This window comes from Leucoraja erinacea, chromosome 21, assembly GCF_028641065.1.
Source record: "Leucoraja erinacea ecotype New England chromosome 21, Leri_hhj_1, whole genome shotgun sequence".
Taxonomy (NCBI): Eukaryota; Metazoa; Chordata; class Chondrichthyes; order Rajiformes; family Rajidae; genus Leucoraja; species Leucoraja erinaceus.
The window spans coordinates 18,159,003-18,231,091 of record NC_073397.1 but is presented as its reverse complement, the minus strand read 5'-3'; the positions used below and the strand labels follow the sequence as shown (position 1 = coordinate 18,231,091).

Sequence of the window (72,089 nt, the reverse complement as noted above, 5' to 3'; positions counted from 1 at the left end):
CCACCCAGCCCCTTCTTGGTGAACTCTAACATCGACACCAATCTGCAGTTGCTGGAACTGCAGATGCTGGAATCTTGAAACAAAACGCAAAGTGCTGGATGAACTCAACAGGTCAGGAAGCATGTTTGAGGGAAATGGACGGGAAGACGTTTCGGATCATGGCCCTTTTTCAGACAGATGGAATAAGGAGGAAGAAAGTTGGAAAAGAAGATCTCATGAGATCTGCCGAGCCCGGCCCCCTGCTCGCCCGTGAGGACCAGAGAACCGGGGAGGGAGTTGGCGATGGTGGTGGATGGTGGACATAGGGCCGGTACGGGTGGTCTTACCTTCAGCCCAAGGTCAGCTACGGAGGGTGCCCCCAGGGCACGAAGGCTGAAGGTGGCCGGGCGAGGAGAAGGACGACCAGACGGGGGGGCGGCTGCAACAGACCTTCATGGCCAGCTGCAGCTGGGACTGTCAGAAGGCACCAAAACCTAACGACTCTTGCATTTGACTCAGTAGGTTGTTTCTATGGGTTCTGAACTTAATCACGGATTGTATTAATGTACGGCAGTAATTTTACTGAGCTACATGCAAACATAGAATTTCACTGTACCTTGCTACACGCGATAATGAACAACCATTGAACCATTGAAGAGGCTTTTGGATAAGCACATGGAAATGCAGGGAATGGAGGGGAATGCATCACGTGCAGGCAGATAAGAGTTGGTCTTGACACCATGTTCGGCACAGACACCTTGGGCTGAAAGGCTGTTCCTCAGCTCCACACTCGAGTAACTTCATCTTACACTCCCCTCCCCTCCCTTCCCCACTCCCTCCTTGCCCCCTTCCTCCACCCTTGTCGTTTTCCCAGTTCCACAGTTCTCCACATTGTTTCTCTTGAGATCACACCTTCCCTGGCCAACAATGGACCTACCAAGCACCAAAGATCCTCTGCTATCGGATCTTTGGTCCTGACCCAAAATGTCACCCGTCCTTTATATCCAGAGATGCCATCTGACCCGCTGATTTACTCCAGAGCTTTGTGTCTACCTTTGCTGTAAACCAATGTGGCCAGTTCATGATTTCTACATGTTGATTACTTCCTGTGTGTTACCTCCACGGTTCCCCACACTGCACTCTGCAGGTTCATGATTAGACCGGTCCTCAGCACCATGCATCGAAACACTTAAGGGCCTGTCCCACTTGGCCGCCATGTACACGACAGGCCGGTAGCGACTGACGCACGACAGTCACACGCGTCTTCATGCGTCAGCACAGCCGCCTGGAGCGCGTGACGACATTGAATACACAGTGGAAAGTTGTTTAGTGCATAATACTGTTTGTTCTTTCAAATTATGGTGTAATTCAGAAAATGGGTCGCTTTTGGGTTATGTTTTTATCCTCTCCCCTCCCACTCCCCTCCTCCTCCCCTCCCACTCCCCTCCCCCCCCCCCCCTCTCCCCCCCCCCCCCCCCCCCCCCCCCCCCCCCCCCCCCCCCCCCCCCCCCCCCCCCCCCCCCCACCCCCCCCCCCCTCCCCCCCCCCCCCACCCCCCCCACCCCCCCCCCCCCCCCCCCCCCCACCACTCCCCACCCCTACACTACAATACTACAAATGGTATTGGTTCCAATCTCTGTATTGTGGATGGTACCCCGCACTGAGGACATGGCTAGACACCTATTAATTAAGTGACTTTTGCGCGTTCCCTTGGGGGTGTGGGATAGGGGTTTGAAATGACGGGAACTTGACACGTTGTGAGTGAAGCTGGAACAACAAATAAATAAACAGGAAAAATAATCGGAGCCGACACAACGTATTAGCAAAATACCGAATATTGTTCTTTGACTCCCTGACCTTGCATTAACATTGAACCTTGCGCCGCTAACTAAATTATCGCTGCAGCTGCCCGTTGAACAAAATGTTTTAAACTCTATAAAAGAGTGTCAAGTGTCTGAATATTCGCAATTTTTAATGAATCATCATCAGCATCAAACGTCGCAGATCTGCCCACCGCAACATGTCACCTACATGTATACAGGCAAATGAGCCAATAGAGATGACATTCTCTGGGGACTTCCTGATTTCAAACCATCGCAAAATTCCCCCATCCGCACGCAACTCCATACCCCTCCCGCTTCCCCATGCGACCATCCCGCGCCGCCCACATGCTACCCATGCATCTCAACGCGACGATGAGGTCACGTAAATGGCGCGCAAATGACGGCCAAGTGGGGCAGGCCCTTAATTTATCAATTCCTGTCAGTGATCTACAAAAGCACCAGAATTACTGGATGTTCACAACAACAGTGATGATCGACAATTCAAAACAGAATGAATGAAGGGTGGAGCATAATTATGAGGATTTACCCACAGGAACACTGGGAATGACAAAAGTTGCAATAAGGTGTGGCCTTAGTTCCGTTTTTAGTTCAGTTTAGAGATACAGCCTGGATACAAGTCCGTCGGCCCACTGTTTGCTCACCTGCTAACACTAGTTTGATCCTACACACTAGGGACAATTTTACAATTAACCTACAAACCTGGAGTTAAGATCATGTGATAGGTGTAAAATTAGGTCATTTGGCCCATCAAGTCTATCCCGCCATTCAATCATGGCTGATCTATTTCTACCTCCTCACCCCATTCTCCTGCCTTTTCCCCATACCCTCTGACAACCTGTGTCACACCCTGTGTGATAGTCTCAAAGTGCTGGAGTAACTCAACGGGTCAGACAGCATTACTGGTGAAAAAGGATGGCTGACGTTTCAGGGTGGGACCCCGAAATCAGTCCCAACCCAAAATGTCACCCCTGACTTACTTTCAGTCAGAAGAAGGGTCCCGACCCAAATCTTCACCAATCCTTCTTCTCCAGAGATGTTGCCTGACCTGCTGTGTCCATCTTTGGGATAAACCAGCATCCGCAGTTAATTCCTACACATTTAATCAACAAATCTGCAGGACTTTGAAATGTGGGAGGAAATTGGAGCACCTGGAGGAAACCCACACAATTACAAGGAGAACCTGCAAACTCCACACAGACAGCACCCATAGTCAGGATCAAACCCATGTCTCTGCCGCTGTACGAGCGTTAGAGTTGCTGCCTCACAGCGCCAGATCCTGATTACCGGTGCTATCTGTACAGAGCTTGTATATACAGTATATACTGTACATGTGGCCTTAGAGCTGGTTAGGGTTTTACCAAGATTGGGCAATCAAGAACCGGAGGAGCTAAATTTAAGGTGAGGGGGGCAGGATTTAACAGGAGCTCTTGTGGCCATGGAGAGAGAAAAGTGAGTTTAACTGATTACCTGCGTGGTGCCAACTTCATCTTCTCTTCAGGGATGATGTTTGTGCAAGATAGTTTTGGATGGTGTAAAAATAAACAAAGTGCTGGAGTAAATCAGAGCGTCAGAGAGCATCGCTGGAAAACGTGGATAGATGAGGTTTCGGGTCAGAACCCTTATTCAGAGTGATTGTTGAGGAGGAGAATGCTGGAAAAGAGGTGGGCAATTTACAGAAGCCAAGTAACCTACAAACCATAGTAACATAGACATATAGAAAATAGGTGCCGGAGGAGGCCATTCAGCCCTTCGAGCCAGCACCGCCATTCATTGTGATCATGGCTGATCATCCCCAATCAATAACCCGTGCCTGCCTTCTCCCCATATCCCTTGATTCCACTAGCCCCTAGAGCTCTATCTAACTCTCTCTTAAATCCATCCAGTGATTTGGCCACCACTGCCATCTGTGGCAGGGAATTTCACAAATTCACAACTCTCTGGGTGAAAACGTTTTTTCTCACCTCAGTCTTAAATGGCCTCCCCTTTTTTTTAAGACTGTGGTCCCTGGTTCTGGACTCGCCCAACATTGGGAAAAATAAGATCCCCCTCATCCTTCTAAACTCCAGTGTATACAAGCCCACACGTCTTCGGGATGAGGGAGGAAACCAGATCACCTGGAGGAAACCCACACGGTCGCAAGGAGAACCTGCAAACTCCACACAGACTGCACCTGAGGTCTGGATCGACGGTGGACTGAGTATTTGTAAGGTGTAAGATTTGTACGGGGGATATTTGCAAAGGGCCAATTAACCGACACACCCGCACATCTGTAGGATGCGGGAGGTTGAGCAGGCTAGGACCACAGGAGGATGTGGGGTGATCTTATAGACGTGTATAAGATCAGCAGCGGAATAGATAGGGTAAATGCATGGAGTCATTTACTCGGAGTAGGGCAATCAAAACCAGAACCAGAGTTTAAGGTGATGATGGAAAGATTTAAAGATCTAAGGGGTAACTTTCATCATGGAACGAGCTGCTGGAGGTGGTAATTGAGGTTAGCATCGAACCCGTGTGGTGGTGGAGTGAGGCAGTGGTTCTACCCGCTGCACCACTGTGCCGCCCTTGTTTTTTGTTTTATTCACATTTATATAACAAGGCAATTTTTAATTACATAATTACATGTTTGTGCTAGTAATGTGTGTACTGCCTCATTGTATTGCAGTTCCAGTTCCACCCCTCGTTTGCCCAAAATCCAGAACACATCAGTAAATGTTTAGACACATCAAAGTGTTTCTTAACTGCTGACTGGGGAAAGCGGTGAAAGTTCCCGCCCCAGTTAATTAATAATCTTCAAAGGATATAAACCTGCTCAATCAGTTTTTATAGTTCAACATTGCCAACAGCAAGGAAATAGTTCTTTACTCACATAGGCCATCTTAATACATAGGCCATTCAGCCCATAGTTTCCCTGTGACCATGTGGGTGTCCTCCGGGTGCTCAGGTTTCCTCCCATAGTGTAATTGAGTCATACAGCGTGGAAACAGACCCTTTGCCCCAACTTACCCACACCGACCAACACGCCTCATCTTACTAGTCCCACCTGCCTGCGTTTGGCTCATATTCCTCTAGTTCTATCTTATCTATGTACCTGTCCAAATGTTTTTTAAACGTTGTGTTTAAATCCTCCCTCAACTACGTCCTCTATACACCTATCACCCTTTGTGTAAAAATGGTGCCCCTCAGGTTCCTATTAACTCTTTCTCCCCTCACCTTAAACGTATGTCATCTACTTCTTGATTACCTTATTCTGGATGAAAGACTCTGTACATCTCCTCTGTATTCCTTTCATGATCTTACACCCCTCTATAAGATCAGCCGTCATCCTTCTGTGCTCCAAGGCATAAAGTCCTAGCCTGCTCGACCTGCAACATCTGAGACGTGCGGGGCTGTGTGTTAATTGGCCTTATACCTGTATAAATATCCCCCCATACAAATTTCACACCAAACAAAATCTCTGTCCACCACTGATTCTGACCTCGGGTGCTGTCTGTGTGGAGTTTGCATGTTCTTCCTCTGACTGCGTGGGTTTCCTCCGGGTGCTCCAGTTTCCTCCAACAACACAAAGACGTGCGGGTTTGTAGGTTAATTGGTTTCTGTCAATTTCCCCTAGTTTGTAGGGAGTGGATGAGAAAGTGGGATAACATAGAACTAGTGTGATCAATGGTTGGCATGGACTCGGTGGGCCAAAGAGCCTGTTTCCATGCTGCATCTCAGAATTAAACTGAAAGTAAAATGTGAGGAAATGTGAGGTTATCCATTTTGGCAGGGATATCGAAAAGCAGAACGTTGCTTTAACAGAGTGAGCCCTGAAATGCTGCGGTATCAAGGTGTTCCTCATGAAACAAAGAATGGTGGCACATGGGTTGTTAGGAAGGGAAAGATAGGAAGAGCAAATGAAGTCAAACAGAAGACAGAAGAAGGGTTGACATTTCAGATCAGCACTGAAAAAGGTTACCGAGCAAACGTGTGGCAGAGAAAGGGGGGGGTTGCCATTGGAGGGAACCTTCCTTGCAAAGGAGGTGCAGGGTAATGGTAGGGATACCTTGCCACAACTGTACAAGACGTTGGTGACCCACTCCAGAGCAGCCAGAGCAGGCTAGGACTTTATGCATTTATACCTGTAACATTGAGCTGCACCATCAAGACATTGGTGACCCACTCCAGACCAAGCCACAGCCTGGATAAAATAAATCTACTAAAGTGAAGATGTTGGAAAAAAGGTAACCTTGGAAAATCTCAAGCAGTATTTGTGGAGAAGAAAGCCAATGGAAGACGTCATTGGTACTGGGATAGCGATCTTCCCTTGGGCCCAGTTACAAGTTCTTGATTAGTAAGGGTGGTATAGGTTGTGGGGAGAAGGTAGGAGAATGGGGTTTAATGGGAGCCTGGCCTATGATTCTGTAGTGTAAGTGGGAGGGAGCGGGAGACATCGGGAGACAGCGAGGAATAAGGGTCGGTTGGAGTGTGAACCAGGGAGATGCCTCCAGCGCCTTCAAGGTCGGCTGCAGGTGGCGCTCCCGGGACACAAAGATGGCCGGGCGAGGAGAGGAGAGGAGAGGAGACGTCAGTTTGCGGGAACTGCTCCAGCACTCCGAGCGCGCGGGCCAACTTTGGACTTTGAAAAATGATGCCAAAAATGGCAGCGCCTGCGTGTGTAATATATGGAAAAAGAAAACGTGCCATTGAATCATTGAGCGAAAAAAACAGATCAGCATGATTGAATGGCTTGATGGGCCGAATGGCCGAATTCTGCTCCTATGACGAATGAACATGAATCCAACTCTCTGCCCCAACAGTAACCCACATTTTCTTGCCTCTCCCTACTCCATCAAAGAAATGACTTGCAAGCTCATTCATCTTCTTTCTAACCCTTTGCTCGCACCGTTCTTTAATATTCTCTTTTTTTCCCTCTCTCATGACCCAGTAATTGGGAACGATTCAGTTAAGCCATTCAAAAAAGACTTGGCAAGTCACAAAAGATTGTACCTTTAATTGTGTACATAAATTCTGCCTCTCTACGGTTCAGTTCATTTATATTATTTATTGCCGACCATTGTCGTGTGATTTTTCTTCCATGGGTTCCTAAGCAGCCACTTATCAGCTTTGGCCTGAAGGCTCCCCTTTCATCTTGTGCTCAGTCGCCTGTCCAGGATTTATTTCCCCTGTAAAATTGAGCTGCACCATTGTAGTATTTCGGTCATGAAAGCGGTCATGCTTCGTTCTTGCATCGGGACTTGACTGTTGCATCACACCCCTCACAGTGCTCCCTCCTCCGACCGTCTGTAAGACAGCAACTCTAGAAGGCGTTTAGAAGGATGAGGGGGCCCTCATTGAAACCTACCGAACAGTGACTGGCCTAGATGCCTCATGTTCCTGGCATCGCCTCATGTTCCCCCTCCCTCCCCCCTGCCGGGTCCCTCTTCGTTCTTGTGCGGCCCCCCCCGCCGGAAAGCTCTTGGCCCGCCTGGGCATTTGGCTCCGCGACACATCCCGGGAGCCTTCTTCCGCCGCACAACACATGGTGAATCTACAACATTGCCGATCCCTTAAAGGGCGATCCAGTCACGGTGAATCTACAAAATGTGCAGGAAGGAACTGCAGATGCTGGTTTATACCGTAGACAGACACAAAGTGCTGGAGTAACTCAGCGGGCCAGGCAGCATCTCTGGAGAACATGGATAGGTGACGGTTCGGGTCGGAACCCTTCCTCAGGCTGAAGGATTGAGAAGGCCAGAACAAAGCCTCTCTCTTTCAGTCTGCAGAAGGGTTCCGAACCAAAACGTCGCCCATCCCTTTTCTCCAGAGGTGTCGCCTGGCCCGCTGAGTTACTCCTCTACTTTGTCTTCATCCATGGTGAATCTATAAAAACACTGATCTCTAAGAAGATCCAGTCACGGTGAATCTACACCAACACTGATCCCTCACCGGCCTTGATAACAAAACGCTTGTTTGTTGAGCTGCTGAGTCCACAGTTCTTGTGGCAGAATCGTCAATGTCCGCGCTATCCTTGTGCTACATTGTTAATAAGGTTCTTAATAATTCACTGTCATATGATAAAGGGAAAACAAAGAGCTATTTTTGCTGCAAAAACACTTTTGCAAATAGTAGCTGCTTGCTTGCTTACAATCCTGCACAGTGACTCACTTTTTCTCTGTGTTTATAAGTTTATAAGTACTTTTTGCAAAAAAAAAATTCCCTCTCAATCGATAAGGCGATGCTGACATTTCTTCCTCAATCATCGCTGTTCTTCAGTTTTCGAGACACCTCGACGTCATTGTGGACATTGGACTTTGCCACGGCAACTGATGTGCTACAATGCTGAGAACTTTATTCTTTAGAGGAGATTTTTTTTAGAAGAGACTGCAGAAGAGTCCAGCTTTTTGTGCCTATATTCTTCAGACTCTAGAGGTACAATGCGGAAACAGGCCCTTCGGTCCACCAAGTCCGTGCCGTCCAGCGATCAACCCGTATGCTAGCACTATCCTACACACACAACGGTACCATTGACAATTTTTTACTGATGCTGATTAACCTACAAACCTGTCGGTCTCCGGATTGTGGGAGGAAACCGGAGAACTTAGAGAAAATCCACGCAGTCAAAGGGAGAACGTGCAAACTCCTTACAGACAGCAGCTGTAGTCAGGATCGAACCCAGGTCTCTGGCGCTGTAAGGCAGCAACTCTATCTCTACGCTGCTGTGCCGCCCCATTCTGCAATCTGTCTCTTCCGCTTTGCTCGACCAAAATTGTATTTATGTCTCGTACTATCTGATTTAATTGGATAACATGCAAAACAAAGTTTTACACTGTACCTTGGTACACGTGACAATAATCAACCTAAACCTAACGTAGCTCTAAGCAGTACATCAACTCTCTCCTTACATTAGACCTGCCTTCATTGTTTAGCTTGGCAGAGACCTGACTCTGAATCAGAGTTGTATCCCGCTCCTCAAGCCTCAGTAATAAGTGTAGCATTTCTCGTTCAATATCAGTTAACGTGTTAGATTGTTAACAATAGTATTACTCACTTTTCCAGTTTTCCCATTTCCCGCTCCCTCTCTCTCACACACACACACACACACACACACACACTGACTAAAACCTATTCCCAATTGCTCTCGACCAGACTCAAAACATCGTCTGCCCATTCCCTCTCCCGACCCAGAGTTCCTCTAGCACGTTTCCAGCATCTGCAGTTCCTTGTGTCTCCATTTTACTGCTCTCTATTTTTCCTTTCTTTCTCTCTCATATTTTCACTGTACCCGTCTCCCTCTTCCTGATTTTCATTTGCTACTCTCTCTCTCTCTCTCTCTCTCTCACACACACACACACACACACACACACACTCACCCACACACACACACTCACCCACACACACACACACACACACACACACTTACCCTCACACACTCAGCACACACACACACACACCTACCCACACAGACAGTTACCCACACACACACTTACCCACACACACACCTACCCACACACACACTTACCCACCCACACTTAGCCACACACATTTACCCACACACACTTACCTGCACACACACTCAGCCCACACACACTCACCACACAAACACACTTACACCCAGACACACACATACGCACACACACACTTACCCACACACACTTAGCCGCACACACTCAGCACACACACACTTAGCCACACACACTCACCCACACACACTTACCCGCACACACACACCTACCCACACATATTTTACTCTCTCTCGCATCTCTCTCACTCACTTTTTTCTCTCACATCCCTCTCTCTCTCTCTCTCTCTGCTCTGTTTCTCTCACTCACCCTCTCTTACACACTACCCATGTTTCTCTCTTGCATCTCTCTCACACACACACACATACACTTTCTCTCTCCCTCACACAAACCTCTCTCTCTCTCTCTCTCACACACACACGCAGACCATAACTAAATTATTTTAGTGATATATTTGTGAGCCAGCTCTGGTAGTCAATTATCCAAAAATACCCAACCCTTTTCCTTACGCAAGTTGCACAACATACCTTAAAGGAAGTGAGGCATGCTTGCTGGAATACATGCTTGGACAATAATTGATGCCAGAAGTTGGAAATATTGAAATAGTTTGTGGCTTCTATTGCTGAGGTGTGTCCAAAACCTCTTTTCTCAGTTTTAAAGACTCAGTGTGGAAACAGGCCCTTCAGCCCACCGAGTCTACGCTGACCTTCGATCATCTGTTCACATTGGCTGAAGAAAGGTCTCAACACGAAATGCCACCTATTCCTTTTCTCCAAAGATGCTGCCTGATTCGCTGAGTTACTCTAACATTTTGTGTCTACCCGTTCACACCAGTTTGATGTTATCCCACTTCCTCCTCCACTCCCTGTACACTAGGGATTAACCCACAGACCCACATGTCTTTGGGATGTGGGAGGAAACCGGAGCAGCCGGAGGAAACCCACACGACCACAGGGAGAACGTATAAATTCTGTACAGTCAGCACCCGTAGTCAGGATCGAACACACGACTCTGGAGCTGTAAAGCAGCAACTCTACCGCTGCACCACTGTGCCTCCTTCTGAAGGCTTTTCCTCTGTAGAGGTGAGAAACATTTGCCCCATTTGATCTAATCAAACCTCCTGCTGCTCTAGACCGTACTGGACACGTAAATTCACCCAAGCAATTTGTAGCTGTCAATTTATCCTTGCTTCTGGGAAAAATAGGATGGAATGCAGTCAGTTTCCAATCTGAGCATTTCTACAGCTGAGCTCGACATTTCTAGGGACTGTCATTCCTGACCAGCGATCTCAGATTTCATCTCAGCGTGAGAGTCTGCGTTTACGGGCATGGTCATAGACGCCAGGCCAGCATGAATTGTTGCAGGAGCAACAGTTTGGGTTGATATTAACATTTGCATCATATTAGTAACACAGGTGTACAGTGGTGGCACGGTGGCGCAGTGGTAGAGCCAAGTCAAGTCAAGAGAGTTTGCTGCCTCACAGCGCCAGAGAGCCTGGTTCGATCCTGAATATGGGTGCTGTCTGTATGGAGTATGCATGTTCTCCCTGTGACCGTGTTGGTCTTATCCAGTTGCTCCGGGTTCCTCCCACACTCCAAAGACATACAGGCTTGTAGATTAATTGGCCGGTAAATTGTCCCTAGTGAGTAGGATAGTGTTAGTGCAACATTAGTGTTAGTATACAGGGTGATCACTGGTCGGCATGGACTCAGTGGGCCGAGAGGCCTGTTTCTGCACTGTATCTCTAAAGTCTAAAGACCTGTCTCCCATCTCTTATCAGACGGTGGGCAATGATTCCCAAGCGATTTCTTCCTGCGTCCACCTTTCTGTACAATAATCATACGCCCGCACCTGTTGTGCTGCTGCAAGTAAAAATATCATTGTTCCATTTTCAGTGCATACTAGACTAAGTGGGACCCGTTGGGTCCCATGTTCACACGGGAGGGCCGGTCCCTCAACGCAATATTCCACCTCAAGATTCAAGATTCAAGATAGATTTAATTGTCACATATGCCTAATGGCACAGTGAAATGAATTCCCATACAGCCATACAATAAAAATAAACAGGACACAACACACTATAGGATTTGACATAAAACATCCCCACACAGCAGAATCAAAGTTCCCCACTGTGTGGGAAGGCACCAAAGTCAGTCTCTTCCTCCATTTTCCCCGTGGTCCAGGCCTCCCCGTGCCCTCCGCAGTTGCAGCTACGGGCGGCCCGATGTACAGGACCGCTCGCCGGAGTGTTGCAAGTCCAACGTCGGGGCTGCGGGACGTCCTCAGCGGCATGGACACCAGAGTCGGCGGCTCCCAAAGTCCGTAGGCCGCGCCACGCCTCTCCACCAATTCCAATATTGGTGGGCAGTGGGGGGAGGGGCTTTCTGGTGTGCTGGTATGGGAGTTGTGGGCCGAAGGGACTAGTCTCCAGAGGGCTAGTATGGACATTGTGGGCCAAATGGATTATTGGGGTGGCAGCTCAGTCCCTCAAGCTTGATGTGCTGGCAGCTCACTCACGGCTGGTGGGCTGGCAGTTGACTCATTTCATTCCATTTCAAGCAGGGTGCAAGGCCACCAAATTCAAATGCAGTTTCATACCACTTCAAGCAGGGTGCAAGGCCACCAAATTCAGGTGAATTTTTCTACCACCAAGCAGGGTGCAAGGCCAACACATTCAAGTGCAGTTTCCGAACACTTCAAGCAGGGTGCAAGGCCACCAAATTCAAGTGCAGTTTCCGAACACTTCAAGCAGGGTGCAAGGCCACCAAATTCAAGTGCAGTTTCATACCACTTCAAGCAGGGTGCAAGGCCACCAAATTCAAATGAAGATTCATACCACTTCACGCAGGGTGCAAGGCCATCAAATTCAAGTGCAGTTTCATACCACTTCACGCAGGGTGCAAGGCCATCAAATTCAAGTGCAGTTTCATACCACTTCAAGCAGGGTGCAAGGCCATCAAATTCAAGTGCAGTTTCAGACCACTTCAAGCAGGGTGAAACCACCATAAAACCACCATAAAACCACACAAAACACCACACACAGTTCAGTAGATATTCAGTGTGTACAGTTGATTCACAGCATCATGCAGAGACTGAGCCACACCCACACTTCCGGGTTTTATAATCCCTCACCCCTCCCACCGGAAAAGGTGTGGCCTTCATGGCGTGTTTGACAGGAGAGAGATTCGCAACATTTTTTAAACACTAATAACACTTCTATTTTTCATTGATGGGAAGAATTCTCTGCACCTGATGAGCGGACGGGGACTGAGTAAGATGGACAAAAATCACAGCCGTAAGTGGTAGCGTTTTATCTAAAATCAATATACAGTGCAAACAGGAAGTTTGTCAAGTTTAGACTTCCAACCATTTGCAGTGCTTTTACTTCAACCCACCAACCATTTGCAGTGATTTTACTTCAACTCAAGCCCCACCAAACATTTGCAGTGCTTTTACTTTGAACCAACCACATTTTCATTTTCAAACCACATTAAGGATCAGTAAAACCACACTCACAGTTTAGTAGACATGTGTTCAGTGTTATTCCCAGCTCAGACTGAGAGACATGACCCTCTCACTTCCCCCCATCTTGCAGAGACTGACAGAAGCACAACACTTCCGGGTTTTATAGACCCTCCCCCCTCCTACCAGCAGGGGCAGCAGAGAGAATCTCAACATTTTTTAAACATTTATAACTCTTTTATTTTTCATCGATGGGAAAAATCCTCTTGTCCTGCGCAGCGGAGGGGGACTCTGAGTAAGATGGCCAAAAATCACAGCTGTAAGGTGCAGCGTTTTTTCTAAAATCATGAAACAGAAAAACAGGAAGTGGTCAAGATCAGACTTTTAGTAATATATAGATATAGATGGCAATTATACTATTTGGAGATTTTGAGATGCAGCGCAGAAACAGGCCCGCTTGGCCCACCGAGTCCGCACTGACCAGCAATCACCCCGTACAACAACACTCTCCTACAATTAACCTATAAACCTGTACGTCTTGGGAATGTGTGAGGAAACTGGAGCACCCAGAGAAAACCCACGGGGTCACGGGGAGAATGTACAGACAGCACCTGTAGTCAGGATCGAACTCAGATCTCTGCCAATGTAAGGTAACAACTCCACCACTGTGCCACTGTGCCTCCCTTGTTGCTCTTGACCAGCGTTACAGCATGGAAACCGGCCCTTCAACCCACCGAGTCCGCACCAACCATCGATCATCCGTTCACAGTAGTTCTATGTTATCCTATTTTTTCATCCAGTCCCTACACATTAGGGGCGTTTTACAGAGGACCAAGTAACCTACTAACTCGAAATATTTTTGTATGTCAGAGGAAACTTATGCAGTCACAGGAAGAACGTTCAAACTCCACATAGGCAGCACCTGAGTCAAGATTGAACCTGGGTGTCTGGCGCTGTGCGGCCTGCTGTGCCACTGTGCCGCACTCTGCCTCTTTTCACTATTAATTTTTATTATTATATTTATCACATAGCCCTCTGTTTGTAGATAATCCTGGACCTTCAGGCCTTACTGATGAGTAACTAGAGGCTATTCAACCAAGGACACAGTCATACTGCAAGGAAAGAGGCCTTTCGGCCCAACTCGTCCATGTTGGCCAACTGTACAGAACAAACAAATAAACTATACTACATTTGGGGGTCTAGGTGTGACCTCCTCAAACAAATGCAGATCGGGCAACTGTTTTGCAGGACATTTGCGTTCAGTCTCCAAGGATTAGTTTATTTTAGTTTACAGATACAGCATGGAATCAGGCCCTTCGGCCCATCGAATCCAATGGTCCTTTATTGTCACGTGTACCAAGGTACAGTGAAATTTGATTAACACATTCATATCAAATCTGCATGAAGATTAAACATAAACAGCCACCACAGCCATCAGTTCAATGTCCAGGCCACACACACACACACACACACACACACACACACACTCCTTCACCGTGATGTGACCAGAGTTGCACTGACCGCTGTCACACACTCTGCAGTCCCTGTCCGTCCGAACAGTCAGAAAGCCGTCCACACTCACACTGGACTCATGGTGCGATGCCCCAGCAAACACTGAGATCACTGCACTCACAGCAATCCCTCCGAGTCCTCACCAGCGCACGCAGCACGTCCATCTTATTTTTCGGCGACCTCATTCCTCACTCTGATGGAAGGCGAATAACATTAACATTAACTTTAACATTTTTCCTCCTTTTCTCCCGTCGTCGGGGCGATTGAAGCTCCCACAGTCGGCGATCGAAGCCCCCGGATCGGAGTGATCGAGGCTCCTACGATCGGGGCGATTGGAGCTCCCGAAGTCGATCCCTAAGGGACCTCCAGCTCCACGATGTTAGGCCGCAGTGCAGACAGAGATACAATACGGAAAAAAATCACATCTCCTTCGAGGGAAGAGATAAAAAAAGTTTCCCCAACCCCCCCGCCCCCACATAATACAAAACTAAAGATACACTAAAACATACAAATAAAAAACATAAGAAGAAATGGACAAGACAGGCTGTTGGCGGGGCTGCCACTTACAGCGCCACCCGAGTCCACGCCAATCACCCCCGTGCACTAGCACTATTCTCGCACACTCGGAACAAGTTTTTACTTAAGCCAATTAACCGACAAAACCTGTACGTCTTTGAAGAGTGGGAGGAATCCAGAGAAAACCCAGGCAGTCACAGGGAGAACGTAAAAATTCTGCACAGATGGCACCCTTGGTCAGGACTGAAGCCACATCTCTGGTGCTGTCCTTATTGCTTATTTAAATCCCTTACAGCAATTAAAAGATTATAAAGAGCGGGAAGTGTGGAGGGAGTTACTAAGTGCTTTTATAAAACAAATACAAAGGATAAAAACAGGTTTTACCAAAATAAACAACTCCGTTGTTAACGCCTTGTGCCTCCCGTATCTTCCACCCTCACTAAAAGTCCGGCTGTTAACTAAACAACAGAACTTGACAATGACTCAATAACAAAAAAAGAATCAAAGTGCTGGAGTAACTCAGTGGATCAGGCAGCATCTCTGGGGAACATGGATATGTGTCGATTTGGGTCAAGCCCCTTGTCGATAGTTGAATAGCACAAGATACTACAGATGCTGAATCGCTGAAAAAGACAGCAACTCTACACGTTTCACCCAGGGAAGGTGATTTTGATTAGTATTTCAGGTCACTTGTTTAGCTTAGAGATACAGCATTGAAACTGGCCCTTCAGCCTGCGCCGACCAGCGATTGCCCACGTACATTAGTTCTATAATGTAAAAAAAAGGAACTGCAGATGCTGGTTTATACCAAAAATTGACACAATATGCCGAGGCAACTCAGCAGGTCAGGCAGCATCTCTGGAGAACATGGATAGGTGACATTTCGGGTCAGGGCCCTTCTTCAGACTATGAACATGACGTGTCCCGACCCAAAACGTCATCACAGTCTACATTAATATTTCACTGTGACATGGCACATGTGATAATAAAGTAACAATCAATAAATCAATCAATCATCTATCCATCTTCCCCAGAGATGCTGCCTGATCTGTTTAGTTACTTCAGCATTTTGTGTTTCTCACGCCAGTTCAATGTTATCCTACTTTCACATCCACTCCCTACACATTAGGGGCAATTTACAGGGGGGGCAATTAATCTACAAACCCGTGTGTCCTTGGGATGTGGGAGGAATCCGGAGCACCTGAAGAAACGCACATGGTCACAGCGAGAATGTGCAAACTCCGTACAAAGGGCACCTGAGGTCAGGATTAAACCTGGGTAGCTGGCACTGTAAGGCAGCTGCTCCACCAGCTATGTCGCTGTTCTGCCAAACTCTTCACTCCAACCGCACATGGCTTGGGTCTACCCCAGTAACCACAATACAGTAGCTGCAACAGGGGGAAAGTACATCCTCATTGTACCATCGTTATCTGTAATCAGACTGGCAATTCTAAACCCACTGAAGCAGCAACCGCAGCATGTTTCATCTTTTTGCTGAGTAGCAGGAACGATTTAGAACAGTACAGCGCAGTAACAGGCCCTTCGGCCCACAATGTCTATACTGAACACAACACAAAATTAAACTAATCTCCTCTGCCTGCATGTGATCCCTATCCTTTCATTCCATGCATATCCATGTGCCTAAAAACCCTCTCAAATGCTATTATTGTGTCTGCCTTCACCACCATCACAAGCAGCACGTTCCATACACCCACCATTTTCTGTGTATAAAACTTGCCCTGCACATCTCCTTTAAACTTTGCCACTCTCACCTTATATCGTGCCCTCAAGTCTTTGACATTTCCATCCTAGGAACAAGATTTTGTCTACACTATCTAAGCCTCAATATGCTTTTATCGTGTCTCCCCTCAGCCTCCAACGCTCCAGAGAATACAATCCAAATTTGACAAGCCTCTTCTTATAGCTAATATTATCTAATCTAGGCATCATTCTTGCAAACATCCTCTCTACCCTCTCCAAAGCCACTACATCTTTCCTGTTTAAGAAAGAACTGCAGATGCTGGAAAAATCGAAGGTAGACAAAAAAATGCTGGAGAAACTTAGCGGGTGAGGCAGCATCTATGGAGAGAAGGAATTGGTGACGTTTCAAGTCGAGACCCTTCTTCAGACTGATATCGGTGGGAAAAAGAAAGAAGTAGGAGTAGTACTTGTGGGAGAACTGGGAAGGGGGAGGGGAAGGAGGGAGAAAGCAAGGGCTATCTTAAATTAGAGATGTCAATGTTCATACTGCTGGGGTGTAAACTACCCAAGCAAAATATGAGGTGCTGTTCCTACAATTTTCACTCTGGCTCACTCTGGCAATGGAGGAGGCCCAGGACAGAAAGGTCAGATTGGGAATGGGAGGGGGAGTTGAAATGCTGAGCAACCGGGCGATCAGGTTGGTTAAGACGGACTGAGCGAAGGTGTTCAGCAAAGCGATCGCCAAGCCTGCGCTTGGTCTCGCCGATGTAGAGAAGTTGACACCTGGAACAGCGGATGCAGTAGATGAGGTTGGAGGAGGTGCAGGTGAACCTCTGCCTCACCTGGAAAGACTTCCTGTAATGGGGCGACCAGACCTCATCTTCAAGTACATCCAAGAGACTTTCCAACCAATTTTTTCCACCCAGATTTTAGTTTTAGAGATTTTTACTTTAAAGATGAAGGATGGAAACAGGGCTTTCGGCCTACCGAGTCCCCTCTCACCTTAAGACTATGCCCTCTAGTTCTTGATTCCTCAATACTAGGCAAAGGATTGTGTGAATTCATTCACCCTATCCATGACCCTCATGATTTTATTCACCTCCATAAGATTATCTCTCAGGCCTCTTGCGTTCATGAACTATCGTCCCAGTCCCCCCAATGCAGGTTGCAGAGTTTGAAGGTTAATTGGGCCTATGAAAATAAATAGCACCTAGTGGACAAAAAAATGGGATAAGATAGAAGTAGTGTGAATGGGTGATCAATGGTCAGAGTGAACTTGGTGGGCCGAATGGTCTGATTCCATCCTATCAATCAAACCTTTCCCTATAACTCAGCCCCTTGAGTCCTGGCAACATTGCTGCCCGACCCACTGAGTTCCTCCAGCACTTTGGGTTTTTTTTGCTCAAGATTCTAGCATCTATGTCTCCATTCTTCTCAAATATTCTCTGCACTCTTTCCAGGGTCATAGTCATACAGCATGGAAACAGGCCCTTCAGCTCAACTTGCCCATACCGACCAAGGTGCCTCATCTAACCCATTTAGTTGACCCTTCAGCCCATTTGTCCATATAGTGGGCCCATATCCCTTTACACCTTTCTTATCCATACCTGTCTGTGTCTTTTCAATGTGATGGTACCTGCCTCAGCTACCTCGACTGGCAGCTCATTCCATACATCCACCACCCTCTCAGTGAAAAAGTTGCCCCTAAGGTTTCTATTAAATCTTTCTCCTCTCATATTAAACCTATGTCCTCTGGTTCTCGATTCCCCTACTCTGGGCAAGATACTCTGTGCGCCTGATCCTTTCATGGTTCCGGTATCTCTGGAGAAAAGGGATGGGTGACGTTTCGGATCGGGTCGGGACCCTTCTTCAAACAATGTTTTTATTTTCCGTGTGAATTACTGGACTTCTCAAAGTTTCACAATCCCACGCCTCGGAACAGTGTAAGGAAACCTTTTACTTTGAGTACAATGTGAAATCGAGGTGACCTTTCAGGCACGGTCAGAACTAGGGGGAAGAATTAGTTGTTAAGTAACATAAATTCGTTTTCTGTTTCGGGACGTTTTGTCTGATCTGTTTACGTTTCCAGACTTTTTTGGTTTTGTTTTATCCCGAAAGCTAACTCTGTTCGGGCCTCTCTCACGCAGATCCGAAGAGGCACTGCGGGAATTCCATCGTTCAAATGATATGCGAAAGCACATGAGATCATCGGAATTTTTTTCTCTGTAATCACTAACCCCTCTTCCGCCAGTTAAAGGGAAGTTTGCAAACACAAAAAAAAATGCTTGAAAACATTTTAAAAATTGCAGTTCCTGTTTTATTTTTTCCGACCTGTTGTGATATTTAATTTTCCACCGTGGGGCGAATTTTTACAGGGCAAATGCCCAAAACTAGGCTGTCTTCCTGTAGCTAATGATCTGTTTACGTGCCCAAGCATAGCTTTTTTTTTTAAACGTGTTTCAGCACGTCAACTACGTGGGTTTGCCCCGTGATGTATGTATGGAAAGAAAATGTTGGCGGTTGCGGAAGTTACGCTAGAGGGAGAGGCGGGGCGAGGGGAAAGGTATAAAGAAGGAACGGCAGAGTCGACGGTTAGCAATTTGTCGGACTGGTCACTCGAGTGATCTCACGCTGAAATTCACAGCGGCTGCTGAAACCAACTAGGAAACTCGCTGTCCAATTCCCAGTGTGAACTTACAGATCAGAAACCAGGGGGAGCAGATCTCAGGACCTTTAAACTCTACAGAGAGATAAAGGGAAATTCTCACTCCAGAGAAACCAACAAACTTCAGCGCGTTCAACTTGAAGGAGATTTAATTTAAAAAAAAAACAAACATGTCGAAAATCTGGGCACTAGCTACCGTGTTCGTCATTTTCACTTGGAACTTCACATCAGCTAAGACAGTAAGTATTTTTTAAATCTTTAAAGTAGTTTGGAAGTAAACTCCAGGTAAACAGCCTGGCTCTCAGTGAGGGTCGAGGTTACTGGGGTCACGAGTTTGAGCAATGGAGTTGCTCAAATTTTTTGTTAAAGTTATTTTTTTATTTTGTATTTGTGTTGTCAACGCACATAATATTCCACTCCCCCCCCCCCCCCCCCCCCCCCGTATCTTAACTAATATGGCAGTATCAATGTGTTTCGGTTAATGTTGCATAACATCGTTGATTAGAGTTCCTTTCTGAAACCTGTTTTGTCTGAAATAAACTGGGGGTGGAATTAGATTCTTCCGATCTGGATCGAAGTTCTTCCAAACTTTTACTGAAGTTAGTGACATCGGCGACTCGTCCCCTTCCTCCTGTGATTTTAAAATGTGTCTACCCTCTTTGCGCTCCCCCTCCCTCCAGAATATTTCCAGCGTGGTCATAAATAAGGAATGGGAGCCCTGACTGAGTGTAACTTTGTGTCGCTCTCTCTCTCTCTCCATACCCCCCTTATTACTGTGAGTGAGGGGTGGAAGGCGATCAATTGTGACTAGTGGGACATTCCCCACCCCCCTTACAATCACCATTGGTAACATGTGTTAAAGAGGGAACTGCAGATGCTGGAGAATCGAAGGTTACACAGAAAAGCTGGAGAAACTCAGCGGGTGCAGCAGCATCTATGGAGCGAAGGAAATAGGCAACGTTTCGGGCCGAAACCGTTTGAGTTTGAAGAAGGGTTTCGGCCCGAAACGTTGCCTATTTCCTTCGCTCCATAGATGCTGCTGCACCCGCTGAGTTTCTCCAGCTTTTCTGTGTAACCATTGGTAACATTCCCAGCTCCGTACGTGCGTGGAAAGTTCACATATAAAACTTTATCTCCTTGCTAAATATATCTCCAATAACAAACTTTCACATGTAGGCACTTTTAATCGCGTTTCAAAATGGATACATTTGACCTGCAAAGGAATATTCCTAAATGTTTGCATGTTGTACCAACGCACTGAAATGTTGTTCTCTCTCTACGGACGATTACATTGTTTCAATACTCTTTAAGAATTTGCAGCTGTCACCGAGTGTGCTAATGTTTCCCACAAGTACTTTGTAAAGCAACTTTGTATTTGTTGCTTATTACCGTACAAGAGGCCATTTGGCCCGTCGGGTCCACACTGCTCCCCGTGAGCAATAACATTAGACTCTCCCTAAACTTCTCCGACTCTCTTATGCCTATCACCTGCCCTCTTGGTTTCCATGCTATTAACCTTGACCAGGGTGGATATTGGCCCCACCAGCATGTCCCTGTGATGTAGGGGGAAGCTAGATCGCCCAGGGGAAACCCCAGAGATCTCAAAGGGAGTGGGCAAACTCCACACAGAAAGCACCGGGATGGTTTTGGTTTAGTTTAGAGATGCAGCGTGGAACAGGCCCTTCAGCCCACTGAGTCCGCGCCGACCACACACACACACACACACACGACAATTTACAGAAACCAATTAACCTTCTGTAAGGGGAATGGCCATGGGAATTCCCTCCACAGATGCTGCCTGGCCAGCTGAGTTCCTCCAGTACTTTGTTTTGATGTGTCTCTGTATTAAAGTACTTCCCCAGTATTCTTGTAAATCTTTCCACTATGCGAGCATCTGTTCAATTGGCTATCTAGTTGTGTGTGTTTTGTTTGGGACGTTTGAGTGCTGGATTATTTCAGAGAACCGTACTTTAAACCTGGTTTTGTTTCTATGTAATAACGCTAACGGGTAATTATCCCCGCGGAACAACACCGTGCCACTCACTTGACCAGTTGTTTTGTTTTTATTGACGTTGCCACAATGTCAACATTTACCAAAGGTAAAGTCTGATAACGAGATACGAGGCACTGATGGAAAAAAATATCGGTAATTAGATTAGACATTTTGCAAGCGCTCCAACACGAGATATTCGCGGAGCTAATATTTTTCAAGGTTGAATCGATCTTGAATTTAAGAATAGTTAAATTTGTTGACTTTAAGGATCTTTTTTTTCCTGACCTTTCTTGCAATTAAAGTCTATGTGGTTGATGGCAGCATGTCCTGGAGTGTTTTTTTAAAAATATATAAAGACAAAATGCTGGAGTAACTTTGTCTTTAAACTTTGAGTGACTCTCCAAGTCCCGCGGCATCTCTGGTGAAATTGGATAGCCAAAGTTTCCGTTCCCCCCCCCCCCCCCCCCCCCCCAAGACTCTTCTTCGGACTTTTTTGTTGTTGCTACTTTTCATTGGGGTAAATAAAGAAGGGTTAACATCTTTGTCCCCTCTACAAACTCCCACCTCCACAGTGATACAAAACCCTGTTTGTGCTTAACTTGAGCAGATTTTGGGGATTAAAAGAGTCACCATTTTGGTTCCCCAGCAGTTGTTTTTCAGTGTTTGTACAAATTCCCCTCTGTTGCAAAAGCATCTTTTATCACTCCATCTCTCAGACTACCATAGGACAATTAACGTGCAAAGTTTCTAAAGCCGAGAGCACTGGGCTGCCCTGTCTTGTATTTAATCTGCTGGTACTTGAAGCATTCTGTTTGTTTTTGTACATAATGATTTATAAAGTTTGCTTTAAGCATTTACATATTGGCATTCCAGGAATTCCTACTGTTTAAAAATTAGGTCACAGTTACTTGAGACTACACTGGAGTGTGCTGTCCTTTGTATGAAAAATGGTGGAGGGATCTGTGTGGCGCAGTGGGGAAAGCCGCTGCCTCGCATCAGCAGAGCCCTGGGTTCAATCCCGACCTTGGGTGCTGTGTGTTTGTGTGGAGTTTGCAAGTTGTTCCTGTGACTGTGTGGGTTTCCTCCGGGTGCTCCGGTTTCCTCCCACATTCCCAAAGACGTGTGGGTTTGAGGCATAGATCATAGTGGTTTGCGGGTTAATTGGTCCTCTGTAAATTAAATCGAGGGAGATGCCAGAGGGGGCAATCAAGGCAAGTAATATTATGACATTTAAAAGACACTTGGACAGATACATGGGTAGAAAAGGTTTGGAGGAACTTGGGCCATTGGGACTAGTGTAATAGGGCATCTTGGTCAGCATGGCCAAGTTGGGTCTGTTTCTATGCTGTATGACTCCATTTATTGATTATTGTATTTTAATTGAACCTGGGACTCCTGTACTATTTTGGTTTATGGCCTAAATTTGTTATATTTTAGGGGGATATGGGCCAAACGCAGGTAAATGGGGTTAACGTAGATGGGACACCTTGTTTGGCATGGGTGAGTTGGGCTGAATGGCCTGTTTCTGGGATGTCGGGACTTTCATATGAAGAAAGACTGGATAGACTCGGCTTGCACTCGTTAGAATTTAGAGAATTGAGGGGGGGGATCTTATAGAAAGTTGCAAAATTCTTAAGGGGTTAGACAGACTAGATGCAGGAAGATTGTTCCTGATGTTGGGGAAGTCCAGGACAAGGGGTCACAGTTTAAGGATAAAGGGGAAATCCTTTAGGACTGAGATGAGAGAAACATTTTTCACACAGAGAGTGGTGAATCTCTGGAATTCTCTGCCACAGAAAGTATTTGAGGCCAGTTCATTGGCTATATTTAAGAGTTAGATGTGGCCCTTGTGGCTAAAGGGATCAGGGGGTATGGAGAGAAGGCAGGTACAGGATACTGAGTTGGATGATCAGCCATGATCATATTGAATGGCGGTGCAGGCTCGAAGGGGCGAATGGCCTACTCCTGCACCTATTTTCTATGTTTCTATGATAGTTGCATAGTGAAATTGTTGAGCAGGATAAGCAACTAACCTGCAGTGTGGCCCTTTGTGTAATTGGAACAGAGTATTGATTTGGTTATTCAATGCACCCTGGGTGGAGATGTAAAACTGCCTATTCATGCAGTGGTTCAGCCACTGTACAAAACATTCCTGCTTGTGTACAGTGAAAGAAAAGGGTTGTATTTGTACAACACCTTGAGACTCCCCACTGCTCTACAGGAAGGAATCATTTTATAAACCTCTGAAACTTTAGCTACGAGTTTTAATTCCTTTGCTGTTGCACAGGAAATGAATTGGAGTATTGTTTCCATATGAAGGAAATGTCCCACTTTTCTTTGTTAAAGCAAAGTGCTGTGCTCTTCTCTGGTCTTTAGGCAGCCAAAATGCTAAATCTGCCCGTAGCTTTCTGTTTTCAGAATTTCTGTAAAAGCGATACATCTTTATTTGGAGATGCAGCAACCCCCTGCACACTAACACCATCCTACACACACCAGGGACAATTTACAAACTTTACCAAAGCTAATTAACCTACAAACTTGGAACGTCTTTAGGGTGTGGGAGAAATCTGGAGCAGCTGAATAAAACCCACACTGGAGGGTCATTGGATGAAGGGAGTGTTGACCTTCTATTTGAGTTTTGCTACTAATTCACAACTCGTGTCCCCTTCTTGTTCCATCTTCTGGAGTTATCGAACCTGTGCTAGTTTATTTTGGAGATGCAGCCTGGACCTTCAGCCCAACCAGTCCAAGCCAAGACCAACAATCACCTGTACATGAGTTCTATCCTACACGCTAGGGACAAGCCAATTAACTTGCAAACCTGCACTTATTTTTGGAATGGTGGAGGAAACCAGACCATCTGGGGAAAAGCTGCCTGGGAAACCAAGCAAAGTCCGCACGGATAGCGCCCATAGTCCGAATGGGACACTGGTCTCTAGCGTTGTGAGGCAGCAGCTCTGCTGCGTCGCTGTGTCAAGCTGCTTGGCCCATGTCGCCATTCTTTAACATTGGCCCGAGATGGGGGGGGGGGGGGGTTTGTCAATCACGAGGAGTGGCCCAATCAACCAGCAAGCTTGAATTCACAAGGAGAGATTTATTAGCATCCATCTACCAGGTTTAAGGCTGGAAGGAAGAATTTCCATCAGTGGATGAATAGTAGGCACACTGACTCTTTTCCACCAAGTGAGACAGATATAGCAACACTTCACCATCCTTCCAGATCGCCAGCCTTGAGCACTGAGCCATGCCCTCTGGGCCCCGCAATCAATTCTCCTCAAGCCCCTTTTAGGTTGCTTCTTTCCTGGCAGTTTGAGAAGAACATCTTTAGCCTTCCATACATTCATCAACAAACTAGAAAATCGTGTAGAAAAGGAGGAATTGCAAATGCTGGTTTATATATATTTTTTAAAAAGGCGCAACTTGCTGGAGTAACTCAGCAGGTCAGGCAGCATCTCTGGAGAATATGGATGGGTGATGTTTTGGGTTGGGACCCTCTAACAGGCTCAATCCTGAGGTGGGTCAACAAACGTTAGCAGTCGAGAATGAGATTAGAAAACAAATTGGGTTCTTTGGCAATAGAATTCTACCAGTTCAAACAGGAAGAACAAGAAACTTACAAATACATTGATTCAACACAATGCCATTGGAATTGCTATTCAAGCACTTGTACACTGATCGGTTTCCCAATTGAAAAGAACGACTCATTACCATGTATTTAAAGTTTAATGCAATCTGCAGGGTTTATGTGAATAGCAGCAGTCAGCGTGAAAGGACTTTGATGTTTTCAAGAACACGCACACACCAACACAAAAGGAAAGAGTAATAAAATAGTGAAGAGAGACTGATTTTCACATTTGATTATTTCAGTTTGGACAATTCCACCATGAGGTCTGATATCACCAGCTTTCAGTATCAGAACTTTGCAGACATGAGAACTGCAGATGCTAGTTTACAAAAAAAAGGCACAAAGTGCTGGAGTATCTCGGTGGGTCAGCCATCAACTATGGAGAACATGGATGGGTGACACATTGGGTCGGGGGGGGGGGCTTCTTCTGACTGTTTGTGTGGGAGAGGGTGTATTGGTTGAGAAAAAGCTGGGAGAGAGGAGGAGGGATAGAGCAAGACTAAACCTGGCAAGTGATAGGTGGATACAGATGAGGGTTTTTTTGATACAGATGGCAGCACAGTGGTGGAGCTGTTGCCTTATAGTGCCAGACTGGTTTGATCTGACTACAGGTGCTGTCCGTACAGAGTTTGTACGTTCTCCCCGTGACCACATGGGTTTTCTCTGGGTGCTTGGGTTTCCTCCCACACTCCAAAGATGTACAGGCTTTGGCTAAATTGTCCATAGTGTGTAGGATAGTACTAATGAACGGGGTGATCGCTGGTCGGCGTGGACTCGGTGGGCCGTAGGGCCTATTTCTGCGCTGTATCTCAAGTCTAAAGATGGTTGGACAAAGGCCAGAAATGAAGAGGGAAAGGGTCTGAGATGAGGATGGAAGAGGTGCGAATTGTGAAACCAGTGGTAGTTGGTGGGTTAATAGTAGATGTCGATCCGTCTGCCTCGTCATGGAAGCAGATGGAGAAATGGGAGGGAAATTGACTTTGTACGTGGCTGCACCCAACAATCATAAGTTTGTGAAGGAAGTGAATATTGTGCAAGTGTAAAGTCCCTGGGGGAGTTGGTCACACGCGGAATCTGTACCAATTTACTGTTGTGTGGTGTCTTTTTAAATTGCTGATTCTTTTTTTTTCCTCCCACAAACATGTAATTACTGATTCTGTTCCATTCTGTGTTGTAGTTTTTTTTTTGCACAATCAGCCAGCATTGCCGTTTGCTATGTCGCTCTTCAAGGGAGATGCTAAATGCATTTCGTTGTCTCTGTACTGTACACTGACAATGACAATTAAAATTGAATCTGAATCTGCCACTTTTCATTTCACTGCACATCTCGTATGTGTATGTGACGAATAGACTTGACTTGACTTGCCCCCCAACTAGAAGTGCCATGTCACCTGGGCAAGTGCCCCCTTTGTAGCCACCAACTAGTAACAACATTGACGAGCTGTTGCACATCACACCACTCTTTTTAATGGGGAGCGAATGGTATAACGGGTCCCAGAATTACAAAGCCAAAACGTCTGAAGAACGATCGAGGCCTGAAATGCCACCTATCCATGTTCTCCAGAGATGCTTTCTCACCCACTGAGTTACTCCAGCACTTTGTGTTCTTTAATGTTGTAAGCCAGCATCTGCAATTCCTGTAGTCTGAAGAAGGGCCACGGCCTGAAATATCACCCATTCCTTCTCTTCAGAGATGCTGAATTTTGTCTATCAGCAATTCCTTGTTTCTAAACTACGGTGCAGAGCTGAGGGAGGGCAATGCTGTCAAAGTACCAAAGTGCAAAAGCACTTCTCTTCAATGCAATTTTCAACAGGTGAAACAACCATTGATGTCAACAGTTATCACTAGGCTGTGCACTTTGGAATATTTCCCCTCTAAATACGATGTTGCAAGACTGTATTCTGCACTCTTGTATCTCTGCGCTACATGTGCATGGCTTGATTGTACGTATCTGATTTAATTGGATAGCACACAATTTTGTCACTATCTTGGGACATGACAATAATAAACCCCTCCCGCAAGTAATATTGTGCATTGATAGTTCACTGGGCCAATTATGCGTTTGGGGAAATTCCAGGATATCTGGGATGGGGCATCCTGCTTCCTGCTTTGTGAAACCGCGTGGAAATGGGGCCCTACGGCCCACAGTCGACACACACTAGTTCTATTATACTCGGTAGGGACAATTTAGATGCCAAATAATGTATAAAGTTAAACTTCTTTGGAATGTGGGAGGAAACCGGAGCACCTTGAGGCAACCCTATACGGTCACAGCGACAACGTACGTGTGGCACCAGAGGTCAGGACAGAACCCGGGCCTTGTTACTGCTGCACCGCTGTGCCGTCCTTGATGCTTCCAGTAAGGAAACTGAGTCGTGGCAGCATGAAGATGAAGCATAGAATTTGAGTCGATGGAAGTCTGTCTAGCAGATGTTTGGTGGCGGTTGTCGCTCTCTTTTTTCTTCCCTTGTCCCCCCCCCCCCCCCCCCCCCCCCCCACCCACCCAATCCTCCCACCATTTACTTTGTTTCGAGTGTAAATAATATGAAGTTAGGCGGAATTGTCAGCTGAAACAAAAGAGATTGGAATTCCTTTCTCAAAGGTCAGTGACTGGAGGTCTAATTGACCTTTGGTTACTGAAACCCCTTTGTCAACTTTTGTGTGCTTTTAAATGGGGCAAAGGTTGGGGGTCCAACTCTTAACAGAGTTAAGCATCAGATAACATTGGAGGTGGGGGGGGGGGGGGGGGGGTGAGAGAAGAGAGAGACGAGACAATAATATGAAAGTATTTAGGTGAGGTTAAAGATTTGAGGTTTTAAATCTTGGAATGGAAAAGCAAGGTTTGTTTTGCCTGAAGACCAATGGAAGGGGCAGCAAAGAAACTTGTCACAGATGTCGTGGGCACATAGCCCTCAGTTGTAACAAGGGGTGGTGCAGCGCTAGAAATGCTACCTTGCAGCGCTAGAGACACAGGTTCAGTCCTGACAGGATGTGCTGCTTGTATCTTCTCCCTGTGAACACGTGGGTTTTCTCTGGTTTCTACCAACGCTCCAAATACACACAGGTTTGTAGATTAATTGACTTCGGTAAAAAATTTGCAATTATATTTATGTATAGCATCAGATACGTCGGGATAGCATACAACACAAAGCTTTTCAGTGTGTAGGAACTGCAGATGCTGGTTTACAAACAAAGACACTGCTGGAGTAACAGTGGTTCTGGCTGCATCTCTGGAGAATGTGGATCGTCCACCTTGATACGTGTGTGTACCTTTGATTTAAACCAGCATCTGCAGTTCTTTCCTACAGGTTTGTAGGTTAATTGGCTTCAGTAAAAGTATGTCCCTTGTGTGTAGGTTAGTGTGATTGAAACTATAAGTGAATTAGAGGGAGGAGGATGTTGGTCAAGGGCATGAGAATTTACTTAATGGCAGGACCGCAATGAGTGCCTACCTTTGACATTGAGTGCTTGCCCTTTGAGTTTGCCCAGATAGATGGGTGCAGATCTCTCTCTCTCTCTCTCTCTCTGCCGCTAGAGTGATTCTTACAGCCATCTGAATCTTTGGGCTGGTGCCAAGTGTTTGCAAGTCCAGACCTGGGAGATCAGGTGATGGTGGTGTGATCATGATCAAAAGAGGGAAAGCATTCCCTTGGCTTGTTTCCAGAAGTCCTCTGTTACTCGTACATTGAACTCGACTTAAACCCATGTGTACCCACGAAAATTTGCACTGCAGCTATGAAAGAAAAACCTTGGTGTGGTTTTGAGGGTTGCTTTGCTCCAGTTCTTCTGCACAGGAGCTACCAAGCAACACTAAACCAGCCACTGAAAGTCTGAGATTTCAGTTTCGAATGGAAACACCACATGGAAATCAGCCCTTCAGCCTGCCAAGTCCATGCTGCCCCCAGATCACCTTGGACTATCTTTAATCAGATGTAACTGGACTTTATCTTGCACTAAACGTTGTTCCCTATATCCTGTGTCTGTACATTGCGGATGGCTTGTAATCTTTCTGCTGACTGGATAGCATGCAACAAAAGGGTATTGGAAGCCAACCAGCCTACAAACCTGCACATCTTTGGAATGTGGGAGTAATCCAGAGCACCCGGAGAAAACCCATGCAGTCACAGGGAGAATGTCCAAACTCTGTGCAGAACTAACCCGTAATCTGGATAGAACCCACGTCACTAGCACCGTGAGGCAGCAACACTACCACTGGGCCACTGTACAGTGGTGTTTGGTGTTGGTTCTCCTATCCCGTGGCAATGGGACATCCAAATTAACTCCAATCAGCCCCAAGTTCTTCCAGCATTTCTCTTTCATTGTTGTGGTACATTCTACAGTTTAGCCTCTTTCAGTCGTGGTGATTGACAGTTTCTCTGGTATTTGGTTCCATGGTGGTTTCAGCACATACATTCCAGATCTTGATCAAATCTTGTAAAGTTTAGTTGTTAACTTGAGGAGGGGGAGAAATTGATGGAGAAATTAAATATTGGGCCAGGGGAAATTATTAACTGGCTAGAATTCAACATTATATGACTATAACCTTTTCTAACATGAAATCACCTTCTGATGTTACTTGGTGAGATGTTTTCCCTGTCCATTGGTAGGGGGGGGGGGGGGGGGCTCTGCCTTTGGGCGAATGCTGGGTGTCTACAAAAGTAGTGATTGTGGTGCCTATACATTGATATCTTGCATCAGCTGTTTGATATCAATCTTCACGTATGCGAGTTGCATGGAGTCGTGTTACTTCTGCCTGTCTGGGAAGCACAGAACTCGATGCACAGAGGCGCCCACGTTATTAATAAACTAGCTTATTAGACGGTCGTAACTGCTGTCTGTCTCAATTAAACCAAAACATTAATTGAAAGTCAAGAGACACGTGGTGGATGTTTAGTTTTGGAGATGTGGCGCAGAAACTGGCCCCAGGGCCCACCGTGTATGTGCCAACCAGTGACCCCTTTACAATCCTCAACGAAGCCAATTAACCTACAAACCTGTACGTCCTTGGAATGTGGGAGGAAACCAGAGAACCCAGCAAACCCACACTGTCACAGGGAGAACGTACAAACTCCGTGCAGACAGCACCCGTGGTCAGGATCATATCCAGGTTTCCGGTGCTGGAAGGCACCAACTCTGATGCTGAGCCTTAGTGCCGCAAACTCTTATAAGCCTTCGCCTTGCATGAGTTACTGCGGAGTCGGTGTGGGGATAGTTTGGGGCTCCTCCCTGTAGATTGAGTTACCTTGTGCTGGTGATCTGGACAATCTCCTCTATGATGCTGTGTAGTGGAAGGACGTCCATTCTGTCTTTTTTGACGGGGTACTGCAATAACGTTGGGTGATCTGGGTGTCCAAGCAAGTCGTGTCTGCACAAAGCTTTAACTCTTGGTCACCTACCCATGTCCCCCCCCCCCCCCCCCCCCCCCCCCCCCCCCCCCCCCCCCAGCAGCTGCCTGACCTGCTAAGTTACTCCAGCAATTTTGTACCTGCCCTTGTGCAACCCTTTGCCTGGGCTCTGCTGCAGTGCAAGTGAAGGGTTCCCATCCACCATCTTCAATTTACTGAAGATAGATGCAAAGTGCTGGAGTAACTCTGTGGGTCAGGCTGCATCTCTGGAGAAAAGGAATGGGTGACTTTTCGGGTAGAAACCCTTCTTCCCATGGCATCTGCAGTTTTTTTTTTTTTCCCTACACCTTAATTTAACTTCTTGCATCCATGGAGCAGGGGTCAAAATCACCAATCTGCTGCTCTGGGTGGCTCCAAACAACACTCTCCCTCCCTACTCCACTGTTCGAGTTGCTTTGTTTATTTGGTTAATGCTTGGAAGTCGCCCTGCTGTTACTGTACATGTGCACACTACTAATCGAGCTCCAACATGTTGCGGCCAAGCCAGCCCGGACTTAGTGAAGGTGCTTTTTGTTTTTTAATTTCTCCCACTTTTTTTCTCCAACTTGCTTGCCTGGTGGTATGCGTGAGGTCCGTGTTTACACAGCTGTAGTGTGAAGATGTGTTTCTGACTTGCTTATCCTGCTTGTCGGTGAATTTATCAGGGCCCCCTTGCTCTCTAAGTCGTAGATTCACACGGCACAGAAACTGGCCCTTCGGCCCAACTCATCCATGCCGACTAAGATGTCCCATCTATGCTACTCCCATTTGGTTATCGCTCTTAACATTTCCATGTTCCTGTCCAAGTGTCTTTTAAAATGTTATTATTGTACTTGGCTCAGCTATCTGCTCAGGCAGCTCGTTCTATATACCCATCTGTGTGGGGGTGGGGAGGGAGGGGAAGTTGCCCCTCTGGATCCTATTAAATATTTCTCTCATCTTAAAGGTCCTGTAGCTCTTGGTTACCCTGCTCGGGGTAAAAGACTGCATTAATCAGTCTGAAGAAGGGCCCTGACACAAACGTCACCTAGCCATGTGACATGTTCTCCAGGGATGCTGCATGACCCCCTGTTACTTCAGCATTTTGTCTTTCCTTCATAATGTGATACGCCCATCAACCTCCTGCACTCCAAGGAATAAAATCCTAGCCTGCCCAATCTCTCATAGAGAGTACTGCCAACGCAATCTGAAATGTTTCTTGCTCCAGCCATTGCTGTATGTGGAGAGCCTTCATGCAAGGATATTGTCAGATGCTCGGGTAACCTAGAACTTGGTGAGGAGAGGGTGAGGTGCAGGCAGCTGAGGGCACAGCTGATAATGGTACAAGCTGTGGGATACGTGCAAAGATCAAAGCATCTTACAGAGATTGAGGAACAACAAGATAGAGCAGTGCCAGAGACCCAGGTTCGATCCTGACTGTAGGTGCTGGCTGTCTGGATTTTTAAAGTTCTTCCTGTGAGTGTGAGGGTTTTCTCCAGTTTTGTTGTTTGTAGGTTAGTTGGCTTTGGTAGAATTGTAAATTGTCCCTAGTGTAGTGTAGAATCTGAGTCTGTGTGGAGGATAGTCCTGGTGTTTGGGGTGATCACTGAACAGCGAGGACTCTGTGGGCAGAAGGGCTTGTTTCCATGCTGTATCTCTGCAGTAGACCCATGTGAAGAAGTCTTTCTTCCCACCCCCACCCCCACTGTCTGTAAAACCTACTCTCTGAGTTATCTGTGAAGCCCCTTTAAGATTTGGCACAAACTAAGAGAGGATTTGGCAAGAGGCAAATTTGTACGTCCTGTTACGGTAAAAATGTCCATGACTAAGAAGTTGTTGCAACAAAGTGATTCAGGGATGTCTCGGAACAAATTCTTCATGACTAACCTTGTGATGGGATTGTTTGAAACAAATCGAGTGGCAGTAACATTGTAAAGTTACCCCCACACTCTATGGCGTAATTGGAGAGGGGGGGTTGGAAACAACTTGAATTTTAATGCTGACATGAGAAACAGCAGATACTGGAATCTTGAGAAAACGGCAAGTGCTGGAAGAATGGTCCCAACCTGAAACAGCACCTATCCACGTTCTCCAGATATGCTGCCTGACCTGCTGAGTTACTCCCACCCTGTTTTTGGTTTTTAATTTCAATGTTGCCCTGCTGAATTGCATAGACTGGCCACAATGTACTGTATGGCAGGAGCCATTTGGCCCTTCTAAACTAGCCCACAATTCAATTAGAAATATAGCCAAAATGAAGAGTTGTCTACTTAACTTGTTTGATATTCAATACAATGATAGTCTTCTCTCTGTGTTGCCATCTTTCTCTATTTAGTTTGACACATGTACAGTGAAAAGTTTTTTTTGGATGCTCTCCAGTCAGCAGAAAGACTATACATGATTACAATTGAGCCATCCTTGGTGTAGAGAGATCGGATGAAGGGAATATTGTTTTGTGTAAAGTCCAATTAAAAATTGGTCTGAGAATTTCCAATGAGTTAGATGGTTGGTCTTTCTCTTGTTGATTAGATGGTTCAGTTGCCTGATAACAGCTGGGAGGAAACTCCCAAATTTTGACAGTGTGTTTTTGCACTTCTGTACCTCTTGCCTGATGAAAGAATTTTCCAAGACGTCAAGCTCCATAACACCAGAGCCCTATCCTTACATGTGACAGCTGAGAAGAAATTTACAGTTTAGAGAGACACGGTGGAAACAGGCCCTTCGCCCTAACGAGTCTGCGCCAACCATCGATCCTATACGCTAGGAGCAATTCACAGAAACACGTATATCTTTGGAAGGAAACCAGAGCACCCGGAGGAAACCCACTCGGTCACAGGGAGAACGTACAAATTCCGTACAGACAGCACCCTTGGGCGGGATCGAACCCGGGTCTCTGGCAGCAGATCTACCTCTGCACCACTGTGCTTCCCTCATCTGCCAGCCTAGGCTGTGACTGCCAGGAATTATTGGCGCATGCTGTTGGTAGGAATAATTGCAGTCTACTGATACTACAGATGGTGACTCCTTAATCCTTTTTTTTTTGAGCAGTACATTAGTAAAATAAATTAATTGGAGTCATGATCACTGGTAACCTTATCTCTGCAAACTGGCTGGGGAATCTCAAACTTCCCAAGTGCAAGGTAGTGAGTGGTGTGGCTGGGCGTAGTTGATAGTGGTGAAAGATGTTAGGAGGAGGACATATGGTGCTGTTGCAGTGTTTATTATCTCTCGAGTCAGTCTTGCAGCGTGGAAACAGGCCCTTCGGCCTAACTTGCCCACAACCTGTCCCCTCTAGTCCCACATTCCTGCTTGGCCCATATCCTTCTAAACCTGTCCTTTCCATGTACCTGCCTCAACTACCTCCTCTGGCAGCTCGTTCCATACATCACCACACTTTGTGGAGAAAATTTACTATTTTAGTGTTGGCGTTGTGCAAGCGTTAAAATAAAAAGTAACTCTATTGCTCCACTATCACAGGTTTTTAAATACTTTTAAAAAAGGGCTCGAGGGTCAGGCTTGTTTTTTTGAAATTGGCTGAGGATTAATGTTCAAGCCTGCTGTGGATGAGCTGTAACTGAGCTGTAGGAAGGTCGCTGGTTATGTGTGTACAAATGGAGTGTGGAAATGGGATGGCTGCCAACGGTTTCGTTGAGCTATTTGCCGTTGCTTGCTGCTGGAATGTTAGCTATGTGGCTGAAGGGCTGTAACTCTACACTCCATCCTATTTAAAATCTCTCCTCTCCCCTACTTGCACCTTCTCTCTCCAGCCCCACCGCAGCTCAATTAACCATTGCTTGTGTAGGGCGCGGTTAGTGTGTGTGGCGTTGGTCTTGTGTCATAGCATTCTTGGTTTCTCAAGAACCCCCTTTACTCCAATCTAGAACCCCTGCCCAACCTCCCCCTCCTGGCACCCTGAAAGCATTGATTTCTCTCTCCTGTATTAATTAAGGATTTCATTCCTTGGAGCTAGGGAGGGTGAGGGGTGATCTTGTGAAGGTGTATAAAATCATGAGAGGATTAGATGGGGTGAATGCAATCATTTACCCAGAGTAAGGGAATCGGGAACCAGAGGGCATGGGTTTAAGGTGAGAGGGGAAGGGGGAAGATTTAATAGGAATCTGAGTGGCAGCTTTTTTTACACAATGGGTGGTGGGTACATGGCATGAGTTGCTGGAGGTGGGATTTGAGGCAAGTATTGTCACACGGACACAGATCCATGGATAGGATGGGTTTAGAGGGATATGACCCAAACACGGACAGGTGGGATTAGTGTAGATAGGCCTTGTTGATCAACTGGGCAAGTTAGGCCAAAGGGCCGGTTTCCACATTGTATAATTCTGACTCTGATTCTATTACCTGCCAGGCTTTGTCTTGTTCCTCCTTGCTTCCTGCTTTCTATCCCCATAACAATCAGTCTTCAGGGTCCCATCCCAAAACATCACCTATTCATGTTCTCCAGAGATTCTGCCTGGCCAGTTGCCTGACAAAAGATGGGGGGGAAAAACTATCCCGGAATCTGGAGCATTTTCACATTTCTGTACCTCTCGCCTAATGGGAGAGGAGGGCGAGACTGGTCCTTGATTATTTATGCTGGTGGCCTTGCCGAGGCAGCATGAAATGTAGATGGAGTCTGTACTTTGTCTGGTTTGTGAGACGGAATGTTCTGTTCAGCTGAGAGAAGGTTGAAGCTCCAAGGTTGTCAATTCCATCTCACTCGGTCTACAACGCCATGAGCATTCTAGCTTGATGCACCATGGGTAAGGTGTAGATGAAGCACAAGGTCTGGAGGAACTCAGTGGGTCGGGCAACACCTCTGGATGCTGGGTGATGTTTCTGATTGGGGTCTTTCTTCACATGTCAGACCACCTTTGTCCACCTATCACTTGCCAGACTTTGTCCTGTCCCTCTCGCTCACCCTTTTAGTACACAGAAGGGCAGTCAGTGCTGGAGTAACTCAGCTAGGCAAACTGCAACCCTGGCGAACATGGGTGATGATTTGGGTCTGAAGAAGGGTCCCATCCTGAAATGTCACCTATCCATGTCCTGACCCGCTGAAGTACTCCAGTCTCCAGCTACAGTGGGAAACAGGATTCCCTGTTACTGGTAATGGGTGTACTCCTTGTGTTGAATTTGATACCAGCCTCGTGGATTGTGATAGCTGGATTGATTTCAATAATTAAATTACGTTTTCTGGTTTGGACGCTCTGGATTTAATTAAATTGGTGGAAATAAAACCTCAAAATTAGATTTCGTTGTCACGTTATTTGAAGAGAGGTTCTCTGTCTCTCATCCATCTGCATTAATAAGTAGGCTATATATTTATAGCTCCCTTCCTGTTTATGTCCTCTATGGAATGCTTTCACTAAAACAGTAAGAATGTCACACTTGTTTTCTCCACCAGCATGTGATTTGGAGCCTGACCTTCTTGAGAAAGAGAGAGCAGGGTGGGGTCTTGATTGAGTTTAGCGATACAGCGTGGTGATGGGCCCTTTGGCCTACTGACAAACTTACAAAATTCATAAGGGGTTGGACAGGCTAGATGCAGGAAGCTTGTTCCCACTGTTGGGGAAGTCCAGAACTAGGGGTCACAGTTTAAGGATAAGAGGGAAGTCTTTTAGGACCGAGATGAGAAAATCATTTTTTACACAGTGTGGTGAATCTGTGGAATTCTCTGCCACAGGAGGTAGTTGAGGCCAGTTCATTGGTTATATTTAAGAGGGAGTTAGATGTGGCCCTTGTGGCTAAAGGGATCAGGGGTATGGAGAGAAGACAGGTACAGGATACTGAGTTGGATGATCATATTGAATGGCGGTGCAGGCTCGAAGGGCCGAATGGCCCACTCCTGCACCTATTTTCTATGTTTCTATGACTCGGCGCTTACCAGCAATTGGCCTGTACGCTAGCACCATCGTACAGATTAGGGACAATTTACAGAATTGTCAGAATTTGCAGAAGCCAATCAACCTCCCAACCTGCATGTCTTTGAAGTGTGGGAGGAAATCTGAGCACCCGGAGAGAACACACGGGGAGGACGTACAAACTCCATACAGACATCACCCGTAGTCAGGATCGAACCTGGGTCTCTGGTGCTGTGAGGCAGCAACTCTACTGCTGCACCACTGTGTCACCCCAGTCGCTGAAACTAAAATCTTTGGTTAATCAACTTCTTCTTCTTGCGTATGGCGTGCACAGCCTAAAGTTGTAGGACAACTTGGTCTATTTGATCTTATTTGACTATGCACACCGGGTGGATTGCATTAGTCAAAACAGGGCGGACCACGTGAAGGTTGCAATCTTCCACCCCGGTTAATCAACTGATGATAACTCATTTGGGGGGGGGGGGGGGGGGGGGGGGGGGTGAGATTTTGGGGGACAGGGCAGTGAGGATGGTGGGTGATGCAGCGGGTAGAGCTGCTGCCCACCCTGCCAAAGACCCCAGGTAGGATCCTGACTGGGTAGTGTCATTTTCTGCCTACAGTTTTGAAATATATTCCTATGTGCAAACGCAATCCCAGCTTGTGTACAACGTGTATAGAATGAGGTCACTGAATGGCCCGTTTTTCCATGCTGTGTATCAATTAAATCAATCAAAAGCTCTGATATTTAAGTATTGCTAGTGTAATGACTATACTGACCAATGTTTTTTATTTAAACCCTGAAACAGCTAAAGGATGTTGACACGAGTCATCTCAATGAGCTGGAAGGTTCTGGTTATGAGGAGTCCAGTCCGTACCCTGGCCACGTGAATGAATATGGTTCTGGATATGGTTCTGGAGATGACGTTGACAGTGGTAAATATCTTGGGGTTTTTTTTTTAAAGTGAAATGGATTTATTTTGTGTGGTGATGTAATGGGATGGGTTGAATATTTTTCCTTCTGAAAATTTCAGGGAGAGAAATGTACAAAATCAGGGGAGGAATAGATCGAGTCTTCCAATGGTACAAAGCTCCCCCATCAATACTAATTGTTCAACTTGCCAACTTTGAGATACACCATACATAGATACACTCAAGCCAAACTCGAGTATAATAGATGGTACAAAGGGAAAGATAGAATGTGGTGTCTGGTTTTCAGCATTGTAGCACACCAGTTCTAGAGGGGGGGGGGGCGGGGAGAAGCTGTTCCTGAGTCTGGTGGTTGGCGCTTTCAACCTTCTGTACCTTTTGTCAGATGGGAGCAGGAGAAGGAATGACTGGGGTGGGATAAGACTTTGACTAGGTTGGCAGCTCGGTGTAGTCAAGCTCCCGATGTATCACTTGGAAAGGTTCCCCCCCCCCCCCCCCATCCCATTCCATACTCTATTTAACCATTCCGCCATTAGTTCCAAAAGGCCTTCTTGTTTGCAAGTTTTAATTTGACTATATTTAAAAAAAAAAAAAAAAGTTGTTCTTTCACAATTCATTCTAATGTAATATTTGAATATTCCTTTCCTGCATTCTTATCTACTGATTGGGTGAGATTAGCAGATGATAATTATGTGGTCAGCATAGATCCAACAGTCTTGTTCCAATCCCTTGATAGGCAATCCATTCACTTTGAGATTAATCCGGATCGTGATGCATTTAGGATATTTTCATTGCTCAAAGATACACGCAATGCTGGAGTAAGTCAGTGGGGCACGCAGCATCATTGGAGAAAGGGAGTAGGTGATTTTTTTTGAGTCGGAACCCTTCAGTCGGTGTGCCTACTTTGAAAACATTCTCCTCCTCTCTCTGACAGGAGTTCTGCAACGCCCTCTCTCACTGCTCTGGCCTCTTTTCCACTTTAATTTATGTTCTTACAAAGCAACTTACAATTCTTAAGGGGTTGGACAGGCTAGATGCAGGAAGATTATTCCTGATGTTGGGGAAGTCCAGAACTAGGGGTCACAGTTTAAGGATAAGAGGGAAGTCTTTTAGGACTGAGATGAGAAAATCATTTTTTACACAGAGAGTGATGAATCTGTGGAATTATCTGCCACAGAAAGTAGTTGAAGCTAGTTAATTGGCTATATCTAAGAGAGTTAGATGTGGCCCTTGTGGCTAAAGGGTTCAGGGGGTATGGAGAGGGCAGGGATGGGATACGGAGTTGGATGATCAACCATTGAAGGGCCGAATGGACTACTCCTGCACCTATTTTCTAGGTTTCTGACCCAAAACGTCATCGCCTCCTTTTCTCCAGAGATGCTGCCTGGCCCGCTGAGTTATTCCAGCATTTTGTGTCTATCTTGGGTATATTTTTAATGCTCTGTGCCTGCCCTGCAGGAATTCTGTGAGCTTGTCTGACCATTGGCTCAGCCTGCCCCCTCCCCACCCCCCCACTCCCACGTGCGACTGTCGAGTACTGTTGCTGATCTGCTGACAAAAGAGGATGTGGCTTTGAGGAACTCGTAGCTCATTACTTCAGAAGCTGCATTTCCCTGAATCACATTACAGCCTGTAACTGTGGGGGATTTCTCTGCTCTGCTTTGCCTGTTAACAACACTTTTCTGCAACACGGTGGTGGGAATGGAAACTTCAGCCTGCCTGCTTGGGGGAAATGCCACCAATGTGCTCAAATGATCATTATCACCTGCATTTTTAGTGAGATTGATTGAAAGATTTGGGTCAGCACCTGTGACCTGCGTGGGTGCTCTGGTTTCCTGCCACGCTCCAAAGGCATGTAGGTTTGTAAGTTAATTGGCTTTGGTAAAAATTCGTGAATTGTCCCCAGTGTGTAGTGTATGGGGTGATCGTTGGTAGGTGCGGACTTGTTTGGCCGAAGGGCCTGTTTCCACACTATCTCTAAAATAAACATGGAGAAGGGGCCCTTATCCACGGTCCGTGCCAACCGTCAATCACCCATTCACAGTTCCATGTTATCCCCCTGCCTCGTGCCTCCCTACATACTAGGGGCAATTTATAGAGGGCCAATTAACCTACAAACTCGCACATCTTTGGAGTGTGGGAGGAAACTGGAGCACCCGGAGGGAAAGACATGGGGTCCCAGGGAAAATGTGTAAACTCCACACTTTTCTCCTCCGTTCTTCTGTTGAACGGATAATGCGGCAAGGCTCTGGAACCAAGCGTGCCTGAAAGCATTGGAGTCTATCTGAGTTTGCTGTGGAAAGGGCTGATAGGAACACAGTGGTGGGATATCTGCTCATTGACCTATTTGTCTATGGTTGTTGTCTTGTGGATCGGTAGCCTACCCTGAGGATCATTCCCACTTAATTCCTTGGTCTCCTTTTCTGGTCTTATTGCCTCTCGTGGGACGGGGGAGGGAAGCTTGTCTAAATGTTGTGAGTGGTAGTTAATTTTCAGTGTGCTAACTAGATTTTCTTTTCTCTTTCAGATGAAGAAGACGATCCAATCGATGATGAGGTAAGATAAGTTCCATTCCCCATTCAACAATAGAGTGGTATAGGGACTCGGTATTGAAATATTGGGCTGTTTATTGACTGGTCAGCGAGTAGGGTTTACAACATTGCCCAAACTATTGTTTTTGTACACAAAGGGGCTGGTATGAACAATTATTAAAACATTTCTCTTGGCCTGATAATTAAATTATGACATTTAACACTTTAAAGTCCCATACTGCTGCGTACCGCCACAAAGCGCTGGGACAAACCAAAGAATTGCACAGACTAGACCATTCAGCTCTTCCATCGCTGATGGCTGTGTACTTCACAATCGAGAGAACATTTAATGTGGATATAGCTAACTTGTTGGCCATCTTTAAAATTACCCCTGGAGTTGAGGTCTGGGTTAAGAATCTATATTGTGTGCCATAGGTACACAATAAAGAAGGTAAATTTACATTCTAAAATGGTAAACTTGATTTATAAAAGAAAAGACAATCCACAATGTTCCATGTCCACACAATTAGACAGCAGTTTTAAAAAATGAAATAATTGGTCAATGGTGTTTTTATTATCATGTGTGCAAATGCAGAGTGAAATTATTTTCCTGCGTACCCGTTTAGGCTAATTATTGTCACGTGCACCAAGGTACAATGAAGTGGTTTTAGTCTAGACTGGGGTACAGTGAAGTGGTTTTAGTCTAGACTGGGGTACAGTGAAGTGGTTTTAGTCTAGACTGGGGTACAGTGAAGTGGTTTTGTTTGTACTGAGGTACAGTGGGAAGCGTTTAATTGCATGCTAACCAGTTGACGGAAAGACAATAGATGATTACAATAGTCCAGTAGACTATTGGCATACCTAGGCACATCCCCGATTAACAGAATGTTCACTGAGCCTGTGTGGAAGAGTGAAACGAGCTCTGATTTCTAATGCAAGTGTTCTTCCCTTAGGATGACGATGAACGGGACAATAACATCCCTGACCTTGATGTGGCCGTGGTTGAAGAGAGCCCTGTGCTGAGCAACGAGGTACTCCTGAACAAAAATGCCCCGTCAAATGATGATGTCAACAACCGGATTGCTTTGGCCAGCACCAACAACAACTCCAGCGTGTTTGCAAGCACGGAAATGCTAGCAGGTACAGGAGACATGATAGAACATAGAGCAGCATAGCACAGGACCAGGCTGTGCTAGACTATTGGACTGCATTAGCTACAGGGAGAGTCTGGACAAATGCACTGTTTGCTCTAGGGCATTGGAGACCGAGGGGGGGAAACAAGATAAATTTCCTTTCCGGGACTTTCAAGGGTCACAAAAGTCATTGGAATGGAGTTAGGAAGTGTGAAGGGAGACTTTGGTTGCACTAGGGATCTCGGCCTTGGTTCTGGCATTATATGTTTTTACAGTTGGTGAATTTTTTGTTATTTACTGAGTAACAAAACAATCCTGTTGTACTGCTACAAGTACGACTTTAATTTTTCTGTTTTGGGATAATATGACAATAAAATGATCTTGACTTGGTTATCACACCTGTACCCCTTGGAATAAACGGAGTAACCCTTGGAACGGAAATTAGGAAGAATTTCAGAGTGGTGAATCTGGAATCCATTGCCACAGGCAGCTGTGGAGGCCAGGTCAATGGGTATTTTTTAAGGTGGACATTGGCAGATACTTTATTAGTAAGGTGTCGGGTTATGGGAAGCAGGGAGAATGAGGTTGAGTGCAGCTGCCTCACAGTGATGCAATGGTAGAGTTGCTGCCTTACAACACCAGGGTCCTGGGTTCCATCCTGACTGCGGGTACTGTCTGTGTGAGGTTTATACATTCTCCCACGTGGGTTTTCTCCAGGTGATCTGGTTTCCTCCCACATTCCAAAGACTAGCAGCTTTGTAGGTTAATTGGCTTATGTAACTTGTTCCTAGGTATTAGACATAGAACAAGTGTGTGGGTGATTTTTTATTATTTTTTTTTTGGTCAGCGTGGGCCGAAGGGCCTGTTTCCACGCTGTGTCGCTAAATGGGGAGAAGAAAAAAAGGAAACATCGGGTATTTTTTAAAAGCAGAGATGACAGATTCTTGATTAGTAAGACTGACAAAGGTTATGGCGAGAAGGCAGGAGAATGGGGTTGAGAGGGATAGGTGGATCGGCCATAATGGCGGACTAGAGTCGATGGGTCAAATGGCCTCATTGTGCTTGTATTACTTCTGGCCTTATGAACTAATTGCTGTGACTCTCTTCCTCAGCCATGATCGCTGGTGGGACCATAGGCCTCCTGTTTGCCATCCTGCTCATCTTGCTGCTGGTCTACCGCATGCGGAAGAAGGACGAAGGCAGCTACGACTTGAGCAAGAAGCCCATCTACAAGAAGGCGCCCACCACTGAGTTCTACGCATAAAAATGAAAACCTCAGCAGGCATTTCTGAACAACAGACTTTATAATCTCTCTGACCACCTGCCTTCACCAAACTGGGAGAAGTGGAGCAACTACTTGCAGCTAGTTTAAAGCTTCTGCTAATCTTTTGTATTCTACACATGAAATCCACTGTCAACTGGGGAAATTGTCTATCCCAGATATATTAAAAAAAAAACAAAACATTATTTTGTAAAGACGAGGCTGGAAGCTACAACATAGCATTGTCCGTTACTTGCACGTTGAGTATTTCTGCCACGTGTTGTGGTGAGGGAGGAGGAGAAGGTGATGAGACTTCACTGTCCTAACATTTCCATTTTACTGTTTGTTTTCACTTTGCCCCAAAACCATAATTGGTTTCCCCTGTTGTCTGGTACTGCCGGGCAGCTCTGTGGAATAGCCTAGCTTTCTCAGAAACCTTCTGTCTCGAACACTAACCTGCACCTGCAACACCCCTCTTTAAAGAACCACAATTGCATTTCCTTTGGAAAGTTTTTTAAAATGTCAAACTGCTTTGAGTTGATGTTTCCCAGCACAGGAAATTGTTCGCATCTGTATATTTTTTTTTATTTTTTTTTTTCTCTCAAGTTCTCCCCAAAAAAAAAGCAAAATTTGGTTTTATTAAATTTGCTGTAGTCGTGTGCTGAACCATAGATCAAATTTTGTAGCATTTTATTACTATACAACTGCATTCACTGGCAAAATCTCTAGGACGTTTTTTTTTTAACAAATTTCCTGCTTTTTAAATTATCTTAATATGTTAATACCCTCTTTATTTCAGTGTGACTATTTTTAAACACTGTTTTGAATGAATGACTTAAATTTTATGGATATTCTTATCTATTTGCTATTTCATTTTATACACAATATGATTATTGATAGTGTCCATTTTCTTTACATTGGTGCTTCACAAGAAAATGTAGGTCGGTCATAGAAGTTATTTTATAATAGAGATAGAGACATTTGTTCTTTAAAAAAAAAAAAAAAAAAAAAAAATAACCCAACTTTCTGGAGGAAAAATATTGCCCCTTTTACTTTCTATGGTAGGAAGGATAAACTGCCAACATGTCACAGTTGAACAGACCAATCTTCATTTAGCAGTGAATTTGACCAAGTTTCTTGGTGCCAGGAGACTTTGATATTAAGAAACATGTACATGTCAACCACCTATCAGTCTGCAATCCCATTCCCTGGGTACTTGAGGTAATTTTAATTTAAGTCCTTTTCGGGATATTTTGTACACTAATCTCTTTCTCAAGTAATCAAAGTCTCTCTCTTTGTGTAAACTCTAGTAACGTGAAGGCCTTTGACATTGCTTTTATTTAATTTGGCTGGGTTTATTCTTGAGGCTAACATTCTATGACAATTGGAATCGAAAGAAAATGTTTGCAGAAATGAGAAAAAAGTTTTTAAAAGTACATCTGGCTATTTGCCATCTGAGAAGCCTTGGCTCTGGCCTAAATCTTCCTATGCGTTGGTGTATAAATACAACTCTTAAATATGTAATCAAGAGTATGGGAGAGCAATTTATGGAATAAATTATTTTAACTCGTTTATGTTTGGCTTTTAGTCCTGTATATGTTAAATGTGTTTCCTGTTGAGCAATGTCAATTTGTACATACTCTGGCCCATTCAGACTGAATTACCATTATGTTTTTCAGCAAGGAGGGTTATCTCACTTGGATTATTTGTGTGTGACTCCTTTGAAAATCCCATTGGACACAGCCACAGTATGGTGGCTGTGTCCAATATTAAGGGGGGGGGGGGGGGGGGGGCAGGTGGGGAAGACAGTGAAAACAGTGAAAACATCTGATGTGGGATTTGGAGAGAATTGCAAACCTCAGGACCAGAAAGTTGAGGGTGTGATAAATGGGAACAAAAGGAAAAATCAATGTTTTTTTTTTTTAACTCTTACTCAAGACAACTGACCTATAACCCTTTGGCATGTAGGAGAAAACCAGAGCATCTAGAGAAAACCCACACGTTCACAGGGAGAGCATACAAACTCTGTACAGACAGAACCTGTAGTCAGGATCAAATGTTGGGGGAATAAGATCAGCTAGTAAGATGCTGTTGTTGATGTTCCTTTTACCCAAAAAGCTTGCTTTGGGAGTCAACCCAAAACATTGCCTGTCCAATCCCTCCACGGATGTTGGCTGACCCATTGAGTTCCTCCAGCTCTTTGTGTTTTGCTCCTGATTCCAGCATCTGCAATTTCTTGGCTCCACACCATTGTAATGGCTTCACTAAACTTGAAGTTGGATTTGGTTAGTTCCAAGTCTTCTTCATCTGTGAGTCGTTTTGGAGCAGTTTATCTGAAGAGAGAGATTGGGATGGAAACATCATGTACAGAGCAGGATTAATTACGTTAGTACTTCCATCCTTCAGTACTTTAATGGAACAAAATTCTTGCATGTAGCTGTAGTAATGATTACACATTAACACATCAAGGTCTAATTTCCACCCCATTCAGTGCCACAGGTTACTGAATTGTAATCTGTATTACTTTGGGTATTTGAGGTTTAAGCCAACGATATTTGTTGTCTGGCCAAGATTAAATGACTGGTGTTCTCTCACTGTAACCCCATCATAGCCCCTTTTTGGCCATTGGGTAATAAGTGCTTTTATAAAACAATCTTGTTTCTCCTTGAATGAGCCCCTGCTCTGGGGAAACTCTTTGCACAGTTGGGTCCTTGTGTATTGAGAAATAAGTCCCGGTACAATTTACTATGGGGGGGGGGGGGAAATATAACTTTGTTTTTTTCAACAAAACTATATTTTGGTACGCAAAATAATTTTAGTGATTCTTTGGATTGATGTTCGATGTAAATATTAATGGCAACATTCTTAATGGCACGGCGTGGGAGAGGGGTAGGGATCTTATAAACCAGGAACGCATCACAGAACAAATCTGTTCATCTAACCCCTACAACAATTCAACCCAAAATAAAGCAGAACAGGAATGATATAGTGGAGCATTGCTTTTAACATTTTAGCTTTGAAGTCGGGCTTCATTCATCTGTGCTAACTTGTGTGTTTAATCTGGGTATGGCGTGCCCTTGTGTTTGGGGAGGGCAGGATGGGACACAAGCTTCCTGTGTTTTATGGTACTTGGCCACCTGGGGTTTCTGAAGAGATTTGAGTTGTGAATTGTTGGGGGATGGGGGGGGGGGGGGGGTTGCTGAAGTTCCTCAAGAATTGGTGCCCAGTCCAGAACTAACCTCTTCCCTCATTGGGATGGTGAGGTGTACAGATGGTGGAGAAAGTGCCAACATTTTCTTCCAAGTGCCTCAGATAGGATCTTGTACACAGATGGGCACGTCGATGGCATGCTGGAGATGTATGGCGCTATCGAGTGCCAAAATATTCCACTTTAGGTGTTGCTACTCTGAATCCCGGTATACTTTGTGTGTGCTATACCTACACTGGTCTGGGTCTACACTAAATCCATGCCGTCACTCCCAGTTCCAGCAGATAACGGAGTCTAATTTTTTCCTTATTAACTTGCCAAGTGAGAAACATGCAGGATTGGCTGGAGCACTGGTCTATACACCCAGTCTCATGTTGGATTCCATGGAGAAATGTCAGATAGCATCTCTTTGTTTCCCAATTTGTAAGGTTAAAATTGCTCCAAAGTTCAAAACTGTCTTAACACCAGTGGAAAAAGCTGTAACTTGTCTCTGTTAACTAATTATTATGTCTATGGAATAAAAATGATTTTTTTGCTATTTTCAGATCTGTATATATTCATATGTTTTAATTTGTTCTATTTCTGGATGTATTATGTAAAAAAAAAATAAAGTTATCTTTACACAGGCTGGGACGTTCTGTCTTTGTCGGTTTGTCAGGTTTGGTTACTGTATGAACTTGGGTCAACTCCAATCAATGTCACATACACCAATATTTAGTGTGGAGCTGCAAGAGGGCATTCACATTTTGGCACTGCTCAACGTTGTGAACTTCAGTGGGCCAATTATTGTGGTGCAACAGGTAGAGTCGCTGCCTCGCAACACTAAAGACCCAGGTTGGAACCCGGCTTTGGGTGCTGTCTGTGTGGAGTTTGCATGTTCTTCCTGTAACCACGTGGGTTTCTTCCTCCGAGTGCTCTGGTTTCCTTCCACACCAAAGATGTGCAGGTTTGCAGCTTAATTTGGCTTTGGTAAGTTGTAACATTGTCTCTAGTGTGTAGGAGAGTGTTGGTGTATGTATGGGGTGATCTCTGGAAGGCATAGACACGATGCGCCTGTTTCTGCACTGTAAATGTAGACATAGAAAACAGGTGCACGAGTAGGCCATTCGGCCCTTCGAGCCTGTACTGCCATTCAATATGATCATGGCTGATCATCCAACTCGGTATCCTGTACCTGCCTTCTCTCCATACCCCCTGATCCCTTTAACCACAAGGGCCACATCTAACTCTCTTAAATATAGCCAATTAACTGGCCTCAACTACCTTCTGTGGCAGAGAATTCCACAGATTCACTACTGTCTGTGTAAAAAATGATTTTTTCATCTCGGTCCAAGTAAGGTAATCTCAAGTAAGGTCTAAAGTGTTCAGGTTTCCTACCACATATAAATGTGTGGGTTTGTAGTCTAATGACCTCTGTAAATGAGCCCCCAGTGTGTCGGGAATGGAAGTGAGATAACATTGAACTGGTATGAATGGGTGATCGATGGTCTGTTTGAACTTGGTGGGGCAAAGGGCCTGTTTCCATGCTGTATCTTTTTATTTAAAAAAAAAAACGCATCTGATTTTAAAAGTGATATTAGTGAATTATAGGTCAACGGGTCCGTTGAAAGGTCCAGTGTTTGACATAGCCAGCATCACTTACCTCTTTCCTGCATTTATTCTACTTTAAGGTGAGAGGGCAAGATTTAATACAAAACAGGGCGTGGCGGGTATGTGGAATGAGCTGCCAGAGGAGGCAGGTACTCGAAGAGCATTTAAGATGCTTGGCCAGGTACATGGATAGGAAAGATTTGGAGAGATATGGGACGAGCTTAGATGGGGCATCTTTGTCGGCACGAATGAGTTGGGTCGAAGTGCCTTTTCCCCACCGCATAGAGCTGTGTGGCTCTGAGTTTCTAGTTAGGCTAGAATAAAATGTCTTGCCGAGATCACACAACAAACTGGAAGCACTTACTATTCCTCTTGGCTAGCTTACAGCTCAATGGCACGAACGTTGAATTCTCCATTTCTAAGTAATGCACCCCTACCCTGTAGAGTAGCGATTCACACCCCTATCCACTAGGGGCAATTCACAATTTTTACCAAGGCCAATTGCCCTACAAACCGGCATCTCTTTGAAATGTGCGAGGAAACCTGAGCACCCGGAGAAAACCCACGCAGTCACGGGGAGAACGTACAAATTCTGTACTGACAGCAACCTATAGTCGGGATTGAATCCATGTTTTTGGCACTGAGGTAGCACCACTGTGCTGCCCTCACCCTATCTATTACCCTTGTCTCCTTTTCATCTCTAGCCTTTGTCCACCCATCTGCCAATCAAACCCCCCCACCTGTATCCACCAATCATTTGCCAATCTTTGTCCCACCCCACCTCTCTCCCAGCTTGCTCCCCCCCACACCCACCAACTACAATCAGTATGAAGTAGGATCCTGACCCAAAACATCTCCTGTCCATTCCTTCTGCTGATGCTGCCTGACGTGCTGAGTTCCTCCAGCATTGCTTAAGATTCCAGCGCTTGCAGTTCCCAGTGTTTCTCTTTTAGAACAAAGCCCTGAGCTTTGAAACCCAGGCAGTGCCTCAGTGCGAGGGGGAGGCAGGGAGGGGGGGAAGGTGTAGAAGATGGATGTCAGAGGGTATAAGAACTGAGCTGTGACTTTTATTGGCTTCTCCATTTGTTGCTGGAAAGAGCTGAACAAAAGTCCCTGAAGATTTATTTTTCTAAAAAAAGAAATGCAACATTGTGGAAGTGTGGGGAAATGATACATGCCACAGAGGAAATGAATCAGATGCAAAAACCATACATTGCTGGCTTTTTGATTACTTGCATATGCTGTTTGTAAATGGTCATAGTCTTGATTACAAGTCAAGATTTAAACCGTTGCCTCTCTTCATTAAATCAAACGGCATTGAAGAGGGAATTTGGCCCATTGTATTGGTGCTAGCTCTGTGACAGATTTCCCACTATGTTCCTTCTCTGCAGCCCTGCTTTATATCTTGTTTAGTTTAGAGATACAGCGCAGAAACAGGCCCTTTGGCCCCCTGAGTCCGCACCGACCAGCAATCACCGCATGCTAACACTATCCTACACACACTAGGGACAATTCACAATTTTACCAAGCCAATTAACCTACAAACCTGCACGTCTTTGGAGTGCGGGAGGAAACTGGAGCACCTGGGGAAAACGCACACGGTCACAAGGAGAACGGACAAACTCCATACAGACAGCACCCGTAATCGGGATTGAGCTCTGAGCTCTGGCACTGTAAGGCAGCAACTCCACCGTTGTGCCACCTTTTATGAGGAGAAAATGCGGGGGAGGGGAATTAATTTTGTTAAATGCCATGTGTACAAAGGTACAGTGAAAAACCTGTGTTGCATGCTAACCAGTCAGCGGAAAGACAAAACGTGATTACAATAAAGCTGTCCACAGTGTACAGATACATGATGAAGGGAATAACGTTTAGTGCAAGATAAAGTCCAGTAATGTCCGATTAAAGATAGATCGAGGTTCTCCAAAAGGGTAGATGGGAGGTCTGGACTGCACACAGGATGGGCGATGGGGTGAATATCCTTGGTCGGGAAGAAGCTGTTCCTGAAAAAGGGGGACGGGACTGACTTCATTTGCCTTTCTGTTCATAGCCTTCCTATGATCTGCGACTCCAGCTCCTTTGTGCCTTGTTTCTCATCACCGGCTAATAATGGGAAAGGAATGAGTGATTGATCCATCTGAATGATTCACTTGTACAGAGCTCACTCCTCACTCACTGTGACAGCCATGGGCACCTCCCTTGATGATTCACAGTGCGCAAGGTGTGTGTCTATATGATGCATGTATGTGTCTAAGTGTGTGGATGTGTGTAGATGTTGCAGAATGTGTCTCTGTGCGTATGCGTGTATGCACGAGCATGTGTTTGTGTGCATGTCTGGGTGGATGTACGGGATGTGTAGATGTATCTGAGCGTGTCCGTGCCTGTGTATGTAGATATATGATTGGATCTACATGTGTGTGTGGATGTGGGGTTTACATATTTGTGGATGTCTGTGTGTGTGACTATATGATACTTTAGAGATACAGAGCGGGAGCAGGCCCTTCTGCGCACTGGGTCCATGCCGATCAACGATCACCCCATACACTAGCACTATCCAACACAATAGGGCCAATTTTACAATTTTTAATGAAGCCAATTACCCTGCAAACCTGCACGTCAAACAATACTCCAAATGTGGCCTCACCATTGTCTTGTACAGCTGTAATATAACATCCCAACTACTATACTCAATACCCTTACAGATGGAGGCCAATGTGACAAAAGCCTTCCAACCACCCTATCTACATGTGATCACCTTTCATGGCATTATGTACTTGCACTCCTAGATCACTCTGCTCTACAACACTCCCCAGGGTCCTGCCATTCACTGTGAAGGTCCTGCCCTGGTTCAGCTTCCCAAAAGCAACACCTTGCACCTACCTGCATTCAGCATTAACCAATCTTCAGGCCACTTGCCCAACTGATCAAGACCCTGCTGTAATTTTTGACAACTATTTTTGCCATCTAAAAATCCCACCCATCTTAGTGCCATCTTAGTTTCACCATCAATTATTCGCCTCGTTTTAGTCACTAATATAGATTGTAGAATGGTTTAAATGTTTTCTTGTACGTTTTGAATCGCTGACTGATCAAAGTTAGACTGCAGCCAGACGTGACAAATTACTTTCTTTGCAATGTTCCCCGGGCTTGTTTCAAACTCAGACCTGGACCAAACCAAGACTCTGCGTCAAGGAAGGCCGGACATCATATACCTTCTCCTTTAAACAGTATCAGTTCCCAACGTTAAATTCATTCCCTATTCATTTCCTTGGCAGGCGTGCATTATGTCAGAGGTTGCCATGGTGATTTGTGTGAAGAGTAAATAGCATTCCTGGTGAAAAGTAATGTTGCAGGGAGTGGCCTTACAATCTCTGAAAATAAAAAGAAAAGTCTGGATTGAAGCTGTTGGCAGAAATAAAGTGGGTATAGACTGCTGAGCGGTGCCCTTGTAAAGACAGCCCATGCATTACACGTTGGCCGCTGGAGCCTCTGCCTCACAGCGCCGGAGACCTGGGTTCAATCCTGACCTCGGGAGTTTGCATGTTCTCCCTGTGACCAAATTATTTCCTCTGGGTGTTCTGGTTTCCTCACACGTCGTAAAGACATGCGGGCTTGTAGATGGACTGGTCTCTGTAAATTGCCCCCAAAGTGTGTTTGCGTGGCACAGTGGCACAGCGGTAGAGTTGCTGCCTTACAACATCAGAGATCTGGGTTCGATCCAGGCCACGGGTACTGTCTGTACGGAGTTTGCACGTTCTCCCTGTGACCGCGTGGGTTTTCTATGGGAACTCCATTTTTTTCCAACATCCCAGACACACGGATTTGTAGGTTATTGCCCCCAGTGTGTAGCAGGCTTCCTGCCGGGCTGTGGACGTAAACTGGGAATGTGCCCGGAGGCCTTTGTCGAGAGTACGCAATCCCGATGCCTTGGGGATGGCCGTGGAGAAGCCCGGGGCTGGGGCCTGGTCAGTGCCTCACGGGTCGGTGAGAGAAACCTCACGTCGCGGGTCAGAGCCCAGTTGGGGGGGGGGGGGGGGGTTTAGGATGAGGTTGTTGTCTGAACACCACGCTGCCAGTCTTTGGACATCCTCCCTGTAGGCTGTCTCATCTCCTCCTGAGATACATCCAACCACAGTCGTGTCGTCCGCAAACTTGATGATGGTGTTGGTGGAGTGGGCGGGGGCACAATCATGGGTGTAGAGGAGGGGGTTCAACACACAACCCTGTGGGGAGCCGGTGCTGAGTGTGATGGGGGTGGAGAGGTGATGGCCCAGTCTGACGGTCTGGGGGCGGTTAGACAGAAAGTCCTTGATCCAGAGGCAGATGGGTTGGGAGAGTCCTAAATCCATGAGTTTGGTGACCAGTCTGCTGGGAATGATGGTATTGAAGGCGGAGCTAAAGTCAATGAAAAGCATCCTCACATACCTCCCCTGGTGTTCGAGGTGGGTCAGTGCAGTGTGAAGAGCAGTGGCGATGGCATCCTCAGTGGACCTATTTGCTCTGTAGGCAAACTGGTGTAGATCGAAGGTGGGCGGGAGGCTGGCTTTGATGTGCTGCTGGACCAGTCTCTCGAAACACATCATGATGACTGGTGTGAGAGCGACCGGTCGACAGTCGTTAAGGCCGCTGATAACAGGCTTTTTTGGTAGTGGGATGATTGTGGCAGACGTCAGGCACGGTGGGATGATGGATCCTACGCACCAAGGATAAATTACAGAAGCCAAATTAACCTACAGACCTGTACGTCTTTGGAGGGTGGGAGGAAAGCAGAGCATCCATGTTGTATGACTCTATTAAACTGAGGCAGGACACAAAGGTCAATGGTAGGAAGTCTGATCTGTGTGATGGACTGCGCTACATCTTTAACTCTCTGCAGTGTTTGCTCAAGATTTCAATATCTGCAGTTTCCTGTGTCTCCAATAACTCAGTGATACCCAGATTCTAAAAACATCAAGCGGAAATAATAATAGCTTTACAGGAGAGCGGTGGTGTAATGTTCAACCACAGACAGATGGGAAGGGGATCATGCTTTGTATCCAATACAACCAACAACACAGCCTGCAAGTGGGGACAGGGAAATATTTGTTATCAGTAAGAACCTAACCTCCATCATCTTAAATTTACAAAGTAAAAATGGGACAGAAATTAGCACCGAGAATGTTTTATTTTTGTAAACTGGCCTTGACTGTGGATAATCTTCTGGAATGATCGTGAGTCATAGCGACCGTCTTCAACTCTAGGGCTTCATACATTGTGAGGGGCATCTCTCATTTATAAACTGTGGCCTTAGTAATCACCTAAACCACTGCTATGCACCCGAGCACAAACACGTGCACACACGCACGCACAGACCACACACACACACACATATATATGCAAACACAAACAACGAGCATATATGCACATGTATACACACACGCCACACACAGAAGCATATACACACACCGACGTATACACAATAAAAACATATACCAACATGCACACCATCATACACAGAAACACATATACACCAACACACACACCATTGCACACACACTAATACACGCACCATCACACATACATACACACACACGTTAATGTTTCACTACTTTTGTTTGAGCAAAATGCAAAGTGCTGGAGTAACTCAGCGGGCAAGGCAGCATCTGTGGAGGGAATGGATATTTTGGGTCGGGACTTTTCCTCACCTGCAGGTACATGACCCACTGCAGAAACAGACAAGTGTATGGGCATGATAAGCGTGGAGTGGAACCAGGAGTGAGTCTGCTGCAAAGCTTCCCCAGTGGTGAACTGTTGCCTTAGAGTTTGTGACTGCTACTAACTTGGCTTTGATGGGTCTCTAAATAGTTTATTCGACAAATATAAATACTATAGTTGGCCTCCCATACTTTTCCCACTAGGGACATTAACATTTCCTGATTTAACAGTAACTGTAGTTCAGTTACTCAGAAATTCCTGCCTCGTCAGTTTCCCAATTTACACAGACATCCATCACAGCGCATCTCCTCCTCGCTGTGTCAGGCGGAGTGGCCAACGGAGCCCGCGGCTGGGGCCCGGGTTGGCACCATGGAGGCCTCGTGACTCGGCAGTGTTATGGAGAGGTCGATGCGATGGCCGATGATAGCGCGATCAGCAGTTAATGAGCGTGAGGGGGGAGGGTAAGACAATGGAGACCTGGCATAGAGGGGGACCTCCTTGAAGAACAATGGAGACCCGGTGTGGAGGGAACCGCTGTGAGGGATGATAGAAGGGCAAAGGGGGACCCGGTATGGGCCAGGGGGGGGAGGGACAATAGTTTTAGAATCCTCTGGCCAGGGGATAAGCCTGCGTTTGTTTGTTTGTTTTCGTTCGTTTGTTCCAGATAAAGCGCTGTGCAAATGGCTGCCAGCCAGCAGTCGCTTGTCCTTTTTCACTTTTTCAATTTTTATTTAATTTTAATTTCCATTTTTTATGTACATTGTTGTGTGTTATGACGTATGGCAGACCCAATTTCCCTCCGGGGTTGAATAAAGTTATATTGTATCGTATGGTTTTGTTTGGAAGTGGATGAGAAGGTGGGATAATGTAGAGGTAGTGTGAAGGGATGATTGATGGGCGCTATGGACTCCCTGGGCCCAAGCACCTATTTCCATGCTATAAATGTCCGTCAATCAATCAAAACCCTTTGATTCCAGTTCCTACATTACACACAGTGTCCTTACCTTCCTATGACCCCTACAATCCACATATTAGTCCCTCTTAGTAACCTGAAAACGTTAAGGTTCGTGATTCACAGTGACTTGTCTTTTGGATGCAGAACAGGCATAATCATAGAGGACAGAGAGAGGGTTGTGGTGGAAGTGTTGCTCTGGCTGGAAGTCTGTGATCAGTGGGGTTCCGCAGGGATCTGTGCTGGGAGCTCTGTTGTTTGTGTTGCATATAAACAAAAAATGCCAGGAACGTGCTTGCCAGGAGTGGTCCTGGAGACAGATACAATAGTGGCGTTTAAGGGACTTTTGGATAGGCACATATATACACAGGGAATGGAGGAATGTGGATTACATGCCGGCAGAGGAGATTAGTTTAACTTGGCATCATGCTCAGCAAGGACATTGTGGGCCTTGCTGTTACTGTTAGTCTTCTATAGTCTATCTTCTATATTCTCTGACAGTTATAGAGTCATACAGCATGGATAGAGGCCCTTTGGCCCAACTTGCCCACGCCAATCAACATGCCCCAACTACACTAGTCCCACCTGCCTGCGTTTAGCCCATAAGGACGCATGGGTGATGCAGTGACAGGATAGTTGCCAGAGACCTGGGTTTGATCCCCACGACGGGTACTGTCTGTACGGAGTTTCTACATTCTCCCCGTGACCTGCGTGGGTTTTCTCCGGGTGCTCCAGTTTCCTCCCACACTCCAAAGACATACAGGTTTGTAGGTTAATTGGCTTCTGTAAAATTGTATATTGTCCCTAGTGAGTGTAGGATAGAGTTATTGTGTGGGGATCGCTGGTCGGCATGGACTCGGTGGGCCGAGGGGCCTGTTTCTCTAAACCAAAAAGCCTTGAAATCTATCCTACCCATGTACCTGTCCAAGTGAAGGAGTGACCGGGATGAGACTGGTCCTTCATTATGCTGGTGGCCTTGCCGAGGCAGCGTGGTGTAGATGAAGCCAATGGAAGGGAGGTTGGTTTGCGTGATGGTCTGGGTAGCATCCACAATTCCCTGCCATTTCTTGCGGTCGTGAATGGAACTGTTGCCAAACTCTGTTGATATGCATCCCGATAAAATGCTTCCTGCGGCGCATCTGTAGAATTTGGTGAGAGTTGTTGGGGACATGCTGAACTTCCTAAACGTTCTACAGACGTAGAGGAGTTGGTGTTTTCTGACAACATTTAGGAACCTGTGAAATTAAGAGTTAACTAGACTAGAGTCAGTCACCGGCCAAACGGGGCAAAGAAAACCAAAAGCATTTTTGCAACAACCCAACCATGGAGATTGTCACTGGCATTTGTTGTATTTATTCCAGATTTGTTTAATTATTTGAATATATTTCTCAGCTCCCATGGGTGAGATTGAATTTATGATTCTGGAGCTGTAATCAAGGTCTCTAGATTAAAACCCAATCATTTAAGCACATGATTGAGAGGGTTGACATCTTTGAGCATAAACAATGCCAATCCACCGAACCTTTCCCCTTTGTTTTGGGGTGTGGGTGTTATTGTCAAAATTAAGCCATTACATTTGTTTAGTTTAGTTTAGTTTAGAGGTACAGTGGGGAAACAGGCCCTTCGGCCCACCAAGTCCACACTGACCAACAATCAGCCCTAGTTTAGTTCAGTTTAGTTTAGTTTAGACTAGACACTAGGGACAATTTACAATTTTACCAAAGCCAATTAGCCTACAAACCTGTAAGTCTTTGAAGTGTACGAGCAAACCGGAGCAGTCGGAGAAAACCCACGCAGGTCACAGGGAGAATGTGCAAACTCCATACAGATAGCACCCATGGTCAGGATTGAACCAGAGCGTCTGGCGCTGTGAGGCAGCGGCTCTACTAGCCACTGTGCCACTGTGACTTTGGTAAAGATTGTAAATTGTCCCTAATGTATAGGATAGTGCTAGTGTGCAGGGGTCGCTGGTCAGCATGGAAATGTTGGGCCGAAGGGCCTGTTTCTGCTCTGGATCTCTAAACTAAACCAAAAAGTTTCCTCAGCAAATATTGCAGTTGCCGCCGTACTTAACTTCGGATCAAGGGCTTTAAAGTTCATGTGGCCTGAAATAATTCATCTGACTGGCACGGGAACCTGACAACTACATCCCACACCTAACCTACACCACGCTGCCGCCTAGTTCAGGCAACATTCCTCCAGCATCTGTTTCAGCCGTTGGATTCAAATCTCGGGGGAGAAACAAAAACAACAACAAATAGCCCTGTTTTACATTGTATAAGGTCCCTTTGTACTTCACAGAGTGATACTGGGACAGGTGTTCTCTGTGGGAGGTTTGAAGCAGTATGCTAAAGGAATGGAGACAAAGGGGCTTAGGGAGAAACTCCAGCCCTTCAGTCTCTGGGCACTGAAGATGATTATATTTGGTGGCAAATTTGGGGAGTTGGTTGCTCCAGAGACAGGAAAGATCGGGAGCTGAAAATAAAGAATGTCAAGAGGCAGAGATTGATAGATTCAGGGGTTACGGGGAGCAGGCAGGAGAATGAGGTTGAGGGGGAAAGATAGATCAACCATGATTGAATGGTAGAATAAATTTGATGGGCCGAATGGCCTAATTCTGTTCCTAGAACTTATGAACACGAGGTGTCAAGAGTGAGTATAGACGTTGGGAGGCCAGGTTGCAGTTATAAACAACATTGATGAGGCCACATTTAGTTTGTGTAGGTAGGAAATGTAAATGTTGATTTAAACCAAAGTCGGACACAAAGGGCCGGAGTAACTCAATGGGTCAGGCAGCAGCTCTGGAGGAAAGGAATAGGTGACATTTTGCGGGCAAGACTCTTCTTCAGACATTTAGAGTATTGTGTTCAGATTTGGTCACCATATAAAGATGTTGTCAAGCTGGAAAGGGGTGCAGAGAAGATTTACGAGGATGTTGCCAGTACTCGAGGGCCTGAGCTATAGGGAGAGAGTGGACAGTCTAGGGCTTTATTCCTTGGAGCACAGGAGGATGGGGGGTGATTTTATAGAAGTGTATACGATCATGAGAGGAATAGATCGGGTACACGCACAGATTCTTTTACCCAGAGTAGGGGAATCGAGAACCAGAGGACATAGGTTTAAGGTGACGGGGGAAATATTTAACGGGAATCTGAAGGGTAACATTTACACAAAGGTTGGTGGGTGGATGGAACGAGTTGTCAGTAGAGGCAGTTCAGGCAGGTACAATCACAACATTTACACAGCTACATGGATAGGACTGGTTTAGAGGAATATGGGCCAAACACAGGCAGGTGGGAATAGTGTAGATGGGATATGTTGGTCAATGTGGGCAAGTTGGGCCAAAGGGCCTGTTCCCACACTATTTGACTATGACTATGAGTGTTTTATTATCAAATGTCCTGAAACAGAACAATGAAATTCCTACTTGCAGCAGCAACACACATATGAAGACACAGTACTCTGTGAACAACCCTTTCCACTGTACGTGCTTGGTTCAGATATATAATGGGTATTAGTTTGTTATTAGGGATGGCACAGTGGTGCAGCGGGTAGAGTGGCTGCCTCACAGCACCAGAGACCAGAGTTCGACCCTGACCTCACGTACTGTCTGTGTGGAGTTTGCATATTCTCCTTGTGATCGCGTGGGTTTCCTTCGGGTGCTCCGGTTTCCCCCAACGTCACAAAAACATGGGGGTTGGTAGTTTGAAGACGCAAGGAACTTCAGATGCCGGTGAATGAAAAAAGACACAAAGTGCTGAATAATTTAGTGGATTAGGCAGCACCTCTGGAAAACAAGGATAGATGGTGTTTTGGGTCAGACCCTTTTTCAGACAAAGTGTCTCGCCCAGATACTATCGATGTTCTCCAAAGATGCTGCCTGATCTGCTGAGTGACTCTTGCACTTTGTGTCTCAGGTTTGTAGGTTAACTGGCCATTGTTTTTAAAAAGATTGCCCGGAATCTATAGGGAGTGGATGAGAAGGTGGGATTACATAGAATCAATGGTCAGCCACGCTAAAGGATTAGTTTTAGTTTAGTTTAGTTTAGAGATGCACTGCAGAAACATGCCCATCGGATCACTGAATCCAGGCCGTTCTGTGATCCCCACACACTGGCACAATGCAACACACTGGTGACAATTTACAATTTTACCAAATCCAATTAACCTACAAACCTGTGTGTCCTTTGAATGTGGGAGGAAACGGAGCACCTGGGAAAACCCACGTGGTCAGGGGGAGAACATACAAACTCCGTATAGACAGCACCCGTAGTCAAGATCGAACCCAGGTCTCTGGCGCTGTTAGGCAGCAGCTCTACCGCTGCGCCACCGTGCTGCCCCGCGTACAGTGACGTTTTGGTTTGCATGAGTCGATGTAACCACTTCCTCTATTGGCCATATTTGAGCAACACAGTGACGCAGTGGTAGAGTTGCTGCCTTACAGCGCCAGAGACCTGGGTTCAATCCTGACTATCCTACCCTAGGATAGAACTAGTGTCCGGGGCGATCCCTGGTCGGCATGGACTCGTGGGCCGAAGGGCCTGTTTCCACGCTGTATCCCTAAACTATCTCTAAACTAAATCACAACTCACTGGATGAATACTGCATTGGGATATGCTGCGAGGGATATGAAAGATGCTAGATAAATACGTCCTCATTACACTTTCAACTGAGTTCTAGAACCCATTTCTTGCCTATTCCGACCTTCTGCCAAATGTGTTGCGACATTCTATACGAGCAAGACATCCTTATGGTCGGTTAATGAACCCAACGTATGGCGGTGGAGATTGTCCCCTCCTCTCGTTCTTACTCCACTCCTGATATCTTGCCAACAATGGCAAAGAGCAGATGGTTGGTGCTGACAAAGATCCTGTTATAACGTTGCAGCCAAACCTCAGGGGAGAGAATTTGCAACATTTTTGAATTGATTGGGAAATTCTTGGTTAACCACAGTGCCATGTCAGCGTTGATAAATGTCCAAGGATGCACATTATTTTCACCCATGTGTTTGGGTTTGTTTCTCTGGGTTTACATATGACTGAAGAAATGTTTAGAGATTGGCATGGAGTTTGGTTAGGGACTTGAACAGCTGACTTCAAATGGACTCGCTAGGGGCCAGTCCACTCATTGTCTGAAGAAAGGTCCAGACATCCCGACACCTATCCATGTTCTCCAGAGATGCTGTCTGACTCACTGAGTTACTCCAGCACCCTGCTTCTTGGTTTATCTGATTGCCATTTGTAGGACCTGCGGGCACTCGAATTTGTGGAATAGTGGAACAATTGTCTTTTCTTATCTAAAGAGCTATTCTGTGGTATCAAAAGCCAAAGCGTAAATATAGAACGGGTGGCCTTGGTTAGGGACCGACTTCGGGCGCTTCAAGCCGCAAGGGCTTCGACCGCTCCGACGCGGGATCTTCGATCGCCCTGACTGAGGATGGTTCACCTGCCCCGTCTGCGGGAGAATAAGGGGGAAAGAAGATTGGACTTTATTGCCTTCCATCACAGTGAGGAATGTGGGCGAGGCATTGTGGTGGATGTTTATGTTAACTTTTATGTAGTTGTGTGTCTTGACTGTATGACAAATCAAACTCCTTGTATGTCTTTACATACAATAAATTAATTACAATAGAATAAAGGAAGGTATACACAAAATGCTGGAGTAACTCAGCGGGACAGGCAGCATCCCTGGAGAGAAGGAATGGGTGATGTTTTGGGTCGAGACCCTTCTTCAGGCTGATGTCAGGGGAGTGGGTGGGGCAGAGATAGAATGTAGTCGGAGACAGGAAGACTGGTGGTAGAACTGGGAAGGGGGAGGGGATGGAGATAGAGGGAAAGCAAGGGCTATCTGAAGTTAGAGAAGTCAATGTTCATACCGCTTGGGTGTAAGCTGCCCAAGCAAAATATGTGGTTGCTGTCCCTCCAATTTGCACTGGGCCTCACTCTGACAATGGAGGAGGCCCAGGACAAAAAGGTCAGATTAGGAACGTGAGGGGGAGTTAAAGTGCTGAGCAACCGGGAGATCAATACTGTAGGGTAAGGTGGACTAAGCGGAGGTGATCAGCAAAACGATCGCCAAAATTGCGCTTGTTCTCACCGATGAACAGGACACCTGGAACAGAGGATACAGTAAATGAGGTTGGAGGAGGTGCAAGTGAACCTCTGCCTCACCTGAAATGACTGACGCGGTCCTTGGATGGACTTGAGGGGGGAGGTAAAGGGACAGGTGTTGCATCTCCTGCGGTTGCAGGGGAAAGTATCCGGGGAGGGGGTAGTTTGGGTGGGAAGGGACGAGTTGACCAGGGAGTTGCGGAGGGAACGTCTCTGCAGAAAGCAGAAATGGGTGGAGATGGGAAGATGTGGCCTGTAGTGGGATACCTTTGGAGGTGGCGAAAATGTTGGAGGATTATATGCTGTATGCGACGGCTGATGGGGTGGAAGATGAGGACAAGGGGGACTCTGTCCAGGTTATAAATGGGGGAAAGGAGGCAATAGCGGAGCTGTGGAGCTTCAGGACGTATAAAGAATCTGGGCAAATCCTTGAAGGAGAAAGTAAGAGGCAAGAAAATAAGAACTGGCCTGACAGCCTTTAGAAGGGTCCTGACCTAAAGTGTCAACTGTCACTGGGTCCTCCGATTACCTCCCACACTCCAAAGACGTGCAGGTTTGCAGGGCCATTGGCTTCGGTAAAGATGGTAAAATGTCCCTAATTGTAGCATAGTCCTAGTGCACGGGGTGATCACTGGTTGGCGTGGACTCGGTGGGCTGAAGGGCCTGTTTCTGTGCTGTATCTCCAAACTAAACTAAATTAAACCAAACTTAAAAGGTCACGAGGAAATCGCAGCAGCAGTAAGTCACCAGACCTCGTAACTCTGCCCCCAGATTCAACAGAATTGATCTATGCCGGCCGCCCACTCCTGATCTGAGCCGGCACAGTCAGCTCCTCCAAGTATTAAGATGGCTATCCATCTGATGTACAGATAGCCCTCCCCATTGCCGGTAACTGACAGAGTATTCAATGTAACTAATGGAAAGCCCCAACTCTGGTAGACTGAGTCAGCGACTGCAGATTCATCAATACTTTCATCCTTGCACCACAGAGATGTGAGAAACCAGCCTATAAGTTAGCTGAGGTGAGCATTTTCTATTTTCAATGCTATGTTGATATCGGATGTGATAGTATCAATGACTCATTGGGGCCGCCACAGGCTCAGTGGGTCGAATGGCCTCCTAAAATTTTCTATCATAAACAACAAACGCTTCTTTGACGTTCAATGATTAAAGTGCCTCCTTATCCCACCCCAATGTTCACAGCAAGCTAGTGCATTTGTTATATGATGTGACATAGGTCTCTGCCTTAGATGCCGCTCTGATCCCTATCACTGTTTGACTGACCAGGAGAGGGCCAATTCCCAACACATCCACGGGTGTGAAAATGGGAACTTCTGATGCTAAGGCCGTGGAGAAGGGAGAGATATTTATGAATGTTTTGACCCATAGAGAGTACACTGTCACTTTGCATCACAGATTGGATTGGGAACCGCTCTGCCCAAGACCGCAAGAAACTGCAGAGTTGTGGGCAAAGCCCAGTCCATCACACGGACCAGACTCCCCACCATTGACTCCACGCTGCCTTGGAAAAGCAGCCAACATAATCAAAGACTTATCCTAACCCTGTCATTTCTTCTTCGCCCCACTCCCACCCAGCAGAAGGTACAGAAGCTTGAAAGCGCACACCGCCAGACTCAGGAACTGCTTCTTCCCCACTGTTATCAGGCTTCTGAATGGTCCTTCCGCAAGCTAGGATATGGATTCACCTCCGATTCACCTCTACCCCATTGCAGACACTGAACTTTATCTAAGAAACTGATGTCCTACCATGTTGAGAACTAGATTCTGCACTCGGTATCTTCCCCTCTGCTCTACCTATTGTACTTGAGTTTGGCTTGATTGTATTTATGTATAGTACATCTGATCTAATTGAACAGCATGCAAAACAAAACTTTTTGCTGTACCTGACAATAAAGCTAAATTCTGCAGTATTTCATCTCATGGTGGTTCAGTGGTTAAAGTACTGAACTAATTATGTTAAGATCTAGAGCAACACTAATTAGTTCATATCTTACTATGGCATAAATGGGATTTTTTTCAACCAGTTACCTAAATTTAGTTTTGAGACCAAGCACAGAAACAGGCCCTTCGGCCCCCGGATCCACGCTGAATGTTCGCACCATTTCTGTGTTCTCCAACTCTCTTATCCACTCCCTACACATTAGGGTCAATTTACAGAGGGGTAATTCACTTACAAACCCGCACGACTTGGGGATGTGGGAGGAAACCAAAGCACCCACGGGCGGCACAGTGGCGCAGCGGTAGAGTTGCTGCCTTACAGCACCAGAGACCTGGGTTCAATCCTGACTAAGGGTGCTGTCTGTACAGAGTTTGCACGTTCTCCCTGTGACTGCGTGGGTTTCTCCAGGTGCCTGTCACACTCTAAAGATGTGCATGTTTGGAGGTTAATTGTCTTCTGTAAAAAGTGGAAATTGTCCCTAGTGTGTAGGATAGTGCTAGTGTTCAGGGTGACCACTGGTTGGCGCAGACTCAGTGGGTCTGTATCTCTAAAGTCTAAAGTCACCCAGAAGAAATCGATGTGATCACAGGGAGAACGTGCAAACTCCGTACAGACAGCACCCGAGGTCAGGATAAATCCCGGGTCTCTGGCACAGTGAGACAGCAACTCCCCCAGCTGCACCACTGGGTCACCCAATGTGGAATAAAGATCAGCAATGGTAATATGAAACTGTCTTGCAAAAAAATCCGAAGTGCTAGGCTAATTCAGAGAAAAAGGATGGGTGACGTTTCAGGTTGGGACCCTTCTTCAAATCCAGATCAGAGAAATCAACACCAGCAAACATCTAATGGCTTCAAACATACACCCTGGGAGAGAAGGTAATGTCTCGTTTAGTTTAGAGATACAGTAAACATTTTTTTTAATCCATCTGATTCACTGAAGCCATTTGCAGAGAGAATTGTTCACATCAGCTCTGGCTATTTGAGTGATCCAAGTCTTATGCAGTGCAGTGGACTTTAGATGTTCCCTCAAAGAGACCTAACAAGCCAGTTAGTTCAAATAACTTGCCCATGGCCCCTCCTTGAATGAATGAATTTGTTCATGTGCCACGTACAGACTCTGAAACACCAGTACTCCTCTTTGACCACATTTCTGAATCATGTTCCTCTTCAAAACTCGTTTAATTTGGAAAAATAAAGAGGAACAGGTTTGTGTCAGAAGGAAGTGTTCTGACCGAGAGTTAAATTTTCCGAAGAAACGTGAATGGTGACAGGTGTAGAAGCCTCACACTCCAATTGTTCACATGTTCATACCTTCTAGGAGCAGAATTCGGCCATTCGGCCCATCAGGTCTACTCTCCCATTCAATCATGCCTGATCTATCTCTCCCTCTCCTGCCTTCTCCCCATGACCCCTGACACCCGCACTAACCAAGAAACTGTTCATCTCCAACTTAAAAACACCTTGGCCTCCACAGCCGCCTGGGGCAATGAATTCCACAGATTCACCGCCCTCAGGCTAAAGAAATTCCTCCTCACCTCCTTTCAATTAAAGCGCTTTGGCGGCCTGTATATCCCAAGGGAACCCTGGAAAATACCATCTAATCAAAGGAGGTTCATAAACTGTACGGCACAAGTATCCTCTGATCATCAACATACAGGGCTGGGGAAGGAGAATTTATTTGACACCAGTGGAGCAGGAATCAATGGGGAGTTTCCGAAGGGATTGTATAATTACTTGCAAAATAACTTTTGTCAGAGGCTGTTCCGGTTTCCTCCCACATTCCAAAGACGTGAGGGTTGTAGGTTAATTGGCCCTCTGCGAAATTACCCTTAGTGTGTAGGGAGTGGGTGAGAAAGTGGGATTGCATAGAACTAGTGTGAACAGGTGATCGATGGTCGGAGTGGACCTGGTGGGCCAAAGGGCCTGTTTCCGTGCTGTATCTCTAAACTAAACTGGACATTACCTTCTGTCCCAGGGTGTGTGTTAGAAGCCATTAAATCTTGTCACAAACCTGCTGCTTGCTGGTGTTGGTTTCTCTGATCTGGTTTTGGTCTTAGAGGCTAATTCAAGACCGCAAGAAATGGCAGAGAGTTATGGACGTAGCCCAGAGCAGCACACGTACCAACCTCCCTTCCATCGATTCCATCTACACTTCATTGTGCCTCGGCAAGGCCAGCAGCATCAACAAGTACTTGTCTCACCCCAGTAACTCCCTCTTCTCTCCTCTCCCATCAGACAAGAGAGAGGTACAGAAGTGTAAAACGCACACCTCCAGAATAAAGGACAGGTTCTTACCAGCTATTATCAGACAACAGAAACATCCTATCACCAACTAGAGAACAGTCCTGAACTACTACGTACCTCAAAAAGGTTCTGGCTGTCCACCCTGTCTATGCCTCTCTTAATTTTCTATATTTCTCTCAGGTCTCCCTTCAAACTCTGACATTCCTGATAAAACAATCCAAGTCTGTCCATCCTCTCCTTGTAGTAGAACCCCTCTATTCTATTAATGTATTATCTGATATGTTTAGATAACATGCAAAACAATGCTTTTCACTGTACCTTGGTACACGTGACAGTAATGATCACCCTAAACCTAAAGCTGAATCTAAACATTAATCAGTGATAAACAAGGCCCTTTACCATCTATCTCTTTGGAGACCCTCAGACTATCTTTGATAGGACGTTACTGGACTATATCTTGCACTAAACATGAATACTTTCATTCGGTATCAGCACTCTGTGGATGGCTTGATTGGAATCATGTGTAGTCACTGACTGGACAACACACAGCACAAAACCTTCTCACTGCACCTTGGTACACGTGACAATAATAATCAACTAACCCTCACAAATCCATGTAACTGTGGCCTGGTGGTTTGATAATTACGTTTACTGTGCTTCAGTACAGAGATATAGTTCAGAGAAACAGCACAGAATCGGGTCCTTCGGCCGGTGAGTCCGCGTAGACCAGCGATCACCCCGTACACTAACACTATCCTACACACTAGGGACAATTCACAATTTTTACCAAAGCCAGTTAACTTACAAATCTGCACGTCTTTTGGAGCGTGTGAGGTAACCGGAACACCCGGAGAGAAACCCATGCGGTCACAGGGAGAACATCCAAACTACGTACAGACAGTACCCGTAGTCAGGATTGAGCCCGGTTCTCTGACGCTGTGAGGCAGTAGCTCTACCTCGGCAGCTCTACCACCACCAGTGTACGTCTCCACCCCCCCCCCTCCCCACGAGTTTCAAACTTGCTCATTCGTGCACAGCCCAAACTGAAATTCGACCAGACTTTTTTCCTCTATTGTTTAACTTTTGATAAAGTTGGCAAGCCTTATGCAGGTGTTGGCCAAGAATGTCACAGCTGGCTAGCACGGGGCTGCGTCCTCGCTCTGACAATGCGCTGGGTGTCTGACTAAGTCCCTCAGAATAACTTACATCACTATTGTTGAAGGAAGCCATCCCTCATTAATCAGAGTCCCTGGCAGCTGCACTTTGCTTGCACAATAATGAGGTTATGGCTTCCACCCAATGTTGCCTGACTCATACTTACAAACTGGCTTTCCGTCATGATTCAGGACTGGTGTGTAACACACTTTGCAGCAGCAGAATGACAAATGCAGATAAGTGCGAGGTGTTGCATTTTTGGAAGTCAAACCAGGGCAGGACCTTGACAGTGAATGTCGGGGCCCAGGGGAATGTTATAGAGCAGAGGGGCCTAGGATTGCAGGATATCAGGCAACCAAACCATCCTACCAACAACTAGAGAGCAGTCCTGAGCTACTGTCTACCACATTGGAGACCCTCAGACTATCTTTGATCAGATTTTATTGGACTTCACCATGCATTAAACGTTATTTCCTTATCATGTATCTGTACACTGTGGACGGTTCGTTTGTAATCGTGTATTGTTTTCCGCTGATGGGATAGCACGCAACAAAAGCTTTTCCTGTACCTCGTGCACAAATGACAATAAACTAAACTAAAACTAAAACTAAAAAAGTGGTGCAGTAGGGTGGAACAATGGCGCAGTTAGTAGTGTTGCTGCCTCACAGCACCACAGACCCAGGTTTGTTCCTGACCTCGGGTGCTGTGGACATGTGGAGTTTGCATGTTCTCCCCGTGAATGCATGGGTTTCCTCCAGGTGCTCCGGTTTCCTCCCACATTCCAAAGACGTGCCAGTTTGTAGGTTGACTGGTCGTCTTAGTTCTTGGTTTCTTGGTCCTCCAAAATATTCCAAATGGAATTTAAACTGGAGGTGGTGAAGGGAGGGCTTAAGCCAGAAAGGGTTATTGGGAAGAAAGAGCTACTTTAAAATGAGTTTGTAAATTGCCCCCTAGTGTGTAGGAAGTGGATGCGAAAGTGGGATAACATGGGACTAGTATGAACAGGCGATCAATGGTCAGTGTAGACGGTGAGCCAAAGGGCCTGTTTCTAGGGTGTATCTCTAAACTAAACTGAACTAAACTACATTGTTCCCTGAAGGTGTCATGAAAGGTAGATAGGGTGGTCAAGAAGTCTTTTGGCTTCTTGGACTTCATCAGTCAGGGTACTGAGTATAGAGGTCGGGACATTATGTTTCAGTTGTGCAAAACTCATTGGTGAAGCCACACTTGTGGTACTTTGTTTCGTTTTGGTCACCTTGCCATAGGAAGGATGTAATTATGCCAAAAAGAGTGCTGAGAAGATTCACAAGGATTTTGTCAGAACTCGAGGGCCTGAGCTACAGAGAGAGGTTGGGCAGGCTGCGACTGTATTCCTTGGAGTGCAGGAAGCTGAGGGATGATCTTATAGAAGTGTATAAAAGCATGAGGGGAATAGAATAGGTGATGGCAGAATATTTTGCCTGGAGAAGATAGATACAAAATGCTGGAGTAACTAAACGGGACAGGCAGCATCTCTGGAGAGAAGGAATGGGTGATGTATCAGGTTGAGATTTAAACCGGCTTCTGCAGTTCTTTCCTACACATTTTTCCTAGAGTATCAAGAACCAGAGGACATAGGTTTAAGCTGAGAGGAACAAGATTTAATGGGAATCTGAGGGGTAACTTTTTCCTGCAGAGTGTGGTGGGTACATGGAACAAGCTGTTAGAGGAGGTAGTTGAGGCAGGTACTATCACAGTCTTTACAAGCCACAGACAGATACATAATAGGAAAGGTTTAGAGGGATGTCGGCCAAACACTCATAAATTGGACGAGCTTAGATGGGGCACCGTGGTCAGCATGGGCCATTTGGGTCGTTAGCGCTTGTTTTCGAACTGTGTCGCAACTTACCTGGCTCCTATCACGGATCGCTCTGGGTAAACAACAATGCTCAGAACACAAATGTTCCTCGTTTCCATTGTAAACTTTGTAAAAGAATACAGTAATCATTGCACTTTACACCCTGTCGCCAGTTATTAACATTAGTCATTCTGGGTGGGTATATTTACTTAATTGACAATAACAAGGACTGTGTTGATGTCATCAGATAACAAAGAGAGTTGCTGAGTGAGTGAGAGAAAAACAGGCTGGGAAAGTAGAATGGAAGAAATTGAGGGAATGAGATGGAGAGATAGTGAGAGAAATAGGAAGAAAGGGAGAGAGGGAGAGAGCCTAGGGAAGAGTAGAAGGGAAGAGAGAGATTAAGATTGAGAGAAAGTGAGAGAAATGGAAGGAAGAGAAGAGAGTGAGCGAGTGGGAGAGAGAAAGAGAGAAAGAGCAATAGAGAGAGAAGGTGAAAAGGGAGAGAAATAAAAGGGCGGGAGAAATGAGCGACTAAGGGAGCAAAGGACAAATAAGAGAGGGTGGAAATAAAGAGAGAAAGAATTAAGAAGTGTGCGGAGAAATATCAAGCAGTGCAAAACAGTGCAAGTGTGAGGGAGTGTGACAATAGACAAGAGGTGCAGGAGTAAACCATTCGGCCCTTTGAGCCAGCACCGTGACAAGAGTGACAGGGGAAAAGAGAGGAATGTGAGAAAGTTGGAAGAGAAAGAGAACAAAGTGATTTAAAGTGAGAGGTAGAAAGCGAGGGAGATGGTGAGGGAGCAAGGAAGAGGACGCAAGTAAATTGTATGGGAGATGGAGAGAGAAAGATGGAATGGGAGAGGAGGGCGGCACGGTAGTGTTGCCTCACAATGCCAGACACCCGGGCTCGATCCTGACCTGCCTGTCTGTGTGGAGTTTGCATGATCTACCCGTGACCAGGTGGATGTGGGGTTCCTCCGGGTGCTCTGGTTTCTGCCCACATCCCAGCAATGGGCAGGTTTGTAGGTTAATTGGCTTCTGTAAAATTACCCCCTAGTGTGTAAGGTAGTGCATAAGAAGGTAGTGCATGAGAAGGTGGGATGAAACCCACCTTTCAAACAAGAGGACATGACGTCAGAATTAAGGGACAGAAGTTTAGGGGTAACATGAGGGGGAACCTCTTTACTCAGAGAGTGGTAGCGGTGTGGAATGAGCTTCCAGTGGAAGTGGTGTCGGCAGGTTCATTGGTATCATTTAAAAATAAATTGGATAGGCATATGGATGAGAAGGGAATGGAGGGTTATGGTATGAGTGCAGGCAGGTGGGACTAAGGGAAAAAAGTTGTTCGGCACGGACTTGTAGGGCCGAGATGGCCTGTTTCCGTGCTGTAATTGTTATATGGTTATATGGTTATATGGAAACAGAACTAATGTGAACAGGTGATTGATGGTCGGCATGGACTCGGTGGGCTATGCTGGAGCTTTCAAAGAACCAATTCATGGCATTTTTTTCCATGCCGTAGCTTTCAATCAATTAATTTAATCCCGTAAGAAAAAGAACAAGTGAAGGAATGAGAAAAAATTACCAAGAACAAGAAAAGGAGGAACTGAAATCCAAATTCCAGAAATTTCTCAGATTATTCATTTTGATTCCTGGAAACGTATCTTAAGACATTTTTCTTTTGAAGTCCTTGTGATTCCTACCCTCCCACCCACTGTTTGCTCTTGAATCATCCTTCAGACACGCAACCAAAAAATGAGCAATTGAGAGGTCAATTTTGTTATCTGACGAGATTAATCTTGACTGTCTGTGAATGTCATGTGCACCGCTTACGGAACAATGAAACTCTGACTTCCAGCCGCATACAACTTTACAGTTAGATAATGTTTAGATAAAATCATGAAGGGAACAGATTGTGCGAGCGCAGCATTTTACCCAGTGTAGGGGAATCCAGAAGACATCGAGAATATTGCCAGGCCTCGAGGATCTGAGCTATAGGGAGAGGGATGGGCAGGCTAGGACTTTATTCCTTGGAGCACAGGAGGCTGAGGGGTGATCTTATAGAGGTGTACAAGATCGTGAGGAATATAGATAGGGTGAATGCACAGACCCTTTTACCCAGAGTAGGGGAATCAGGAACCAGAGGACATAGGTTTAAGGTGAGAGGGTTAAGATTTAATAGGAACCTATTTATTATAGAAACTTTTTCCACACAAAGGGTGGTGGGTGTATGGAACAAGCTGCCAGAGAAGGGACTATTGCAACATTTAACAAGCAATTAGGCAGGTACATGGATAGGACAGGTTTAGAGTGATATGGGCCAAATGCAGGCAAGTGGGACTAATAGTAGTTGGGACATGTGGGTCGGTATGGGCACATTGGGCCCAAGGGTCTGTTTCCATGCTGTGTGACTATATGAGAGGGGAAAGATTGAATAGGATGAACTAAGGGACAACACAGAGGGTGGTGGGTATATGGAACGAGCTGCCAGAGGAGATAATTGAGGCAGGTACTATATCAACATTTCAAAGATACTGTATTTGGACAGCTACATGGATAGGAAAGGTTTATAGGGATATGGACCAAATGCGTGGGTCCGACCAGATGGGACTAGTGTAGATGGGGCATCTTTGTTGGGATGGGCAAGCTGGACCAAAGGGCTGCTTTTTGTGCTGTATGACTCTATAAGAGGAGATGAGATCAGCCATGGTAGGGACAGGCTTTAGGGGCCGAGCGGCCTCTTCCTGCTCCTCTTTCCTTGCCTTCTTATGGATTAGTATGTGAAAGGAAAGTATTTGTGGGACAGAGTGAGATTTAGCTAGATTACTGGCTTGTGCGGCACAGTGGTGCAGTGGTAGAGTTGCTGCCACAATGCGCCTGAGACCTGGTTTGATCCTGGCAGATGCTGTCTATACGACGTTTGTACATTCTGCCTGTGACCACGTGGGTTTTCTCCAGGTTTGTGGGTTCATTGGTTTTTGTAAATTTTAAATTGTCCCTAGTATGTGGGATAGTGCTAGTGTTAGGGGATCTCTGGTCGGTGAGGACTCGGTGGGTCGAAGGGCCTGTACCTACGCTGTTTCTCTAAAGTCCAAAGTCTTGCAGACTTGAGTTATAGGGAGAGTTAATATAGGCTGTGTTTTTTCTGCTTTTGAGCATAGGAGGCTGAGGGTTGACCTTATTGAGGTCTACATGGTCATGGGTAAATGGAACGCTCACAGACTCTTACATGGAGATCGTATAGATTCGATGGGCCTAACAGCTTCCTTCCCTTCAGTGATTGTGTGCAGACAGCCATATAATTGTACAGCCCTGGTTGTTTGGGGAGGTGGGAGGTGGGTGAGGTTGGGGTATCGTTAATTTCTTGCCCAAACTGGTCTGGGAACACAGACAGAGACAGAGAGACGGAGTCAGACGTAGGATACAATGGGCTGATCTTGCAGTTATCCAGTGCTGCTGTTGGAAAGCGAGATGGAATGTGATTACAACCCGTGTCTGAAATTAGTAAGAGAACGCCTATAAATGTCTCCCCTTCTAATTATCAGATTCACAGCATTTTATGGCGACTGGATGTGGACAGGTTGCTTGTTGTGAATGCCTAGCTTTATTTAAAGATCAAATCAACTCATGTGGTGTAGTTTGTACTTGTCTCCTTGCTTGGAAACCTGCGCGTGTCACAGTAAAGTTCGGCTTTTGTCTGGACTGGCGCCAGGGGAAGTCCAGGATCTGAGCGCTCAGTCCTCCTGAAGACGGAGCTTTGACCAGGTCATAAGATCATAAGACACAGTAGCAGAATTAGGCCATTCAGCCCATCCAGTCTACCCCACCATATCTATAATATAATCAGAAAAAAAGTAAAAATTAAACAGGGATTGAAGTGAGTTGATGATATCTTGGTCTAAATAAACCATTTGTTGTCTATTTTAAACCCGATGATGTAATTAATTGCTATGTTCGTTCATACGTTCATAAGTCATGGGAGCAGAATTAGGCCATTTGGCCCATTGAGTCTACTCTGCCATTCGATCATGGCTGATCTATCTTGCCCTTTAGAGTTTAGACTTCAGAGATACAGCACGGAAACAGGCCCTTCGGCCCACCGAGCCTATGCCGACCAGCAATTGCCCCATATACTAGCACAATGCTGCATACTAGGGACATTTTACAATTTTACCAAAGACAATTAAACCACAAACCTGTACATCTTTGGAGTGTGAGAAGGAACCAGTGCACCTGGAGAAAACCCACGTGGTCACAGGGAGAACGTGCAAACTCCGTACAGACAGCACCCATAGTCAGGACGAACCGTGCTGTACACCCTCTGTGTCCACTGCTTATTGACAACATTCGAAAAGCAACTAAAACAAGCGCTGGCCGATATAATCGGTGTGCAGCCTAATGTCTAGCTAAGTGCATGCATACATATAAACATCCATCAGAACATTTACCATACATTAGGAAGATTGCAACCAGCTGCAACCTCATAATCAAAATCATTTTCGTACAACGGCTGTAATGAAATATTGCAACTGAACAGATTTATGATGCTCTAGTTCCCTGTGACGAGTTTTAAATGAACTCCAGTTTTTTGAAGACAAATTCTCCCAAGTTATAATAACTCCATAACCTAACTGCTTTATCCGTTGCATTCAATAAGGGGTGGCTTAATGGCGCCTGAGACCCAGGTTCGATCCTGACCTCGGGTGTTGTCTGTGTGTAGAGTTTGTACGTTCCCCATGTGACCGACGTAATTGGTTTTTCGTTATTCCACTTCCTCATCCACTCCCTACACACAAATCCACATGTCTATTGGGATATGGGAGGAAACTGGAGCACCAGGAGGAGGAAACCCACGGTCAAAGGGAGAACATGCAAACTCCAGCCGAGGTCAGGATGGAATCTGGGTCTCTGGAACCGTGAGGCAGTAGCTCTACCCACTGCACAACTGCACCGTACCCCAGTTACAGCAGAATGGTCCACTCCAGAGGCCCGAGCTTATCAAACAGACTGTCATTATTTCCTGTGTAATCATGACCATTACAAATCGTGGTGTGGTTATATGATTGGTTTGTGGTTTGGAACTCAAACCTGGTGATTTGGGGTCTGTGGACCAATGAGTCACGCGTGTCCTGTGTTGTCTGAGCGAAGGTGATACCATCTAGGATGGTGAGCTTCAGTTGAGATGTCAAACCAAGTTGTTGGATGGAAGTGCAGAAGTCCCACAGCCCGCCTCCTCTCCCCTCTCCCATCTGGCAAGAGGTACAGAAGTTTGAAAACACACCTCCAGATTCAGGGACAGTTTCTTCCCAGCTGTTATTAGGTAACCAAACCAACCTATCACCAACTAGAGACCAGTCCTGACCTCCCATCCACCTCATTGGAGACCATCGGACTTTCTTTACTGGACTTTATCTTGCACTAAACGTTATTCCCTTTATCATGTATCCACACTGTTTAATCATGT

General features: G+C 45.8%; 1 protein-coding gene across 1 annotated transcript; it reads left to right on the top strand.

The window, feature by feature from the left end:
- The first annotated feature begins 19,068 nt into the window (after nt 1-19,068).
- Nucleotides 19,069-45,706, top strand: sdc4 (syndecan 4). Its single transcript, XM_055652280.1, has 5 exons — nt 19,069-19,417; nt 36,825-36,951; nt 39,473-39,501; nt 40,430-40,616; nt 41,722-45,706. The coding sequence occupies exons 1-5, from the start codon at nt 19,349-19,351 to the stop codon at nt 41,871-41,873; spliced, it is 564 nt and encodes a 187-aa protein (XP_055508255.1). The 5' UTR covers nt 19,069-19,348; the 3' UTR covers nt 41,874-45,706.
- The last annotated feature ends 26,383 nt before the right edge of the window (nt 45,707-72,089 follow it).

What these genes read in the sequence shown, in the direction of transcription:
- sdc4 (XM_055652280.1), top strand. Translation starts at nt 19,349, where the DNA reads ATGTCGAAAATCTGGGCACTAGCTACCGTGTTCGTCATTTTCACTTGG. An exon ending in ACTTCACATCAGCTAAGACA is followed by an intron (nt 19,418 to 36,824) that starts GTAAGTATTTTT and finishes ACCCTGAAACAG; the next exon opens with CTAAAGGATGTTGACACGAG. An exon ending in ACGATCCAATCGATGATGAG is followed by an intron (nt 39,502 to 40,429) that starts GTAAGATAAGTT and finishes TTCTTCCCTTAG; the next exon opens with GATGACGATGAACGGGACAA.